Raw genomic sequence first — 72,089 nt, 5'->3', positions numbered from 1 at the left:
AGTGTTTAATATCTAAACACAAGGCATCAAATTACTAGACATGTTTACAAATCGAGGACAAGATGGTGTCTAGAATGGTGTTTAATATCTAGACACTGTTTTTGCAGTGCATGTCTTAAATTTTGCTACCAATTTTATAACACTTGAGTCAGCAACACAAAGTCAAAATCAAGTACACTACTTGTCACAAAAGCATTTCAACATATTGTTATGTTAACTCACTTTTCACATTCAAACAATGCTAGTGATCCTTGACCTCTGGGTCCTATTTTATGAAACTTGGAACTTCTTAGTTCTTAGGTGACTGACTTCCTAATATTTGTCTTAACTTCTTGTCCACCATGCACATTATTTTCTAAACTTAAGGTGTGTGGTACCATCGATAATGGGACCCTGTCCCCACACTGACCTCAAAGATGTCAAAAATCAAGGTTTTGATACTATTAGATAGCCCATACTCCTCCTAAGATTTTACACCCAAAATTCTTGTACTTTTGAAAAAGTGTGAAAAAAGCTGTCAAAGATATAAGCATTTACTTTAATGGTTTTCTCACAATTTGTTCAAATGTACAATAACTTTTGAGCATAAAAATTAGGAGCTTGAGAAAAATAGGGGCTTTATGATTAGTGCCAAAAGTTTTTAATGTGTGTCTCTTGTGTGAATAGACCTGAAGTGTATCAGAATTCAGAACGGGGGAAGGGCACTTTTTACAGGTGGAATGATCTGGAATCACAGACATCTGCTTGTGAATTGAAATGCTGAATTGAAATCAAAGCTGAATTTCATTTCAATTCCACTTCATTCTCCATCACTCAACATGATTTCAATTCCAATCCAATTCAATTCTTCATTGCTCACGATGATTTCAATTCCAATCCAATTCAATTCATGCCTAAGCCCACTCATTTCGATTCCAATTCAATTCCAATGCATTGAAATGAAAATTGCCCAAAATTCATTTCAATTCAATTCGATTTCAATGCATTGAATTAACATTAGTAAAGAACGGAAGGATAGGGGACAACATGGGGAGGGGGAGCACAAAGAAGAAGTTGATTAAAATGAATTAAATGAATTAAATGAAACCACTGATCAATCGGTGATAAATTAGGAAGTTGGTAAAATTGTTCGCAATAAAACTCGGAGGGTGGTGATGCATTTGGAAAATTGCATTTATTTACGAACCGCGAAAGACGGGTGACCGCTAGTGTACCAATAAATCAGAGCTGAAAGTGAAATCATCTCTGAGTCTATTCGCGCACAAGATTTAGCGACTTCCTTTTATTTATATAGATTTCTTTACGGAATAGCCTGGATTGTATTTGGCTGACCAACTCAGAAGATGGTCGACTCTTGTTATAATATCATCAACTTTTAAGTTAATAATAATATTACTAGTACCATTCAATAACAGGCCTATAGCATGTATATTCAAACAAACATAATACTCCTCGCCTAAAAATCCGAACTATACAATATCAGTTAACTTATCAGAGAAGATGAACTTCTTTGCACTTACATATACCGTCTGACCAAATAATCATGTGAAAACTATAATGCATTCAAATAACCTGGCACCACTTAGGTGGAGGGTATTGAGTTGATATTCTATCAGCAGGTGCACAAATTGAAGAAACCAAACTTACTCGCGGTATTGAATGATGACCCCCACTCTGAGTCTTTTTGGCATGAAATACAACACCGGAAAGACCTATAGTTTTGAATTGATGTCCGCAGACCCATGTCACTTGAGCCCCCCCCTTCACCTCCCTCGGCTATGTACACTCGTACGGAAAGAGAGATACATCACAGATATTGAAATTCCAATATCTGTGGATACATGTATTGAACAATTTGATTATGCTATATTACAGGTGTGGTATTCGCCTCGGGCAAGTCTTGGAAATATCAGCGTTCCTTCATGCTAAACACATTCCGGAACTTTGGCGTCGGTAGGAGCAGATTCGAAGGCAATATCCAAGTCGAAGCACAAACACTGGTATCTGTACTTGATGAAAACAACGGAAAACCGTATAACCCTCGTGTAATAATTGGAAATTGTGTATCCAATGTTATATCAGCGGTTGTTTTTGGTAAAAGGTATCATCATTCCGACCCAGAGTTTCAAAATTTCATGTATCTTGTCAACTCTGTGGCTACGAAAATGGGATCAGGTGGCGCTGTTCTATTTTTCCCAATCCTGCGATATATTTTTCCGAAGCTCTTTGGAGAAGTTGTTTCGGGTTTACAAGAATTTACCAATTTTGTTGATAAGAAGGTCAAAGAACACCAAGCTATCATTGATGACAGCAGTGTTAATGACTTCATCAACGTGTTCCTGAAGGAAATTAAAACTACTCGAAATGAAAAGAGTGATCGTGGTGCATTTCTCCACATAAAATCACTTTCAGCCACATCAGTAATACTCTTCGCAGCTGGAATTGAAACATCAGCAACAACATTACGATGGGCGTTACTTTACATGATGGCTCATCCAGAGATCCAATCTAAAATCCAACAAGAAATAGATACTGTTGTCGGTCGTAATCGAATGCCACAATGGAGCGACAGACTCCAATTACCCTACACCGAAGCTGTTCTCCTGGAGATTCAGCGAATTCGGACTGTAACACCACTTGGTGTGCCGCATGTAGCATCTCGGGATACCAAACTGGGCGAATATGATATACCAGCAGGAGCCATCGTTTTCTCCAATGTTTGGGCAGTTCACAATGATCCAGATGTTTGGTTGGAACCAGATCAGTTTAAACCCGAAAGGTTTTTGGATGATCAAGGGAAATTGCGCCAACGTGAAGAGCTAATTCCCTTCAGTATAGGTTAGTATTAGAACGGTGTTTGCCCATGGCGGTTGGGGGGGGTTGTGAGCGGGCCGATTCGATGCGCGGTATTATAGTCTTGTCAATTTGGGAAAACTGTGGGTAACGGTAACTCTTCTGAACAATATATCAAAAAAGGAGAAATCAGGGATATGCAAGGCTGAATTGCTCTCATCATGATCATAATGATCCAGAAAAAGTATAGTTTGATGGAAAAAAGAGAGACGGTCAATGCCCATTGAATCTTGTTAACCTTTATATGTTTTGTGATGTTACCCAACTAACAAAACACCTCAGATATAACAAACTAAAATCGTTGTCACAGCGGAACAAATAAGACCATTTCAAAATCGAAATCGAATTATTATCGAATTCTTGATTCCTGACATTCATATCTTTCCCTTCTTGTTTTAACAGGCCAACGTGTATGTCCAGGAGAAAATCTAGCCAAGATGGAGATGTTTCTTTTCTTCACTTATATTTTGCACTCATTTACCATAAAGAAACCATCTGGAGAGAAATGCTCATTGAAAGGTATTGGTGGAATAACTTTTGGTCCTACTGATTACGATATCATAGTGGAAACGAGAGAATGATTTCTGATTTGATTTCTGGTCATACATTAAAGATCCATTCAGTGATCCCAGCGCAAGTTTGAAAAAATTGAAATTGTTTATAAATTGCTTAAAAGTGAAGGATAAGTCATTCAAATTGTCATTTGGTATTTTTGAAATGACAAATTTGGCAAAAACGAAGAAAACAGCACTACTGACGAAATTTTAGCCCCATTCAAATATACATGTAGTTAATTTAGATATTGTAAGTATCTAAATAACAGATTCGTGTAAAATGTCTTATTTTGTCTTAAATACCCGTCTTTCGGTTGAACCACTCGCAGGCTACGTTAGCACATCTATGACAATGACAAAGGTACCAAATTCTGAATTTTGATGATTTTTACGATCGTCCTGATGAGCAAATCACTGAATGGGCCTATAAGTGGGCAGGCAATACGTAAGCTTGCTTGTAAGAGTCGGGTATCATTTGCACTTTTTCACGGTCTTTTCATAGAAAATAAGCATAATTAGGCCTATGCTAAAATAACCAAAACAATGCATAGTACTGCAATTTGAAGAGCTTTGTTACAAAACCCCTTACATCCACTTGAGCAATTTTGAGAAAACATTACAAAATCATCAACAAAAGTACTGATACATGGGGATTTGCAACAAAATCTGTTTTGGCGAGATGCTTGGGTATAGGATGAGCATCCTGCCAAAAAACTGCTTTTATTGAAAACCTGATCCAATCGGACCAATTTTGAAAATTGACTTATCACCAACTTCCAAGTAACCGAACATACTTTTGCTAAAGTCCTCAATCCTGACATCCCCAGATATGTGCTTGGTGGCAAAGTTATAAGCTTTATATTGGCAATTTAATTATTTTATTGTTTTTTGCTTGCTATTTTTCCCTGCAGCATCTCAAATTCTTAATTGCCACCTTTGGTCTAATTGGAACAGATCGTGTCACATTCTTATTTTAGTCTTTACCTGGCCTTTGTCTCATTGTATATATATACCGAAATTTTGTTTTTGTTTATTTCGCTATTCCTTTCTTTCCTTTTCCTTAACTTTCCACCTCCTTCCTTTCCGTCCTTCCTTTTCCATCTTCCTTTTTTTGTAATTAATTGATCTTTGTCACTACTCATTTCCTTTCCTGCCTTTATTTTTCTTTTATTCCTTCATTTCTATCCTTTTGTTCCCTGTCTCTATTTCTTTCATTCTTTCCTTCCAGTTTTTCTTTTTCTTTGCCTCTCTCCCTCTGTCATTACTTCTTCCCTTCGTACCAACGATCCTTCTTTTCCTCCTTTCTTTCATCCATTTCCTCCCTCATTCCTGCTTTACTCCCTATTTATTTCTTTTCTTGCCTCGCTTTCTTCCTTCCTACTTTCTTTATGTCTGTCTGTCTGTCTGTCTGTCAATACAGACAAATTGTTAAATATCTGCTATAGAATTGTATTGAAATATTTCTACACAAATGGTTGTAAGAAGTATTTGTAAAGTTTATTGGAGTTGACATATCTCAGAAAGAATATATACATAATAAATTAATATAAACAGGATTGCACAGGATTGGTACATAGAAAAGTTACATTTGGATAAATACTACAATTCAAAATTAGCCTCCAATCAACTTTAGACATGATAAAACACATAATTCATCATACTGCTGATAATCAATTAACTTTTAAAGGGATACACATTAATATAATTTTGCCCACCTAAAACTTAAAGCCATATTGTAACATTTGCTGAGAAGAATACCCTCAAGTTTTGTCATAATTCTGATATTTACATGATTGTAATGTACATTAATGAACTAACAACACTGCAAAACCATGCCTTTAAGTTTAGGTGCTGTATTTGTGACAAAATCCGAGAGTTTTAATAAACCATTGTGGTTTTATTCACACAATCAAAATATTAGTCTAAACGAGTACACCAGATGCTCATAACACTCAAGGACTGTACATTCATAGCATAGGATTGACTTCGGCACAACCGACGGAGTGATATGCATTGGCAACATCAACATTGGCAGCAGGGCTGTCAACTTTTTGGAATTGCTTGGCGTGAGACAGAGGGGTACCGGGATTTTCCTACTCCAATGTTCATTTTGTACCATATGATTATTTGAACCATGCGCTCGATAATGCGAAAAGCAGGGGGGGGGGGGGGGTAGGAGCAACAAATTATTCATGACGATGCGTGAGATTTTGCTCATTTTGCGTGAGATTTACTACCTAGGCGTGAGATTATACTGCCTTGGCGTGAGACCGTGAGAAAGTGACCCAATGCGTGAGACTCACGGCCAATGCGTGAGAGTTGACAGCCCTGATTGGCAGTGAAATTATGATTTCAGTTTTGTTTGCTTTACCTCAGTTGTTTGGCTCAAAAGTAAAAGGGGACATATCTGACAGTAATTTCAATAAGAAATACCGGGTACAAATCTACTTTGTATGAAAATGTTACAACATGACTTTAAGACCAATTTACTGATATTTTGATGAAATAATGAATTTGACTCCAAACTATTTTCTTCTTGCTTTAGTACATGCTTTCAGGAAAAGGTGTGTACTATTTGGCCCTATAAGTTTTAGATATTGGCTCTCAAATTCAAATTACAATGATACAGTGCTTTTAAGACATTGTATGTTTGCACTGACAAAAAATACTGAACAGCTACCCAGTAAACACAAAAAAGGTTTTTGGAAAGTTTTTTAAATAATTTTGATCAAAATGTTTTGACAACATTAAATGTCCGGTTACATAAATGCATGAAAGCATTTTAAAATGCTTTGAAGGAAAAACTCTACTTAAAATGTTGTTAAAATGTTATTTTAAAATATTTACTTGCAAACATTTGTGCAAAATATTTTGTTATCATTTAAATAATATTATGTTAGAATGTTTTGCAGCAAGATTCCAAAAATGTTTTTGAATGTTATTAAAATGTTCTTTATACCCTTTTTACATTTAAACATTCTGGCAACCTTTTCAAATATTTTGTGAATGTTTTCTAAAATGTTTTGTGTTTGCTGGGTATATGAATACTATAGTCTCAGGCATATGGGTACATGTTGCTGAAATGTGTCTTATTGTCTGCCTTCTGGTATTATAAAGATGTCCATTTTGTGAATCTTAAGCCACAATTTATCAAAGCGCACGCATTTAAATTTGGCACAAAATCGGGCCTCGGGTATGGAATTGGATCATATTTTTGCAAAAATGTGGATAATTATGGGTCTACTTCCAGACTCATGGCGGCACATCCGTACCCAAACCAAACTTGAGTACCCCAGGGTTATTGCCATTTACATAAGTAGATCTCATTACCCACTTATCGGAGACATACAATGGAGAAGAATCATCTCACAATTACAAACTATATCTCATATTAAAAATCTTATATAGAATCAACACATTTAGTTCAATGTTAACGGGGTATCCTGTGATTCATAGCCTCATCCCCCACTTTTCTAAAAAAAGTTTATATTTTTATAGCACTGGAAACCTCTAGCTTCATAATGTTTAAATGCAAATAATTTCTTGCAGATTCATTGTTTAGCAAAAATATTAAATTGTCAAATTTGTATTTATGTTCTGTTAACAGAATGGAATTACAGTAGTGGCCTATGGAGCAATTATACATAATCATGCATAATGCGCAAATGCTAAATTGAAAACAAGTGACATTTTGGGAATAAACGTTTTTCTACTAAAACATACCATAAAAAGAGGATGCTACAGCTAGAATCACAAAATACTCCTTTAAAGTTTGGTTCAGATTAATGTCCCTAGTTATTGTTTGTACATGGTACATAATGTATTCCTCCAATCAACCAATATTCAGCAGTATTATAATATTTCTAAAATTTACAAAGTGTTTTACTGTTCTTTAACCTTGTACCATTATACTAAAGGACACAACATGCTTTTTAATTCTTGCAATTGGACAAAAACAATGGTTTACCTTACACCATCAACCAAATTTATTGATTGAAGGGTCAATATCAGATTTGGCAACAATTTTTTTGGAATGGATTTTTTAAGTATCTACAATATCTACAAACCTTCTTTGGAATATTGTTAAAGTTAGATCACCTGGGAATGGGATCCCTTATTAAAATTGTCTTGTTTTTCATTAGTCAAGTGGAGGCTTTCCACCCCAAGTTTTTAAATCAAAGGCACATTTTTTGACTGTTATATAATGACCCAACAGGTTGTGAACTAATACAAAACCTTTAAATTAGAGGTTACTATAACCATTCATCAGATGTTTGGATGGCTTTGTTAAAATTCTAAACATTTTGCCTTTGGAACGAAGGTATATGGATATTCCCTGTATTCCAAGGTCCAAAACAAAACGTTTAGATTCTTAGAACTGACATATATCTGATGCAAAGTTAATGTACATGAATTAACCTATTTCATAACCATCAGTTTTCAAATCCTCACATTGCATAAGAGTAAGATTTTATTCTCCGAGATTTGTAAAAAAATAAACGTTTTTAGTGTCAACTTACATTCTGTCCTTTTGATCAGGATAAAAATGTTCGGCCAATTACAGCAGCATAAAATCATACTATATGTAAAGTTGTGCGATGTGAACTGTTCTGTCAAATAAGATGCATGCACATGGAAGTCATTGTGCCGCGCTATGCTGAGATAATTGTTGGATGATGCATCAACTAACAAGCAATTTCATTGGGTGCCACATACAATTTCACACATGGAGGTTATGAATTTTAGGTTAATAACTGCACATGAGTTATCCGGAGGGCATTGTGAAAATCTAAACATTTTGCCTTTTGCACCAAGGATATTCCGAGGTCCAAAGCATAATGTTAAGATTTTCACAATGCCTAACATATAGGCTAATTGATGCAAAATTAATAACCAAATTCATAACAGTCATTTTTAACTCATCACTCAACCAAATCTCAAGATTTTATTCTCTGAAATGTGCAAACACTTTTAATCACAACTTATTATTTTGTCCTTCAAAAAATAGAACAGGCTAAAACAGACTTACCAATGACAGCAGTGTGCAATCACGCCATGTGCAAATATGGTAGTTGTGTACGCTTCAAGTGTATGCACACGCCGAAGTCATTGTACCACTTAATTTCTCGCAATTTTACAGGTGTAGGTCATTAATGGATATCAATAACCTCCACGCCTGTTTGCGTATATCACCTAACGAGTAATTTGATTAGGACGCACATATGGTGTGATACCCTGAAGTTATGAATAAGTCTTTGCGACACACAAGTTTGCAATTATTATAATCATAAGTACATCACTTTACCATTACATGGGTTATTCCAGTTGAAATCCATACACCCCCTATGGAAGACATGACCTTAATCTCCCACACAGGGAGTGTAAAGTTTATCTAAATGGGTGGCTCCATTTGAAATCTACACTCCCTGTGTGGGAGATTAAGGTCACATCATATAATGGGTGTGTGGATTTCAACTGGAAGAGCCCAATGCAAATAACTCATAAGAATCCCTTGTGATTATACAATATCTGAACAGACATGACAGAATACAGATAGCATCTCTCATTGTGACACTATATTTAAGTAAAATTTGTGATAACATGTTTGGCTTAAACTTTGGCTTAAAAATACATTATCAACTTTACCCCTACAATAAAACAAAGGAAGATAGAAACTCCTCCAATCGAGACAACAGATGGCACTATTATGTTCATTATGACATTATTTTAATTAGATGTAAGTAAATTTTGTGAAAACATGCCACATATATAAATAAACTTTACCACCACCTCAAAAAGAAATGTTACTTGTACTTTTTTCATCCCAGTAGCATGCAAATTTCAAAAACACACTACAAGTTTCCTATTGCGGCCGCCTGCACAGGTACACCAAGATTCCTGTTGTGGCCGCTTGCACCGGTACACCATCGCCAAGGTACCTGACTGATACACGATGAGTACCTACACAGTACTAATGCTGCTACTGCACAGGACACACCAGCTGTGGTACTGCACTGGTATTACATGTAAATGGGTATTCTTAAGGAACTGCACAGCCAATTCCTTGGCGCCAGTGTACCTGTGCAAACGGCCTGAATAGGAATATGTTAGTGCAGGTTATAATATTATGACTAAAACACAAATAATAGAACTTTCCTTTCAAAACAACTATATACAATAGGCCTAATATACAAAGTTTTATAATATTTTGCAATTACTATGTCACTCAAAATTTGTTCTTGGAATGTATACTGTTTGAAACAACTGGTGAGTTTCCATTGAGTATGCGAATGTTTATGGTGAATCGTTAGCCGGGGTACTAACAGGCACTTCATTAACCCAGGCTCATCAATGCGCTATTCCATTTGAAATCCATACACTACTTAGAGAAGACATCACTTTAATCTTCCACACAGTGGGTGTAGATTTCAAATATAGCCATTATGGGTACTCATGTAACCCCGTAATTCACACTCCCAGTGTGGAGAATAAGGTCATGTCTTTCATAGGGGGTGTATGGTTTTCAACTGGAATAGCCCAATGCAGGCAACTCATTTTAACATTCTGAATCTACAATGGTAAACATTAATCACCTCATTATGTACAAAGGATAGAAACAATAAGTACAAAACAATCTTTTCAAGATCTAAATACATACAATCAGACACAAAGCATACATACAAATACATTTTAATGACCTTATGAAGCTCAAGCAAATTAACTGACATATAATAACTTAGATGAGAGAGCAAAATCAGGACTCTTGGGATTGAACCCCGGACCTTCACAATAGGCTATTGATGATATTCCAGTTGAATTCCATACAACCCTATGGAAGACATGACCTTAATCTTCCATAGAGGGAGTGTGAATTTCAAATGGGTTACCTAAATGGACGACTCCAGTTGAAATGATTTTGAAATCTACACCCCCTGTGTGGGAGATTGAGGTCATGTCTTCCATAGGGGTGTATGGATTTAAACTGGAATGCCTAATTGGTGCTCCGGTAATCTTTCCTAGTCATGATTGCCTACTCTCTCACAGTGTCTTAGCAGCCAATTTTATATATTTTATAAATATATTTGTACAGATATCCTACTTTAACAAACACTCAAACAAAAAAGTCAATGAATTTGATTTACAAATATGTCTAGCATTCTAAATATGTCAAGCATAAAAATACATCAATAAGCTTTGAAAGAAACAAAACTTTCTTAAATAATTCTATATTCCTCAGGCAAACCCCTTTTTAAGTACAAAAACAAATATTCTTTTTGTTTTCCTGCCACTAAATATCTACAATAGGCTAAAGGCACTTCATATCATAGAAGCATCCTACCTGTTACAGGTACACGTATATTAGTCCCAACAGCAGGCCTTGTGTTTTAGATTTTTCCAGTTGAGCCGTCAACAGCTCCCCTTGAGCTGTAGGAGAGTGACAGCTCCAGCTCTCCTCAAAACAAAAGGCCTACCAAAGCATCATTAAACCAAATAATTTAGTTATAAATAAACCCTAATCCTCACCCTAGCCCTATCCTATAATGTAAGCCCTAATCCTCACCCTAGCCCTATCCTATAATGTAAGCCCTAATCCTACCCCTAAACCTACCGTTAAACATAGCCCTGACTCTAAGTCTAACTCTGACCCTAACCCAAGTTAACAGTATATCCCTAACCCTAATCCTAACCAAAAATAACTTAAACCCTTCACGGACTAATGACCCTTCAGACTAATGGGCTGTTCCCGTCATCCTACCAACCTTTATAGTAATTCACACCTTTTTCTTCAGGTATGCACATTGTATCTGTAAACACACTGTAAAAAGAAATTTCTTTTTACAGTCTATGATTGTATGCTATAACATGCTAAAATGATCTTAGGAGAGTGATTCAAATTACATATCTAAAGCACATCTAAATAGCTTGAGGAGTGTGATCTATAGCACACCAGGAATTTATGAAAGACTAAGCATGATAATTGTAGTATGACCATGCATGGAGCTAGAAAATATTAAGCCTCATGACATGATAAATTATTACACCTCTTACATATTCATGAGCTAATGGTCCCAAATTGATTAGCTAATCACATCACAAAAATAGATTCAGCTACCTCCAGCTGATATATATGTAAAGAGACTATTTTCCTGTTAATATTTTCTGCATTTTCCCTATAACCTCAATCCAAGCGTCATGAAGTTTGGCGCCAGAATTAAATTGCATGTCAAACCCCTATTGAACGTAATATTTTCACTGCAATGCTACTTTCTAAAAATGAATCTTTAAATAAGCCTACCGTAGCTTGGAACTTGATTTTGGAATATTGGATCAATGAAGAATGCAGGTAAGTTACCACGTATTGATTTGAATTAAGACACATGAATAATTGGCACCATTAGCTCATTAAACTCACTGTAAGAGGTACTGGCTATCACCCTCACCCTCCAAGTTCAGAGGGATAGGCCTGTACTGTAGCCAGTACCTTGGAAAAAACGGTTAGCCCTATTTCCCCTCTAACCATGCAGTATTTGTATATTGGCATTTGGCAATCTACTCTACCTCATCAGTTTTGAACTTGGGATAAATTTTGTCCCTAGTGATGCCCTGTATAAGTTAATGAAATCAGCCTTGGACTTGAGGACTAGAAACATCATTCTAAAGATACATATTCTGTCGGTCCGTGTCACGTCACTTCCGGTTGATGATGTTCGAGTGAAAACAAGTCCCTGATTCGATTTTTGTTGATGATTTCTGTCATTGGTGTTACGTAAATTTCGACTGCAAATAGTCAGTGGAATCACACAACCGTTTCTAAGTCTTCAGAGTGGAAGAAACTTACTTGATTTACCGCTTATATACTGACAAACTTAAAATTAAATTCCATGGTCGAGTGTCGTTTTTTCCGAAATTGAGGGTCACTCCAGCAACATCGCTATGTAGCCTCCTTCACAGCCGGTTTCTGTTGTTCACAACAAACCGTGAGCCACATGCAGTTTGGGCCCGAGACTAGAGATAGCCCGGATGTCCGACCGACAGAATAATACATGTAGTAAATCGTCAAACACCATTATACTTCCCTGGGCCTCATGGAAGAACAAAGGAGGATTAATTGTATTATCCACTTAATAAGTAACCTAGGTTAAACATCAAATGCCACATAATATCTACAAATGCTGTTATGTGATATTTATTAAGTATTGATATAATCTGATGTTACTTCTTTGGAGAGAGTGAGCTGATGGACAAAAACACTCTTGAATTTGAAAATACTGTAACTTTCATAAAAAATATTGTGTTTGTCTACAAAGAAATCTGACTGTTTATGATTTGGCACTATTTTCATTATATATCATATTGAATTATAATACTCTTCATAAAAGTGGCAATACGTTTTAAAATATGAGTCTACCACTACTCTACATGGATCCGAATTGACATTTAGAAAAGTATAGATTGAGTTGATGAAGAAATATACTACCCATTATTATTGCACCAGGTTAATCTATTTGAACAGGGTGAGCATGAGACCAGGAATGCATTTTGCCAAGCATTGGACTACTATTTGTTTCATTGTATCATAAGTAGCCTATAGAGGACGTCAGCCTTTCGCCATCTTGTGGGTACAAATGATATGTGTGTTCATGCGTCGGACACTACGCGCATGGCACAGCTTGCCATGCAGCTGTTATCACGCATCGACACAGTGAATTTGCTGTTCCCACATGGAGATTGAACGATCATCGCAAGATGGTGGCATATAATGTCACGCTGAGCCTGATGGCCTCTATATTGTAAAGTAACTTTGATTTACTTAAAGGAGCATTTTGTGATCCATAGCCTCATCCCCACACTTCAGCACCCAAAGCCACCCCCTGGACACACCACTGTATCATTTCATGTTATTCAAAATGTGAATTAATATTTTATACGATGTATCATCATTTATAATGCATTACTATTACTTCTAGCACTGACACCTGTTCCCCATTAGTGTGGTTGTGATAGTTTATCTTTACATAGGCTGATAAGGGTACAGCACCTATTATGAAACCTGTCTCTCATCAGCACCTATCAATTAGTGTCACTATTTCAGTATTTTGTGACATTTGGTGCCTGTGACTTAGTAAAATCATTATCAAGCACAACTTGCGCTATATAAACATCTGTGGCAATGTTAGTACTGTTAAATTGATACTATGCTACCTTCACTCCTTCTGGTCACGTGTCAAACACAGACTCGTCTTCTGATTCGCTTGCATGATGACCCAAGAGATGAAAGTTGATTGGTTCCATACGCCTTTCTCTGAGGAGCATCTTTCTCCTGTGTGAGCTGAAGAGTGCTAGAGCTATCATGACGAGTGCTAACAAAAGACATCCTACAACTGCTATAAATGCCATTAGCCAACCTGCAGACAAATTGAAAACAAGACTTGTGTTAAGGATTTTTTGGGTTGGAATTTGTTAAAGACTCTCAAAATCTGAAAATTCTTACCATATCTTCTAGAAAAATTGAAAAAAAACCCACTTGTATAAGGAGCCATTTTCTAGTAAACAAGGTTCTTTGTATCTGATCCAGAAAATGCACTTATTTGTGAACGTTTCAGCAAGACAAGTTGAAAAGAAGACTGGCATTAAGGAGCTTTTTATTGATGGTGGTTCTTTAAAGTTAGCTCAATCGATAAGGTGTTCGACTCTGGTGCAAGAAGTTGCGGGTTCGAACCCTGGCGGTGCCTAGTACGATCTCATGGAAAAATTGACTTAGTTTGAAATTCCCTTGGACAACTTACTGCTAATTGTCTTGTTATAACCCATACTAAACTTGGGGAGCTGATCCTGGTTGCGAAGGTTATTTGTGGAATGTCTAGGGTGTCCACTCTTGTAGCAGCAAAGTCCCTGAATTGTTGTTAAATGGTTTATGGAATAATGTGGGATGTAGTGGTCAGTGACAACCTGTAAAGTGTGCTGAGGCTTGTGGATCAACGTCTAGGAGTTGTGCCTGTGCGTAGTGCACTATAAATCCCTGCGCTGAGTCCAAATCTAAAACATCTTACCATATTATTTTGCTGAAACGTACACACACAAGTAAGAGCATTTACTGGATCAGAAACAATGAACCTTATTTACTGTGTTTACTCCATCGATCATGAACAATTCATTTAACCAGTTTTGTTTTTACTGGAGTTGATAGGTGTTGTCTAACACTTTTTTTTTATCATCGTGTTGGAAAATTCTTAAGACAGTCTCAAAATATCTGTTCATTTTTACCAAAAAAAGTGAAAAGAGGATTTGTGTAAGTGTAAAGAACTTTTTATTCCAGTTATGAGTGGTGTTGACAGGGTCAGCTTAAAAAAAGTGACCTGCTCTGACAAAACCAGGATTAAGTCGCATTTTTGACATTTTATGATTTGAATACAAATGTAAGCACTAGACAATAAGCTTTAAAATGATACAAACATTATATAAATAACATTAATACTTTTTAAGATATGGATAATTTTGCAAATGATACCTTGATATTTTTGCCAAATTGCTATTCTGAGTAATGGACCAATTAGTTTTTCTGCCTTACACAGGATTGAATAGGGATTATCATAGTTCAACTGTTCTTTATTGATTAAATAAACCTCTTTTTAATAAGTTCTTTCAAGGATTTGAAAGTCAACTTAGTCCCACCGTCAAATACCAGTAACGTACCATGAAATTAAGAATTCCAAAATTTCATTTTTTATGGGGATGATGGGCCGGATATCATCTTTAAAGGCCTATAACTCAAAAACATGTCTGGCGACTTGTTCCTGATTTTGTTGGAGCTGGTCATAATTTTCTTTCCACTAACTTACCTTTATTACCCCACTCCAATCCTTGCATAGGTAGCACAGCTTTACATTCCTCTTTATAATCTTTGGGTATTAAAGGCTCTGTGAGATTATAAAACTGCCCTAATGGACAGTGGACTTGCTCTAAGCATTCTGGTAGCTTCATGGTTTGGAGTAAATCGGTAGTATTACGAAAGTACACATCAACTGTGTATGAGCTGATTGAGAAATAAGACATGACAATGGGAGATGAAATAGAATTTGCATTAAAAATTTGTCATTCATGAGTTATATATAGTGTCCATTTCTCTCAGTCTATAGTTGGTGGCATTGGAACTATATTTTCCTGCACACCATGAGTATGTTGAAGTTTTTAGCGGGTTCGCCGTCGGACAAGTTTAGAACTGTCAAGCTTTTTTCAGGAGTAGCTGACTTCTTCAGAACAAAGTACCTAAGAATGAGACAAGTAGGCCACCACTGGTGGCTCTGAAAAGAGCCGTTCACTGAAGACTGCCGCTTGTCAACAGAGAACAAGCAGACCTCGCCTATCTGCTAATGTAAAGAGTTTGGTGGCTTTGAAGACTTTGCGGTGGCTCTGAAAAGACTTTGTGACTTCCTGTCACATGTTAGATGAACATTTACTTATTTTGATGGTAAGAAAGCAAGCCCCACTGAGGCACCAACTAGACTGCCCCCCATTTGTCAAATGTCTTGGTTAACGATTGAACAACTCATGTGTTAAAAAGTGTTGAATTTTCCACTAGAGTCTGGTGGCCTGAGACTACGCAGTTGTGTCCAAATTGACCTTTTGAACACACATTTTTAGAACTTCAGAGCATGATCTTGTTACAATGGCTCGGTACACAGGTGCCGCATTATGCGCAATAATATTTTCGGATTTTTAATGAGTCCACCACGTTTTGCGCTGTAAGTTTTTCAGTTGTCACTACATGCTTAACACAAATACATGCGTAGTGGAGGGATTTAGTCTAGGCACCAACATGCCTACCCATGGGGCTACCAGTTCATTCACATGCTTCACTATATCATTTATGACTAGACATGATATGTGCATTCACATGGGTGAAATATGCTTTGTGGGTGAAAGAACATATCTGGTTACTTTGGGTGATATTATAGGTATTGGGCTGGCAGAATTGGTGGCATTATTGGGACAAAGAACTTTTCCTGATTTAATTTTGGCTGCAAATGTGTCATATCAAAGCGTTATGTGTAATCTGATTTGATATCACTATGTTAACTGGATCATGCTTTTTGGACCATGATCAAAATGATCTCAACACAAAGTCTACCACTTGACTGGCAAATTTAAACCCATCATCTCGAAGAAAAATACCATATCTATCTAGTACCTTACACAATTTTCAAAATATCTGCCCCATGCCAAACAAAGAGTTTTTTACCAGCTTCCTATCATATATTCAGGAAGTTTCTATGTGTATCCAGGACTTTGAATAAACAACAAGTGTATTTTGTTGGAATATAAGACAAATTTACCACAAAGTCAGTAACATTTTTTATGTACAAATTTAATGTATTTACTTATTTGGGAAGGGAAAATATCCCTCTAAAGTGTATATGCCTAAATTTAAAAAATAAGAATTTCCTGAATTCTCAAATTCCCCTATGTGTACCTACCTATCTGCTTCTTGGTACAGCTCTATAAGTATGATTGATGCAGTGTTTGGCTTGCCGGGTACTCTCAGTCCAAACCCACATAATAATGCTGCTACTGTTGAATCATGCTGTTGAAACAAATAAATTCAAATCAGCTTTATTTATAAATAACAACAATTCCAGTTGAAATCTATACACTCCCCTATGGAAGACATGACCTTAATCTTCCACACAGGGAGTGAGAATTTCAAATAGGGTTACCTGAATGGGTGACTCCATTTGAAATCTACACCTCTTCTGTGAGAGATTGAGGTCATGTCTTCCATAGGAGTATAATTGATTTCAACTGGAATAGCCCAATTTAACAATTGAAATGGAAAAGGAACAAAAGGACCTCAGGCAAAAAAGGACTTGTACTCGGCTTGGGTTCTAGTCCAAATCCAGTCCTATTATATCCATGTAAAATGTGACCTGGTCCCACTAAATGAGCAAGTTGGAGTTTCAAGACATTCGATCTTTTGAGGTGATGTTCTTTACTTGAAGACACCTGTATTGGCAGTATTAACAGTGGTGTGTCCTTTATGAATGGGGACAGACTTGAAGACATAGTACAGCATACTATAACCATGGTAGGTAAAATACCTACCATGCTATAACCCCATTCACAATGGACAAACCATTGAGCTCAAAAAGCAGGTCGTCTCAAGACCACCAACTTGTGACTTTACGCTCATTTTGTGGTCACAGAAATAATTCATTTATAAATGCCGCACAACTGTCATTGAGAGAGATACAAACCAAACCCCAAGTTATAAGAATAAGTAATTCAACATGGGAAAGGAATTAACATTCTACAAATGTAGTAACTGATAATACTTACACCTGAATACATATATAATTTGGTTTGGTTATTTGCTCCTGAGGTGTTGTTTCTCAGTTGTCCAACTATTTGTTTAATTAAATTTCCTGTTGATAACAAAATAAAGACTAATTAAAATATGCATATTAATAAATGTAAAAGCACATATGATATTAAAGGGTGTGGTATTTCCACACAAAAACATGGAAACTCTTACAATAATACAACAAAGTTGCAAAAAAACGACACATTTACTAAAAAAGTCTGGACATGCATGCTGTGTTTCCAATTGAAATATACAGGAAGACCACCAGACCACCAAAGGTCGCTTTTCCAGACTTTCTGTCTACAAGCTGTAATGTCAGCGCCCATCTGGTCACATGGGCATTAAATTAAGTACCTTTATTTAAATGCCCTAAGATGACTGTATAATACTTACCTGCAAAAAGTTTTCTATATTCTACAGTCTGGTTATTCATATCAACGATATACCAATAATGTAAGGCGTTTATCAGTCTCTGCATCACATCATCTGTTACCCAATCTGGGGGTAGACGACCATCTAATTTCTACAGATACAAACAATCAGAAATTGGAGCTTTTAAATCAAACTTCCTTACCTGCCAACAACTTTCTATATTCTATTGTCTTGTTGTCTGCCTCAATGATAACATAATAATCTAAGGCATTCATTAGTTTTTGAAAGATTGCATCTGTTACCCAGTCAGGTAGTTTTCGGCCATCTGCTTTCTGTACATACAAAAAGCAAGCAAAATGCACTAAAATTGAACTTTAGACACATTTAGGCATACACAATCCAAACAAAACTAATTGAACTTAGACACATTTAGGCATACACATCCAAACAAAATATTTTTCAGTCAGTCCTAAATAATATTTCACAGGATTAATGAGAAATATGGCTTTCCACTGATACCAAAATCTCCATTGTGTGGATCCTATGGGTCTAAAGTGCTTTTACAGGGTTTTTTACAGTCAAGTGCAAAGAGCAACAAAAACACATAAATTTCCCCATGCAGGACCAAAATGTGTTTCTTTTAGTGACAATGGTGAAAGGGCATTTTCTGTGTGCCAGAACAAACTGCCAGTGAACATCAAAAACGGCACATTGGAAACATTCAAGAATCTCCTGAAACCACATGTTTTCCAGGGACATATGTGCAGTAACTCTGTAAGCTACATCATTGTAAGAGAATGTTTTAGGATTTTGGCACTTTTGATAAATTGATTGATACTGTAATGAAATGAAATATTACCTCAAAATGCAGCGTATCAGCTAAGTGTGTGATGTTTCTCATGTTCAAGAACTCAAGGCCAGCTTTTTCAGCAACCATTTTAAAGAAATCCTACAGTAAGAAAACAAGAAACAGATGTTAGTTAAGGCGGGTCAGGAGGGAGCATAACCTAGCAGTGATTGCACTCAAATATTCAGACAAATAATGCCGACACACATGACATGAAGAATGACACATATGGGTTTTATAAAGGAGATCCCAAGGCTTGACATAAGGGGTGTCATTTATGCCCATGTGCATGATATTTCTCCGGAAAGGGAAAATGCCCAAAACTAAAGTTTTGCTATATTATTGGTTTAACTCAAGAACTGCAAGACCTATGGAAATATAAATGCATTTATTGGCTTAATTGATTCATTTCTTATTAGTTCAATACATTAATATTAATTATACTACAGGATTTTTAGCTAAATGGCTAAAAAAGCTTTGCCATCCCACCCTCCTTAACCCTAACCCGCCTGTATACTACAAAATACTACTTGATATATGCGCTGTTCGTGCGTGCATCTCACGTGGTGTGATGACGCTAATCGCCCTAAGTGATATATAGGCACGGTTTCGCTGGCCAGCGAAGCCCAAGACCGTGGCAAAGTGTCGCCGACCGAGTGCTTGGCATGCGAGGGTCTCGGGTTCGAATCCAACCAAGAGCAAACAACTTCTTTCTTTCTTTTCTCTCTTTATTCTTTCCTTCATTCCCTTCCCGTCACCAAAAAGCCCTTAGGGGGTTAGGGTTAGAGGATGAGACTGTTCCAAATGAGGGGTATGTATAATTTGCAGTTACAGGTTAATAGTCTGTAGGGCCATTACATCCAGTCCAAAGACCAATAACTTAGTTATACAACATACTCCTTATCCTAACCCTAAACATCACCCTATCCATATTTACCAATAACCTAAGCACTGCTACTAACCCTAAACCTAATGCTACTTGTTCCTGGTTTTGTCAGAACTGGTCACATATGGGCTTATATACAACACCACATGATAACATAATAGAATACCGGTAATTAAAATAATACAAGTTACCTTATCATCTTCAATATACTTCTGCTTAGTTTGATTGTTGGTAATTGTCAATTGTTTAAATCTTGGACAATGATGTGTGGTGTCATGGAGGTACTGTTGAGATGAGAAGAAGAGTCCATAAATTAATAACCCTAACACAATAATGTACAATCTTATAATATGAAATTACCGTAACCACTCGGGTATAAGCCCACCTTCGGCTATAAGCCCACCCCCTATTTCTCAAACCATTCGGGAAACAAGGGTGCACTCGGGTATAAGCCCAGTAGTCATTTTGGCTAAGTTTTTAAATCATCAATGCTTTTCTTTCACATTTAAGAACAAATATTTAAAAAATATCAGTTAAAAATTAACATTCCATACTTAAAATTTTTAAAAAATTGAAAAAGATGATAGAAATTACTGATACATTGGACATATACAAATGGGGAAGATTTTTCTTATTTTTAAATTCAACTACTAACCCCTCCTCGGTTATAAGCCCACCCCAATTTTTGAAGTGAAATTGCCCATCTAGGGGGGTGGGCTTATACCCGAGTGGTTATGGTAGTATTTGAATAACAAAATTGAAATTAGATGGGAAATCATACAGGAAGTGCATGTTGTATTCATAGACACATGAAATCAGGATCGCAATGTTTTCATATTCGGAAATAAAATGGCAAATTCTGTAGAAGAAACTTCAGATTCTTAATTGCAATTAACCCCCCGGTTTACCTGAACTCTGAACTAGGTAAAAAGATTGACAAATTTTACTGACCACCCACACTGATACTGAAAAAAGGGGGCAGGGGTGTTATGATTACTACAAAGTTTAAAACAAGGGATCGTTGAGATCTGCTCATGTAGGGCAAAAGAGCTGAGCATACATTATACATACACTACTATGCTAAGTGCCTCCCCCAGGCCGTAAACACTCACCAAATCACAGTCTTCAGGGAGTCTAAACACAGGAATAGGTCTCCAAAGCATCCCCTTGCCAAGATCTTTATCTCGTGGGTACAGACCTTGAAGATTGGAGTCTGCTGACATGATGGTCCGATCATAGTCTGTACTGATGACTTTTATTTCTGTTCTCACGTAGGTTTCATTGAGGAAGTGCTGATCAGTGATGTATCTCCTACGCAACCATTGCCCAAGGTCATAATGCTGCATCATACCATGCTGAGAAACGAAATTGACAAGAGGGCAGGCTTTGCCGTTTGAAATTTGCAGGGGAGCTTTTAACTGCTCTCCTTGAGTGCCATAGGAGATCACTAGGAGAGCATTTTTACTGTACTGTATATATGTGGTTATTATTGCTACACCAAAGGTAGGTGAGCAATAAAAAGCTCTCCTCAGCTTTATTTGAGGGGAGTGATGGGGAGCAATTGCTTTAGCTCTTCTCAAACAGCAAAGCCTGAAGAAGGTTGGGTGGAAACGATTATCAAGAGGCTACATTTTGCTATTCCAGTTGAAATCCATACACTAAACATTTTAGAGACAACATATTATTCAAATTGCCTGAATTATAGTTATAAAACATAGTAAGAATACAGTCCAATAGTGTATATTTGGGCGTGGATTATTTGGTTGAATACGCACCCATGTTTCTAAGCATTCAAGTAAAGGACATTTTTTGAGGACATTAATAATATTACAACAGCATCTAAATAGCAGGGTTGTAGCTAGGATAGTTTTAGTGGTGGGCAGCATTTGATGAAAATCTTGCATATTTGGTAATTTTCTGCCAAAATAAAACAAATTCTTGACTGATCCAATAAAATTGTGCAATTTTGGCCTCTGAGTGGTGGGCTCCAGTGCCAAAATGGCAGCTGAGTGGCGGGCTCAAAAACCAAGTGGTGGGCTCTGCCGCCCACCACCGCCCACTGTAGCTACATCCCATATAGTTGCTATCATTATTGACCTACCTCAGTGAGTTGTCCAAATCCCTCTGGCCATGAATCCTCTTTGTATGGATCATTAGGATACCCAACTACTGGAGACCTGTCACCATGACGATACAACTATAATGATATTTCAAACAGAATGTGTGTGTGCATTAAACAGGATTCTAGTTAAATAATGAAGAAGGAGGTGGCCTATGTGCTTCACCCTAGCAGGGCGCAAGACAATGCGAAACACAAATTAATATATGCGAGGATCGGAAATAAAGCGATGCAAGCCGAGAAGTTATAATTTAAATGGCGTGATTGGGGCTCGAGCAAACTGGCATATGAAAATATTGAGAGAGAAAAAATCAGGACAATTGGCGTAAGCACTGCACCCAACTATGTGGACACTATTTTTTTCTACCATACTAACTAGCATGCAAGCCCGTAAACCAAATTATTTAGCAGAAGCTTTGTGTCAAATTGTTTCTGAGAAGTGCTTTCATCTTCTTCTTCTTCTTCATATACGCGCATACCTCAAATTGAGTAATTGTCACACAGGCTTAATGTGCACAGTTTACCTATGGGATCCTGGAACCTAGTCCTAGGTTTGATTGCAGATATCAGAACCGGGGATGATCCCCCTTCTCTTTTAAAATAGCTCAGACACTTAACATGCACAGGGTTTTGACTCTTCCTGTACACAGGACCAACAGCTTTACGTGACTTCCGAATCACAGACATCACACATGTACACTACCAAAATCTGCACATGCTAAGCAGTGTATGGGGGTGAGAAAAAATTCTACAATTAAATTCTGTGATGTAACTGATTGAAGTAGGTATACTATTACTAGAGCATGGCAATAATTCTTCAGCGAATGTTGTCGGTTTTCACTCATTGTTCACAATGTGACATGCACAACAAATACAGCCCCCGAAATGGTCTACTTTTAGCGAGCCTTAACTCCGAAACAGTTTAGTCAAAGTTAAAAATGCGATCCCCAACCCTTTGCTTACCTTTGGACGAATTTGCAGTAAAATCCGCCAGCTCCGTGTTGAAAAATGTCCGGTACAAACATAGAAATGGCTACACCGCTTCAGTCCTGGCAATGAATATTTCTTGCGTAAATGCAATGGTTCCAACATGGGCATCACGATGATATTCTCCTACTCAACCTGATTGTGTCGGCCTGACGTTCATCGATCCTAATCGCTAAAGTGAGGACAGTGTGAGCTCTTACCTGCGTAAGAGTCTGTTCGACAAGGCGATTGTGAATAAGGATGATTGACAGCGCCGTATATCCCAATTGCCCATATTAGGTGCATATATTACGGCATGGCAGCAGACAGGTTGCGCTGTCCACTGACCCTGACTGTTCGTCACGTAGACAGACCGTGACCTAGGTACATCACATGTACAAAGCAGGGGATGCGACTGTGAGCCGCCATTTTGACACGTGGTATCTACTCTTCAGAAAGATTACTTTTGTTGACGTTTTATATCAAACAATTTTCGATAACGGATTTCTACTAGGATTTCAATTTTTTATTAATGAAGGTACATGTAGTTTTGAGGAATAACACGGTTTTGAGTTTTATTACAACTGGTGGTGTAGGAAGGTGAGTGAATTCGTGGATGAGGCCGGGGATTGAGGTTTTGTTGTTTCAACGATCCGATAGTAGGATACGAAACGTAGGCTAAAAATGTCTAATGACGCCATGTTTACATGAAAACATTAGCTGCCGCGAGGGCAGTGTCATTGAATTCGTTACCTAAATTCCTTTCAGGATATTCTGATTTCACTTATTTATAATGTGTACGAATGTGTTCCATACAAACTCAAAAGTATGAATGCAAGGTGTTACTGCTGACAATAGAAACATTGTTGCAAAGTCATTAAAAACAGGTATGTACTAGAGCGTTCTTTCCTGAAACGTGATACAGGCCAGTAACGCAGTCTGTGATTGAAGGATTCCTGACCCTAGAACTTTTTGGGAGGGAGGATAATTTTCACCCAGCTAAGGCAAGCCCAAGATTCAAACCCACGTCGATTGTATCTCCCGGCTGGCTGGCGCAACGCCTAAACCACTCGGCCATCTCGCCCTCAACCTTTCTCGACCTCAGCTCAGTGCTTTCTTTAAAAAAACACCAACACTCAACATATGCCCAGCGAGGTCACGTCACACTCGGTGTGACGTGCCCTGAACTCCCAATAACTTTCGTAAGCGACAGACAAATTGCAGGAAAGCGTGCCAATTTAAGCTTCCTGTAATATCTATTGCACATAACGTACGAAGTCACAAACTTCCAAAAATCAATATGCACTTCAAATACAGCAGACCAGCTGTTAATTATTACCGATCCTGTAGAATAACTTACATAATCTTCAATTTCATGGAATCCTGTTGCTCAGAATTGCAAATGTCATTTTTATCTGTCAAATCCGCTGTGTATGTGCTCAGAGATTTTATGATATGCTCCATAAATCACAGCTGGCCAATTCCACGCCAAAAGTGCCTTTTGTAACGTCCGTAACAAATTTGGGAACATTATTGCTCAAAACAGGAGCATTTATTTCAAACTTGCTAATCATGCCTCCATAGATTGATGTCATACCCACTTCAAGATAGTAAAGAAAAAAATCTGAGGAAGCACCTCGACAGTTTTTTTTCACCATGTAAAACGTTACGGACGTTACATTTGAGATAAAATGTAACGTCCGTAACACTCTATCAACAGTGTAGGACGATACAGGAGTATTAATTTCAAACTTGCTTTTCATGTTTACATAGAATGGAGTCAGGGCTTGCTCAATATAGTTAACAGAAAAAAATAAAACACAGAACTGAATGGAGATTTAAGGATATGTACCATCTGTCAAAAAGGCAGGCACTTTTGCGTAACGTCCGTAACGCTCGTTTCTAATTTCTGTAGCTAATTAACTAAGAAAGCCAAAACAAAATTGCTTCATTATATTGAACATTAGAGTGTGTACTAGTAGCATACTAAGAATTAAAGTGTTATCCTAACAGCAAACATGTGTGCTATTCACTTAAAAGTTACAAGTTGCATGCATCTGTAACGTCCGTAACGGTGGAATTGGCCAGCTGTGAAACTGACTTTATACCACTCGCTCGCTTTTAAAGCAAGCAGAAAAGCGAAGCCTCCGGCTACCTCGTGGCATGACGTCATCATGGACGTGTACAAAATTTCCGATGGGCGCCTTATTTATAAAATTTGTAACCCGTTTTGTGATTGGTTGCAAACACCATTCATCGCAATCGTTAGCCAATCAATGAAGGCGACAGCCTTTTACGGTATGAATTAATGTGACCCGCCAGTAAAGTACGTCTAACCTGATTGGTTTACAAAAATAATTGGATATTTGCTAAGCCAGTCAGCGTGCTCGATGCTTAACAACCTGGTTGTAGAGGTTTTTTTTTTTTTAATAGGCGAATTCACATGGTGATCCAGCGATCGAGTTTATTTAAATTCAGCATGACTTCTGCTGTAACAGGTGCAATAAACAATACGTCGACACAATCAGTGACATTTACACAATACAATAATGAATTATTTATGACATGCATGGGTTGGATTTTACGATCGAGGTAAGGTTTTCGGCCTGTCCCTGCGTGAATATCGTGACTTTTCAGCATCAAAGATACTTGCGATGACCAGTTTTTTGCGGACACTTTGTCTTTGATAACAGGTAACTTTTATAGGTCATAGGTAGGGACAGGCACATCTGAGTGAGGGCGCTATTTATTTTACTTGATAATAAAGCCCTATGTAAATCTGTGCCATTTTGTGCCACTGAAAACACCATTTTTGGAGAAAATGATGAATAAAACCAAAATTAATCTGTTTCAGATGCTCTAGTTTGCATTGACAACAGATTCAATGCTTTAGGAAGCAGAATGCAACATTGACTTCACTTTTGAATATTTTTTTCTGTGAGATATGCCTTGGTGAAAATCACCGTTTTGGTCAAAAAGGGGTCAGAAAGGGGCATTTTTGGGAAAAAATTCTATTTTGACCCAAAATTCATCTTCTGACAAAAGGGAAACATGGTTTGACAAAAACTTTCATCCTTTTCACATAACAATTCCAGTTTACTTATTTGCTGGGAGAAAGCACTTTTTTGTTATCGCTTGGGGAAAATCATTGTTTTTGCCTAAAATGGACCCAAAATGGCCGAAAAATGGCAAAATTTGACCAAAATTAGCACAAAAATCACTTTTTTGCCACCTTAAAATTTGAATTTTCATACAAAATTTCACAGATGTGTTGAAAATGATAACATACATAATATTCAACAAAAATTAGATTAAATTACAGTGAAAACAAAAAATTGACAGGGGGCACACAGTGTTCGATTTAGAGGGGTTTTACATGCACAAATGCATGTAACTTTGGCTCTGTGCATGTAGAATTTTGCCTGTGCATGCAAAATTTTGTGTTATTCAGCCCATTTTGAGGAAAAAATCAGAGTTGTGCATGTAAATTTTATTTTCTAAATCGAACCCTGGGGGCACAAAAATGATCAAGTCCCCCCATGAACTCCTATGTAAGGGACCGATCGTTATTTACGGCAGGGGGGGGGAATGGGTGTTTTGGCAAAAATATCGAGAAAAAAATTCGCGTTCCCCCCTCGCGTCCGCTCAAAATTTTCACGTTCCTCCTTGTTTTCCAAATTTTCTCCATTTAAAATTTAACAATCCCCCCTCCTGGTTCAACTAAAAATTTCAGGTTCCCCCCTCAAGACCACAAAAAAATTTTGTGTTCCCCTAAATTTACCCATCCCCCCCCCTGCCATAAATAACGATCGCTCCCTAAGTCTTATCAGAGAAAATGGCCCAATGTTCCGACAGTAATTTCGTCATAACTTCACTTAGCAATACAGTAGAAGATTGGTTTTGGTGTCAAATTGTTTCTGAGAAGTTCTCTCTTCCAATAAACAACAATTCGTGTTAATAGAATTAATTTGAAATTTTTATGCCTGTCCCTATCATAGGGTAGAAACGATAGTTGTACAACAACAACAACAAAACCAACAACAACAACCACAATTCAGGTTAATATAATCAATTTGAAATTTGTATGCCTGTCCCTAAATACAGTAATTTCAAATTCAATCAATAACTTGAATAAGTAACTTAGTAAGCTTATTTTATGATGCAAGCTAGACGTTCGCCTTTCGTATCTCTTTCCTTGTTGGAACGGTATAACGTTGAGGAGATAGGAACATGTACAGAAGATCCGGGACCTACTCTGCCATGTTTGGCTGAGTAACGGTACATGAACACGGTCTTTTGTGCCTATGTAAATTAGTCATTGTGTAAAGCTGTGTTTATACCCAGACTGAATCGTTGTCGCTAACTACACAAGTTATGTGTGCAATTTTAGAGAACGTTGACCGACAGAGGGTGTCAATATAGGCCTACTTGTCGCTTTTGAAAAACAGCGAATCATGCGCATGCTCAGCAGGCAAATACGACGGCGATTTAGTACACTGACCATGCGTGCGATTCAGGTTTCTCCAAACGCGATTGAGTATAAATGCATCTTTAGAAATGACCGGCGATTGTGTGTTCTCAAGTGGGTTTTATCATGTTAATTAGTGACCTCGATCAAGCATTGAAATGCTGTCATTTTTTGTACTGGATCGTTCAAGCATCTCCAACAAATTTTTCAATGTAAGTGCCTCTGGCCCTAGTAGAAGTAAAAACGGATACTATGGCCAGAGTTCTAGGGCTAATGCAAGCCAATGCAATGATAGTACAATTAAATTAAGAGCATTTTAATCTGATTAAACCCCGTTTTTTATATGATCTTACCACATGAACCAACTTCAGTGTCCTTTCTGCATTACAACTTGCGAAAAATAGCACATAAACACTAAAAATCGAGGCTAACAAATGTGCATATGTCAGAGTTCCAATGCAACTAAAATTCTGCATGGGCGCCGCCATCTTGGATGCAGGGTTGCCGTTCTGTCTTTGCAACACGTCAAAACAAAATGTAGAAATCACTAAAATAGTACGATTACCTCCCTGCTGAAAGTATAGAGCAAAATGTGTAATAAGTCATGAAAGTCTAATACTTCCATGAAAAAGTAGATTTTTAATATTAAAAAAACAAAACGAAAACAAAAAACAGTTTTTTAACAAAGGAAATCTGCTTTGTGAAAAAAAACTGGGTTTTTGTTTGTTTTTTTAATCTTAAAAATCTGCTTTTTCATGGAAGTATAAGAGACTTTCATGACTTTCTACACATTTTGCTCTACTGTACTTTCTTATTGTTACTTTAGGGACCGTTCACAAACACTTGTTAGGGGAGCCTTTAGACTATGCCATAGTCGAATTTTATTAAAAATATGTTATTATTAGTCATGATGAACCCATTTCGTTGAACTCAAAATTATACTGATGTTTATTAAAATTAAAGTATTCAATAGTAAAATGGCCATAAAGAGTTAATAATATCAGACGATTAGTGACAATAAAAGTAATTGAATGCAACATTGGAATCTACCAGTTTATTGATAGCGAACTTGGGAAGCTAACAAACAGAGGGAGTAGGGTGACTGATCAGATGTGAAAATCTATCAATTAGAGTTTTAAGCTTAAATACAATATCCAGAGTGTGCACAATGGGCAAGTGGACTATGGGGTAGTCTAGGGGGGGGCGAAGGCAAAAAAGGTGGAGGAGCTGAAAATGTTTGACCCTCCTAAGGGGGGGGGGCTGAAATAAATGACCACAACTTTTCCTGGAAGAATTAAGTTTTATGCTTTTCTATGGGGTTGACCCATAATTTTCATGTCAAAAAAAAAAAAGGGGGGGAGGCTGACATTTTTGAGGTCTGTAAAGGGGGGGGGGCTAAAAAATTTCGCGATTAATTTTTTTTTGCATCAGGCCCCCCCTTACAAGTGTTTGTGAACGGTCCCTTAATACAATAAGTGTTTTATCTGAAAACCTAAAGCTTTGAAAACTGCAAAAATGTAAGAGAAAGTAATTTTCAAGGAAAAAATGCATTCAAAGATATATATAATTTTTTTAATCACACGGTATGATAAAGTAAAACCCTGGATGCCACATTGTGCAGACTGACCCCCGGGAGACTGACATTGAATGTTTGTTTGTTGACCTGACCAGCCAGTGAACCAGAACACGACTCCAAACAATGACAAAGCGGTATACCACTACCACAAAACCACTCTCGCCTGTATGCCCTAGCTGTATAAATTGTTCGACACCACTGCACACTGGTATAGCTTCCGGATTCTGCCTTGTCGCAATCTGTATAAATGGCGTCATGTTTTGAATATTATTCATACATGTATCTTCTTTGAAAATATATTGTTATCGCAATTTCATATAGTTTTGATATTTGTAATGTTGGTAGTTGTCTGTACGAGTTCAGAGAATCAAACCGGAGGTGAGTTAAAAATTAAACAGCTGATAGGAACTTCCATCCAAGTTCAACAACATGCATGTACATGTAGGCCTACATCATACATGTATTTTCGTAGGCTATCATGTTTTATTTTTAGTGAACATTGTGCATACATTAGTAATAAAATTATAAAAGATATATAATATTTATTTAAATGTAGGCCTATATATTTGCTGAATTTTTTGGTATCGATTTATTGTCTCACATGAAGGTCTTTGTTGTGCTTTGTTTTCTTTATCCTTCAGTCTTCGTGACATATTTATAGTACGGCTATTGTGATGATCGTGATACACATAATATGTATAAACCCCACGTTTGTATTAGTAGCAGTAACGTAGTATGCTGGATAGCTGGTACATGCTCCTATTTAAATAATTAATGTCTTTGATGATGATGTTAGATGATAATGATGATATTTAATATTGATTGATGTTTCCTGTTTGATCTTTGTTTATATTAGCTTTACTCTGCATCTGTAGCTATTTCAAACTATTCTGTTTTTGAAATTGAATCCCTATGGGAAGTAGATGAACAATTTGCCGCAACTTCAGGGCAACTTTATTAATATTTTTGAGCTGGTACCCGGGGCCTGGTAGGCCTGCAACTGAAGATGTATACTTTTTGCCAAATATTGGGGCATATAGGGCCTACTATTGATACCATGTTCCAGTTGCACAACTTCAGTTGGGGTTTCCCAAATTGCAAATTTTCGGATGATCTGGGAATTCCCATCATTTTACTAATTAATGTCGGGGTTACCCCATTGTACAATGTAGTGTATTATGGCAATTGAAAAACAAATTTATTTAATTTAATTTATTTGTTTATTTATTTACTTATTTTTATTTTATTTATGGCCATGCGTTTTGAGTTGGGCCAGTAAATAGGTGGAGATGTTACATGCGCGCGACATTTTAGGGTTCATCTTTTTAATTTTCTCAGTTAATATGCAGCCTATGTAGTTAAATTTGGTGTCAAATTAAAGCTTGTGATGAGACCAATACAGTAAACCTTAAAAAAGTTGTAAAAGTTATTAACATTTGAATAATTTGCATCTAATTAGCATAATGTGCGGGGTGGAGGATGATCAGGAGGAGGATGATCAGGAGGAGCAAATTTAATAAAAGTGACCCCAGGGGTCATATGATGCAAGAGGTCCATTTCTTTTTTCACATTTTTACAATTCACTTTAAACTGCATACTATAACACCATACAATCATATTCCAGGTAATTTAATTTGCTTTGAGAAGCAATTTTGCATATTATATTTTCCGTTCGGGTTACACATTGAAGTCAATGGGAAAATATGCCTTGAAAGCGGCTGGCGCAAAATCATTTTAATTTTATTGAACCCTATGATGTTATATATGTATTTAAAGCTCTGACTGAGAGGAATTCAAATATGGAACTTTTAAAGATGTGGGGTGAAGCTAAATTTTTTTTTTAATTTGTCAAATTTTACATTTTTTCCCTAAAATATTTGGTATTTTCAGTTTCATAACTCCTTAGTGTTACACCCTATGTCATTTTAAAGTGCATTTTTGGATTCCTTGGTTCATTTGCAGCAAGAAAATGTATACTTTTATATATGTTAGGTATAATATGTGAAAGATATTCATATCTAAACGAAAAAACATGCAATTTTCATCTCGCGAATACATGTAACGCATTACCGGCCCAACTCAAAACGCATGGCCTTATTTATTTTATTTATTTATTTACTTATTTTTATTTTATTTATTTATTTATTTATTTATTTATTTATTTATTTATTTATTTATTTATTTATTTATTTATTTATTTATTTATTTATTTATTTATTTATTTATTTATTTATTTATTTATTTATTTATTGGCTAGAAGAAATTAAAATTAACAAATCGTTTTATTCTGAGGGAAACCTTTGTAGCTAGTGTTTGAATGTTTTACTACATTAGAACTTATAGACATTCAAGCCTCGGTTTCAAGTGCAGCATGTCCTTTTTTAAATTCACTTCATTTTGGAAAGCTTACTATTCAACAGATTTCATTAACATTTTGGATTTTGGATACCTGTTGCCAAATATTATGTTCACATGTAAAATGGGAACAAGTTTTCTTTTATTACTTCAACGAATAGGTAAAATAGGCCTACTTCTATAACGGGTATTTTCAATGTCAAGCTATAGCATATTTTGTATTTTAACTATGAACATTATTTCACTGAAACCAGGGGCGTAACTAGGGGGAGCATGCAGGGGGGGGGGGCCAAAAACGGACAATTTTCAGAGATAAAATGGGGATGGCAAAGAATAAATTGTCCTTAAATGACTAAAAATGGGACTTAAGAAATTGACCATTTGGATGTGTCCCCACACTAAAATCCTGATTGACTGAAACCTAGTATAATAAAGCCCCACGTAAACAGTTCGAGGGGCTGTATTCCCCCTGTTCACCACCTCTTTGACGCTTATGCAAGTAAAGATGTCTCGGGGCATGCCTGGAAAAAAATGGGGAACTTGGGAACCATGTTCCCAGGCCGCGAAATGGTGCTATTTAAAGGGAAATTTTGGCTTCTAAACAAAAAAAATACATTCAGAAATAATGGGAACATTTTCAATACTGCATGGAGGGAAATTTTGCAAACTTGGAGGGAAATTTTGATGACGTTCCCAGGAAATATTACATTTTTTTTTCAAGCCCTGACTGATGACACCCTTTTACCATTTATGACCACTAAAACAATAGGCCTAGAGTTGTAAAACACACAGTCATGCTTCCCCGATCTTCACAATGATTTCTGCATGGTATAAATTGTATTTATAGTGGTAGTAAAACATGACACATGCAATGACACATATGAACAGTATATTTATTAGATAAGGATTAACCGTTGTAATTTATTTTAATGAAATGTGATAATCTTTATCATTTTTGAAATTAACATCTATCTTGTTTTTTAATGAAGACACTTATAAAGTTCCGACTATTAAGCCAATTTTTGTTCAATGCAGTTTTAATAGAAAATCCAATTTATAGGCATAGTCTTCTTCGTCAAAGAAAATTGATGTCATTATCTCTTCATAGAATTTGATACTCCACACCACCAAGCCAGTTGAACTGAATTAAACACTAAAATTTGATTAAAATAATGTGATTGGTATTTTTTAAGCAACAGTACAATGTATGTTAAAATAATTAATATAAACCAATTTCTTTGAAAATGTTGCTTACTTGGAGCAATAGAAAACGAAACGGGGTGATATTTATGTTGGAGAAAGGTGAATTGTGACCAAGATTGGAAAAGTAGGCCTTTAATGTAATACTAGGCCTATAACAACTATGCACATGATATTAATTATACAAAAATTAATCAGAAAAGTCGAAAAAGCCAAACAAGCACCAGAGAACAAGCACATAGTGACAAATTAAATAATATTTAAATCCATTTTTGGTCCTGTTCCTTTTCTTGTACCCGATATAAATTTTCTTGCACCACGTTTCTAAACATCTTGAGTGTCAGCCAGCCCTGGTATATAGCTACTAACTTCTCCATCCAGGGGGGGGGGGGTCGATTTGACGGGGGTGTGCGGACAGCGCACTGCAAAAAGCGTGTTTAGGAATTAAATTCTCTCAACCTTATCTTGCACCACGTTTTTAAACATGTTTAAATGCTACACATGTTTAGAAATTTGATCGGCATGTGTTTAGGAATTTAACACATGATGTCTTGGAATTTGACATTGGTTTTTAGGAATTAAACACTTTCTTGCACCACGTTTCTAAACATAATTTGATTCCTATATATAACACTAATGTCAAATTTCCTAAACACAGCCCATCAAATTCCTAAACATGTGTAGCATTTAAACATGTTTAAAAACGTGCTACAAGACAGTGTTTAGAAACGTGTTTAATTCCTAAACACGCTTTTTGCAGTGTTTGTTTTATGACACCGAACATTTGCTATATACATAATACATGTAAAACATTCGGTGAAATAGGCTGTGTCGTTTGATTGACCAATAAAGTGGCATATGATGATATGAGTTATTCATGAAATTTATGAGGTGTAACAATAATTAATATACGATAACGTTATTATCTTACAGATGAATGATATATACCACCGACAACAAGGATACGCACTCGTAATCTATTTATGAATCAGTGCCGCATTCTGACAGCAAAGACAACAGCAATTATTGCATAAGCTAGCAATATGGAGAACGGTGACCAAGAAACCCCGCAAGAAACAACCGCTGCAGAACAAGTCATCATCTCAGAAAACGAACAAAAAGACAATAACGTTTATGAACAGCAGATATCAGTCCCTTCCGAAACACAAGACTCACCACCAAATGAACCTGAGAAAGGTACATCTGAATCTGTAAATAATGACGAGCCTTCAGTAAGACCCAAAGAACCTAGAGAGTCCATGAATGGTGAGAAGAAAAGGAAGGAAGAGATCGAGGAAGCTGAGGATCGTGATGATGGCACTGCAGTGCTTCAAGGCAACGAAGTAGATTATAGAGAGTATAAGCATGATACACCAGAAGAGATCCGCAAACAACAACTGAGAGAATTGGTGAGATTGGGAGAGGGCTCAAGTTCAAGTTCAAGTTTATTTGTTTTCATCTCAATTCACAAAAGTTATACAATTGGAAATGCAAGATAAGAAATACTTAATGATAATTACTTATAGAAATACAATATAAGAACATGAGAAGTGAACATGTGAAGAGATGTGGATGCCGCAAAGACGCAGAGCGTGAAGCTTGTGGCACCCAATCTGAACAAGATGGAAATTTAACTTACGCTACAATATTAATATGTACTACAATGATGAAATCATGTGGCCGAAATAAGAATAAATGAAATTTAATTGAACGGAATCATTAAATCAGATAATCAAAAATACAATAATAAAAAAATATATAATAAATCACATATTTTGACACAAAGCTGAATGAAAGGAGAAGCGTATGATTCCTTCACATAAGGATAATTTGGACAAGATCGGAATCAAATATATTGTGCCAAATAAATTAATGGAGTATGGACAGACTGAACAATACAAGACAGGACAGGACGGGACAGACCCAAGAGAGATGGAAAGTTTGAAAATACCCTTAATCAGTTGTGGTATAAGATTCGATTAAATAATCTTTAAGTCTATGTTTGAAAATAGCCAATGTTGGAGACTGTTTCAATGATTGGTCGAGGGAGTTCCAGAGCAGGGCACCCTGAATCTGAAGGATATTTTCAGCCAGCCTGGTATTGGTAAGGCTTACATGAAGGTCATTCGAAAAACGGGTGTCATGGGTGTGGATGTCTTTGTTGGTTATAAAATAGTCTGGGTCAGTAGTATGAGATGGTAGTTGGTCATGTAGGTACTTGAACATAAATTGGGCAGTTTGGAAAAAGTAGAGGTCTTGGATTTTAAGCGTCCTGATGAGAGACTTGAATAAGGGGTCGGTAACTAAATCATGTTATGAAGACCAAGGCAAATATAACATAAATATATCATAAATATAAATTAATCACGACAGAGCATATAATTCCAAAAGCTAACTGGCATAAAATATAATTAACACATGCAATGAAATCAAAAGTTATATCATGACATAAAAATCAAGGCTAGTATAAACATAAATATATCATGAATATGAATTATCCAAGACAGAGCAAATAATTTCAAAAACTGACTGGCAAATTATATAATTAACACAAGCAATGGAATCAAATAGTTATACAGTGCGGAGAGAAATCAGGGTTGCAGTTAAATATGAAAGGAGAGCAATAAAACCAAGAGGCCTAATGCATGAGAAATCAAATAAGAAGCAACACTGGTAAATCACCACAGCACTGATTATAACTACACCAGGCACAAAAAGAAACTCGTCAGTTATATTCATCCTTGCTGTTCAATAACTTGATAATTTTGGATTATTCTGAAATATACATTTTGTTAATTGGACTTTGCTTTCTCATTTGACACCCTGTTCGTGAAAAACGAACAAGAATTGACCAAGATATGCGCCTCCAAAGCCTCAAACCCCAAAATCAAAAGTTGCATTTTCAACGATTTTCAATGGGAACGCATCGTTGTATTGCACACAAGCACCACGGGCCAATCAATAAAGCACACAGTGTAACAGGCACAATTGAATCGTTAAAATTGCAACTTTTCATTTTGGGGTTTGAGAGTTTGAGGCGCATATCTTGGTCAATTCTTGCTCAATGTTCACGAACAGGGTGTCAAATGAGAAAGAAAAGTCCAATTAACAAAATGTATATTTCAGAATAATCCAAAATTATCAAGTTATTGAACAGCAAGGATGAATATAACTGACGAGTTTTTTGTGCCTGGTGTATATCATGTCATGATATCATGTCATGACCCCCAGGGCTGGGGGTCAAGGATGTTAAGATCGTGATGAGGATGGTTAAATATTCGATCCTGTGCTGGAAGAGTTAGATTTGAAAATCAGGAAATGAAGAGATAGAAAGGCAGCACTTGGCACGCGCAGGTTTTCAAAAGTGAGGACGGGGCGGGGGGGGGGGGGGGGCACAGATCTCGATTTCCCCGGCTGTTTGATTCGCTCGCTGTAATATAGCTTCATCATTTTCTCACAGACTCTTATGCATTTCACCTGATTGACTGACAAAAGTGTGTGGAAGGGCATACTCCACTGGATAAATAAAGAGCAGAGAAGACAGAAGAAATGGACTAGAGTACATTAATAGACAAGAGGGCATAGAGAAGAAACATTATAAGAATATTCTTTTTTTTTTTTTTTTTTTTTGTCCTCATGCAGGCTCCTGAACACACTGCCAATATACGTGGAATTCACCACCATCATGAATATAAGAAAGTGCAACCCGAATCTTTTCTTTGGCTCTCCATGTTTACGGTCATATTTTTCTCCAGAATATTCGGCGCTATTGCACTTTACAAATCCGTAAAGGTGAGACACACGGTTTGAATCTTTTTATAAGAAATACTTAACCATCTATCTGTCCTTAATCATATTAATAGATAAAGATCGAAAGCGCAGGCCCCTAAAATCATAAAAAATTAATAAGTATAACATTTTGAAAATAAGAATGGAAATGTATCGCTTTGTTTTTAATTTTGTTCTGATTTGAAATTCAGGTACAGTAGTATTGCATAATTATGTATGATTCATAAAAACGAAGATTCTTCTTAGAAAACAAAAGTTTACAAAACCAAAACGTACTAGTTTGACAAATTTCATGGCGAAAAGCATCTCCAAAATATCAACTGATGATTCTTTCTTTCGAAACCACAGAGTGAGTGAGGTTTCTTCAATGAAAATCCTCATGAATTCATCATATACATAACATATCATATGCATGCTTTAGTTACCACAGTAAAATGGAAATTAAACTTACAAAGATGTTGACTGACTAAAACGAGAGTATAGCTCATGAAATGTTCGTTTCATTTTTACATTTTCATAGGTCCGTCTCTTATTCTTAGAAGGTAAACTCGAGGAATCAGAGGAGGCATCCAAAGCCGCCAAGAAGTGGAATATCGTGGGCATGATTTTCTGTCTATGCTGGGTCATTTTTGTTCTTGTAATATTAAAAGGCGTAGGCTTATTTGACATGAAAGAGGGGTGAGAGTAATATTAAAATCTCTCAAAATTTCCAGAGAAAATAACTGAGCCTATACGCAATATGCTGTTTGCAATTATCTGTAGATTATGTGAAAAATCCAAAAAAAATATTATGTGAGACTGCAATGTTATACCTATGTTATACTGTGCATGTTGAATATCGAGGTAATTACGGCTAAAAAGATCGACAGCCTAGATGTCTTAAGATCCACTGGACCAATATTTATAGTTTAATTCAGCTATTGTACCACCATGAAACTCACATCCATGAAGACAGCCAATGCTCCTATCGTCACTATCATGATCGTATCCTGAGATGTTGACGGAGGAGTGTAGAAGCAGAGTTCCTCGAAATGTCTTTAGTTGCAAAACTTTGTCATGATGTGATAGTGAGCTTTACATACAGTGGTGGTGAATTATATTTAATATAGCTGTTTGTACTTATTATTATATATATGGGCATATATATTTATACGGATTATGCACGCTTGTCTTTGTTGTAGAACTTCAAATGATAAAAATATAATGATTTGTCATTTATTAAATCTTTGATGAATGATCACGTGGTTTAGGCCTATAATTCAGATGTTTGGATGAAAACACATTAAATACAACCAAATTGTTTGGAAGATTATTGGTATTCGTTAATTCTCCTGCCAAGTAAGTCCAGTGTTTCAGCGGTCCCAATCGGTAATGCACTCGACTCTGAGTGAGACGGGATGAGTTAGAGCCCCGCATGTGTCTATTTCTCGTGAAAAAGTCTATTTCTATAGAAAATTTGAGCTAGCTTGAAAAGACCCCTGGGCACTTACCTGTATATATAAGAAACACGGGATAAGTTTTTATGCTGCATTGACGCCAATCGCGCTCCGGGGACAGTGGGACACATTAAATGCAACCAAATTGTTTGGAAGATTATTGGTATTCGTTAATTCTCCTGCCAAGTAAGTGATATACGTGACATAAGTCCAGTGTTTAACAGCGGTCCCCATCGGTAATGCACTCGACTGTGAGTGAAACGGGATGAATTAGAGCCCCGCAGTGTCTATTCTCGTGAAAAAGTCTATTTCTACAGAAAATTTGAGCTAGCTTGAAAAGACCCCTGGGCACTTACCCGTATAAGAAACACGGGATAAGTTTTTATGCTGCATTGACGCTAATCGCGCGCCGGGGACAGTGGGACATATTATGTGTAGCTTGACTAGGGTTCTGCGCCAGCTGAATGATGCTAAGATGGTTTATAAGGTGTGTCCTGGGCCATATAATGGTCAGCGACCTTCTGTAATGTAATAGCACGAATTAAATCTATGGATTTAAAAAATAATAAAACAGACAGGCAATTTTTTCTCAATCTTATTTTTTTTCAACCAGATTCAAGCTACTCGGGCTATTTGCGCCATCTACAGCCGACTTTTTGATTTTTACTGCTCCATAATTTACAACATGCTCACAGGTGATTAGGAATCAATCTTAATACTAGACTGAAATGTGGATTGACTCTTAATTTAGATCTTGTTAGATGATTTCAGCGTCTATCAACATGATCAAATTAATGTTGTGTACCTGCTGAAATGTCCAGTATTGTACATGTTGTATGCGTTGAAATTGAATGAAGTGGCGGCGACACGGGGGCATTTCATAACAGTAGTTATAAACCTTTATCCTTACCCTAACCCTAAACTGTAGCATAAATTGAACATAGCTGTCCATGCCCTTTTCTAACCCTTAACCATGACTCTAATCCTAACACTAACGTTAACGCTAAGTTAACCTTAACCTTATTTCGAACCATAATCCTAACCTAAAATACCATAAACCATAACTTGAAGCCCTTTCGGACTAAGCCCCCGGAAAAATCCTGGTGCCGACACTGGTTGAACGGTAATTAAAGTTGATTTGAATGTATATTATTAGGTGGAAGATCAATTACATAAGCCTAAACCTTGCCTATAGTTCACCCTATACGATGCTCCTTCAATTTGATGAAATATTTTTCCTCTTGTATATCAGTATATTCATCGATATAATTATAATCTCATGCAATTTTATACTTTGGACCAAGTACAATGAATGTATTTTGTAAAATGCAAATATTTATGTAATAAAAATAGAAACGTAATATTTACTCTATTATATTTGATTTTCATTTCATTAATTTTTTGGCCTCGCAACAATGTGTGGTGAGGGGCTTATATGTTATGACGCAGAATTTGCATATTCATGATGAATAATAATGAGTTAATTTGCCAGAAATTACATTAATCCAGGATAGGCAGTTTTGTGTCAAGTTATTTGCATAAGCCTTTTTAAATATTAATGAGCTTATTGAATATTTTGCCTATAAATTCCATGAATACAATTTTAACCAACGTTTTGAGTGTTAGTAGGCTATGTATAGAGGCGTATTATACCTCACCCACTCCTATTCACTAGGTCGGACATCCGGGAACAGTGTCCCCTTTGCACAAGCGCGCGCATAGTCTCCTCCGCAGCCAGTTTGGTTACGCTCCCTCCACACAAACAGTCTGCCAATGGCCACTTATAACGCCGTTTCTGATTGGCTACACGTATGTAGCTGCAGAGCTGTACATACGGGAACTTGATTGACCTCAGTCAGGTTGCGAGATGGCGGGTCAAAATTGCTCATGAATAATGAAGTAGCCGTCTAGCCGATCGACCAATTGAAAGCTTTACGTCAAGCTGGATGACGTCGTCAGAAAACCGCTAGCCAATCAAAAAGACCTCGTTCGTTATCATTGGCAGACTGTTTTTGTGGAGGGTGCGGAACCAAACTGGCTGCCGTGGAGACTAGCGCGCGCAGAGCAACCAGCTCGAGAAAGGGGAACTGCACATGCGCACACTGGTTTTTACAAGGCTATTTCCCCTTTGTGACGTCAGCCCGACCAAGAGAATGTGACGTGCCTGCTGGGCGTGCCTGCGCCTGTCGATAGATACCCTTTTAAGAAACTAATATCATAATCAATGACCCCCTTTTTTTAGGGACTTTGCTATCCAGTGCTCGCCTTAATTTATGATTTTTTTTCTTTAAATGATGACTTAATGAACGAAAGAAACCCGTTTCTGAAAGAAAATTGCAGCCGAACACGAAACTTTCTTTTTTATATATAGAGTTGATCCTTCAGTCACATCCCGCGAAAACAAGATTTGAAGTCATTGAACGTTTTATAACCTTTAAAAACAAATATTTTCAAAGTTTTTTGCCTCCACCGCGAGGCATACTGTTTTGCAATGTCCGAGCTTCCGCGCCGTCTGTCCGTCCGTCCGGATGATGTATCTCGGGCATGGATGGGCGGATTGACTTCAGATTTTTAGGAAGGTGGGTCATGGTCAAAAACTCTGGCTACTTTTTTTTTTTTTGGGTGAGATTCAAGGTCATATACTGAGGTCAAAGGTCAAATTAGCAAAAACTGTCGTATGGGCATGAAACAAATTCTTTAAAGGTCATTCTTGGGTCATCCAGGGGTCATCTGATGTCAAATTCAGTCTGCCCTAGAGGCTTGAAACTTTGTATCAACCTTTGTGTGCCAAAAAAGGTCTCCAATTGAAAATAAAGAAGACGTATACCAGCACAAGACACTCAGGCCTAAACATGCTAAATGACAATCCAACTGATTGTAAGACTATAGGTTCCAGTGACCAGGCTTAATGACATTGTACAGCATAGCAGTGCAAGCTCTACCCAGCTGACTCTAGCTCAAGGGTCTGCTGGGTAATTACCAGATACACATAGAATGATCGCCAAAATAATTGATTTCTGCACTGATATTGCAAGGTATCACTCAGGCGGGGAAATGGTTACGGAAGAAGGTAATAAGGATTAGTGGGTTTTAGCGGGTTCGCCGTCGGACAAGTTTAGAACTGTCAAGCTTTCGTCAGGAGTAGCTCTGACTTCTTCAGGACAAAGTACCTAAGAATGAGACATGTAGACCGCCCTTGTCTACTGATGACTCTGACAAGAGTCGTTCACTGAAGACTGCCCCTTGTCAACAGAGAACAAGCATATCTCGCCTATATGCTAATATAAAGGTTTTGGTGGCTCTGAAAAGAGCCGTTCACTGAAGACTGTCCCTTGTCTACAGAGAACTAGCAGATCTCGCCTATATGCTAATATAAAGGTTTTGGTGGCTCTGAAAAGAGCCGTTTGCTGAAGACTGCCCTTGTCTACAGAAACAAGCAGATCTCGCCTATCTGCTGATTTAGTAAGTTTTGGTGGCTCTGAAAAGAGCCGTTTGCTGAAGACTGCCCCTTGTCTACAGAAACAAGCCGATCTCGCCTATCTTGGGGATGAGGTTGACCCGTGAAGCGTTGGAAATCAGAGTTAATGAAACTTCTACTATCAATAGAAATGACGTTCGTACGTGATATTTCTTTCTCCTGACTCTCCAAGACTCCTTGTCATCTAAGGCTGCAGTTTCTTCCACTGACACATCCATGAATCATTCTCCCAACCCATTTTCCTGATACCTCGCAGAAACCAAAGCCATTTGGCGATCATTGTTAAGGCACTTAGACATTTTGTGGACTAATTGCCGTCTTTCCGCCATGGTAAGCACTGGCATACGCGGGTGAAGTCACCAATGGTGAATGGCATTTCGTGATCCGAAGCCTCACCCCCCGGGGCCCCACTTTTCTCCAAAAAGTTGAGATTTTTATACCACTGAAAACCTCTAGCTACATGTTTTTGTGCAAAATATTTCTTGTAGATTAATTCGTTTAGATTAATTACGTTTTGGTAAACCAGAAGGAAATTATTATAATTCTGGCCTATGGATCAGTGTAGAACACATAAATATATGCATAACTCGCAAACGCAAAATCGGAATCACCTGACATTTTGGGAATAAGCTTTTTTCGTTGATATCTACTGAAAAATGCCATAAAAAGAGGATGCTAGGATCACGAAATACTCCTTTAATGCAAAGAACAATGAAAAGTTCTGGTATAAATAACCTTTGTAGAAACTTTTTGGATCTTGCCAATGGGCCGATTTATATTGAAATAGCTCGAGGTCATTTGAAATAGGTTTATATAAAATAACATAATATAGGCATACACATGATACATACCGGTATTGCTTTCGAAACGGAAACGTAACGGGACATACTTAAATAAAATAATTGTAAAAACATTTATAGCTATACGTATTGGGGAATTCCACATATATACTGAATGTTGGTCGAAAGCAAAAATTACTGTTCCAAGAAAGAAAAGTAGATTGCCCTTTGTAGGGGAGAAATCAGATCACCGTACCATGCACCACTTCACAAAACGCTGCTAAAACAAGTTTGTGATGAATGAAGAATTGAGTATGCTATACAGGTTGCGATGGTTCGCCTAGGTTTGCGAGCGCCTAACACTGGTAGAATGTCAACAATAATAATTTGCTTATGTTCGTTCTTGATGACAGTAAAGGGTCAGTCTGTGAAAACCCCGATTGGAACAGTGCATGGTTTCGTTGGAGAGAATGTTACTTTGGTATGTGATCTTCAAGACATCAACAGTACCGATGTCATTTTTTGGTTCGCTCACTATTGTCCTCCTCGGCGGGATATTTATGTAAGCTATGACGAAATTGTTTATTCTGATGTACCAGATGAATTTAAGAATCGCCTCGACGTTACCTGTGAGCGAAGTCTGAATGTAAGCAGGTGTATCCTTATGATATCATCTTTGAAGATGACAGATTCACGCAAGTACAGTTGTGGGTATTCACGCGAACCGGTATTGGAATCAGGTTATCTAAATGTTTCCTCGTCTACAGTACCACGACCAACTTTACCCCCACTGCAGATTGCCACCAATATGATACATAAATCCGCCTCAATTCCTACCCAAGTCATTTCATTCGGACAAACATCTGAAATCGGGACTCCTGAGTCTGGTCCATCTACAGCTGAGTCAAAGCGATCTCGGACAATTATAATCGCACTTGTTGTACTTGCATCTGGTCTGTTTGTTGCTGTTGTGATTATTGTAGTATTGGTTTGTAAAATAAGAAACATCCAAGATGCCATTCTTGATAAACCTGGCAATACCGTCAATGTTGTTGAACGAGGAATTCAAAACACGGAGCTGAATATGATGACTATAACTGAAATGCAAGAATACGAAACATTGGAAACAAAGACTGATGAACGTAATCAACATGATGAAGAACAGTATGAATACGCTTATGTAGACATGAATGAAGAGGTACATGCAATAACGCACACAAATTTATTTCACAATGATACGCAAGAGTCGTCGTCAAGCTCTTCTGGAAATAAAGACAATGTTGTACGAGGAGCTCAAAACACGGAGTTGAATTTGACTGTGACTAAAACACATGAACTCGAAACATTGCAAATAAACAATGATGAACATGATTACGCTTATGCAGACGTGAATGAAGACCATGATAAGGAAGAAACACCGCTCTCTCCTGTTCGTTCTGCGGTTTCCTATACAAATTTGGGACGTCCCATAAAAGCACAAAACTTTAACTCGTAGAGGCTGTCAACATGGCCACGTATCAGAAATTGGTTGGATTAAGCAGAAGTGCTGTTACAGCAATGTTACAATGTTACAAACACTTATGTAATTCTCCCATTATTCAATATCAATTCCCCTTGTTTTATTTTTCATTTTATCATTCTTTGGTACCCAACCAAATGGTAGGCAGCTTGTGGTGCTGTTAGGGGAGGGATGCCCAAGACACATTGATTGCTCTTTCAAACTCTTATACTTCCATCACGCTTTTTTATTTAAGGGTAAACATGGTTTACATTAAGCATGTTTAAACATGGCAAAGTATGTAAAACTTGGTCTCCCAACTAAAATGCCGTATATAGTTAGTTTACAAATGATCTTAAACTGATCATATACGGCAGTTTAAAATATCTTAAAAATAGCGCCCTCTGTTGATACCTAGAGCCGTTCTCGTACCATATCTGAACTATGGGGTTCAGCTGTAAGTTGTCAATGTTACATTAATTAGGCTACTCTTGTTTTCTTGCCCTGCGGGGCCCTTATATTGGGGTCTCACTTGTAATGTTTAGTCATCATATTTTTTTCGTACAGTATATAGAATTATGTTTATTCATTGATATGGTAACACTTGGTTAATACTACTGAATTTGATATGAATAAATATTATTTATATATACATATAAATTTAATTTTATGTGTAGACTTTTTATTACATGCCTATGACATTTTTGTGGTGGGGTGTGCGGGTGTGAGTGTGGGGTGAGAAATCAAGTGTATTTTCTTTTTTCCCTTCAGGTTTGGTGTAATGTATTTTTTTCATTTCTGTGTTTATATATTTAGGTCCTTCTAAAGTTTAAGTGTTTCAGGGGGCACAACATTTTCCAGCTTTTGCTTCTAGTTGTGTCTCCTCCATCGTTTTTTATAATGTTTGTTATTTGTATGTTTTAATGTTGATAGAAATAAATGTGATTGATTGATATGGGAGTCACTGGAGCCCAGTTAAAAACTTCTACGCTACTCAAATTTGGTACACTCACCGGAGCGCTTTCACCGGGTCAACCGGCGTCTTCAGCGGATGTTATTGCTCTGAAGATTTGTTGCTGCTAGTGATGTTATTGTGACACCTCCGATGACGTCACAGGTGACGAAGATGTTGTGGCGCCCATTGGTTCAGGAGGGGGGCGGGGTCAGGAGGCTGTCCCAAACATTCACTAACCCTCCCTTTGCCACGGTTCAATCTGGGTATTTTTAGTTCTCATATGGATTGCTTCCAACCCAACGTTTTAACTAAGTTATATTTTGGGTTTTGGTTTAGGTAAAAACATTTTAATAACATTAAAATGTCGGGTTATATAAAGGTCATGAAATCGTTTTAAAACGTTTTGTATGAAAACACACTACAACAATATTTTATAATGTTTTCGAAATGTCATTGTAAACTCTTTTTTGCAAACATTTTTGGCCAAATATTTTGTCTACACTTAAATAACACTATCTTAAAATATTTGCACCCAGCAAACACAGAAATGTTCTTAAAATGTTTTTTACAAAACGTTTTTATAACATTTAAATGTCGGGTTATATAAAGGTCGTGAAAACATTTTAAAAACGTTATTGTAAATATTTAGGGCAAACGATTCTTGCAAAATATTTTTTCAACTCCAAAATAACATCCTGTTTAGAATGATTTGTACCAAGTGTTCAAAAATGTTTTTGGAATGTTATTAAAACGTTTTTATACCCTTTATATAAGCCGACATTTAAATGTTTTCTGTAAAACATTTGTGTTTGCTGTGCAGTAAATTACCAACAAATGTTTTTTAATGTTATGAAAACGTTTTATACCATTAATGTACCCTTTATATAACCTGACATTTAAACGTTTTCTGACAACCTATTATAACCTTTTGCGAATGATGTCGAAAACGTTTTGTGTTTGCTGGGAAGACACTACGAGGGAAGTCCTTTGACACCCTCGCTAACACGTTACATTTTCCCAGTAAATTTGGTGTCCTTTGCTCCTGTCGATATGTTCAATAATCGATGACTTGGAACTGGCCGCTTTTGATTTATGTTCTGTTAGCCCCTTTTCAGGGTTATACGTCCAGATTCACCAATGTACAGGGAGTCTCAGTCTTTGCCAGGGATGCTGCACATAACACCAGATTGCTTTTCTTGTTCAGTTTTGTCCTTTGGGGAGTCAAGGGATCTGCGTTGGGTATTTTGAGGTTTGAACGCTGTAATGTCCTAACACCTGCAGAATTAAATCCCCTCCGCAGTCGTTCCGAAAGTCTATCCACATATGGCCGTCTAATACGCTCTCGTCTAATACCTCGTTCATCTCCTTTGGTCTGATTATGTAATTAGTGAACTCTTCCACCTGCACCGATTTAATTACGCAGAATGTGCCATCCACATTACGATACCAAGAACGTGGTGGGTGAGGAGCAGACACTAGAGCAATACGTTCAAAGGTAAAGTATTCGCTGCCAACGAGCTACACGGGCTGATCATCGCACACCCATCTATTTGCTTATTCTTGATGAGGTTCACGTGGATTGTATACGTGACTAAGGTAATGCACAGAGACGAGGGGCCATTACCTTATTCACGTATACAATCCACTGGATAATCCAGTGGATTCTTTGATTCCAACTTGCCAACTGAGCTTCTGTCTACCTCTTCTGCCAAGTCCCTCAACTTGACCCAGAACAAATATCTTCACTAAGGTGTCACCATTTCTTCTTGAGATGTGACCAAAGTACTATAATTTGTTGCGAATCAGAGATCTTCACTGGCACACTGAACATTTGACATGCTCTCCAATTATTGACTTCTGACAAATTCATTTGTATTGTGATCTTTCCATGAAATTCTCAGCATCTTCTGCCAGCACCGCACTTCAAAAGCTTAAATCCTGGATCTGTCTGACTTTCCGACAGCCCATGTTTCATAATCATATACCGCAGCAATTGGACAGACTAGGACATTTATGATACTAATTTTGGTTGTTCTAGAAATTCTTCTATCTTTCCAAATGTTGGTAGGAGTAATAACATATGTTCTTGCCATGACCAGGCGTCTTTTGATTTCTTGACCGCTGCCTCATTCGTCAACAATGAGTGATCCCAGAAAGTTGGATTTATCCTCTCCAACAGCTTTTAACTGTTGATCTGCTTTCTCTACGCAAATCATGACCTTTGTCTTCACGACATTCAGGTATACTCACTCTAGCTTTCTTTACCCGGTTTAATAGGTCTTGAAATTCAGTTGATGTTTTTGCAACGATGTTTGTGTGACCTGTGTCATCAGCGTACCTAATGTTGTTTATTCGTCGACCTCCGATGATACCATTCCGTAGTATCCATCAAGTGCAAATCTCATTTATACTCTGCATAGATGTTAAAAAGATAGGGTGATAAAATACATCCCTGACGTACTCCTTGGCCAATTGTAAACCCGAGTCTGAGTCTCCACACTCAGATTTTTATCAAGTCCGCCACATACGGAGTATTCCATTTCCTTCATGTGATGCGCCATAACTTTCCATGCTGAACACAATCAAAGGCCTTGGAATATTCTATGAAGCAGAAAGATAGAGGTTGCTGGAACTTAATGTTTTTCTCCGTTAGGATCCTCAGGTTGCCGAATTCGTTCAACAGTAAAGCAATACCTGGCTGGTATGGGAGATGAGAGATATTGTACGATTGTTGGCACATTACCTGGTGTCGCCTTTCTTCCAATCTTTTGGCCATTGCTTGGTTCTTCAGATCTTATTACATGATGCAGTCATGTCTACAGTAGAATTCATCTCGACCTTTGCAGGACTTAAACCCCATTAAAAGCTATTAAACCAAGATAACACTCATTGAAGCAGCTCAACTGATTAAATCAGATCTTCTCTGGTTGTGCACAAGTGTCTGTTTTCAATGTGCGACATCGCAATAAAGCTGGTATTATAGCTTCAGTTGGGTAACCGATTATAAAGGAAACGAAAGGAAACAATGGTATGTGTACCTTTGTTCACGAAATGAGACAAAGACCTGCTTTTTGTTAACCAGCATTCTTCAAAATGAGCAACATAATGATTGTTGACTTAACACGGTTTGGAAATAATTTCTTCATATTTTTGGTGTTATCTGTCGTTTACATATCCTTCCTAAAACACAAAAGTGCGACCCTCTCCAAACATCTAAATTAGCTAAAATTTAGGACATGTTACAAAACTATATTTTCTAGAACCTATTTAGAATAGTTTAAATGTAGCTTTTACCGGTTTTTGTGGCATCCTTCAGAAGTGAGCGGTCCGATACCAATATTTTCGGTCAAATCTCCATTCAATTAACACGGGGAGTTGGCTAGCTATGCCTTGCCCTCACTCATATTTTACAAAAGTGCGACCATTTCTGAACATCTAACCTAGCTGTAATTTTAGGTCATGTTAGAGAAATATATTTGCTAGAAGTTTTGGAGAATAAATAAAATATTGGCTGGTTATTTTTCACACAGTGATGTTAACTAGGCAAGTGTCCATTCTTCCAACATACATCATTTGTAGAGGTCACGCGTCAATGGTGAGAGCACTGTGTATTGTGTATAGGAAAACGGACAGTAACTGCAGTATGACACAATCTATGCGTGATGGTAATTCCTTCCACATCACTCTCTTTGAGCAATTCTGCCTGTACATTATCAGTCCCAGGTGATTTGCCATTCCTGAGTTTCTTTATGGCTTCTTCAACCTCACTCATCAAGATCTGCATCAGTATCATAGTTCTTTTGGTCTGTTTCTTCAGGTGGAATACTTTCTACCTGTGAAGCATTATATTCTGACAATACTCCATACCTCCATACAATGTCCATCTTGTTTTAATCTTTTCCTTCATGTTGTCACATTCGCCTTCACAACATTGAGCCAGTGGTTTGCTCATCAGTAGCTTGATGATACTGTACAAGTACCTGTACCATCACACTGTTCCTTTCTACCTCGGCATAGTTCTATATACTTGATGAAATCAGGTTTGTCTTTCCTGATCTTCTTCTGGATTCTCCCACTCAGATCATGGTGTTCTTGGCGATGCTCATCCTTATCAAGTCCATTTTCCTCGACCATCCTTCGTTGGTCAGCCAGGTCGAAAACTTCTTCGGTAAGCCATGGCTTTTTCTTTCTATTACGTTTTGACAGTGTCTCATGTGCTGAATCTGTAAGAGTACTGTATGCTTGATTTCTTCCAAAAGTTCCTCCGGTGTAGACTCTCTAGGATCATCTTCCAATAATTTTGGAATTGGTTTCTCACTTGGTCCCATTTTTCTTCTTCTATAGAGAGCTAGGTCAAAAATGTTGTGACCCATATTAGTTCCACCCCGGCCGACCCCTTCCTCCTCACTCCACTCATCATTAGCCTACTTTTAAATCTACAGTTTTGTAAATGGTTTTTGCTTGCAAATTTTGAATTCTTCATTTTTTATTTGTTGGTTATTTATTTTCAAATTGTATATATGGGTTAGTTTACCCATTTTAAGTCCATGATTGTGTATGCTTATTATATTTATGTACCCTATATGTGTTTAAATATTTTCCCCCCTCATACCAAAATCCTGGCACGCTACTGGACGTATTTGCAACGCTCCATCAGTTTTGATCCAAATGTCGCCAAATTCATACGGGAGATTGAGGAATATAGGATACCGAGACGGCCAAAAAAGTTCATTCAGTGGTTGAAAACGGTCAAGAATTGCCTCAAAATCAGTAAAAAAAGTGAGCGCTGTCACAGTGTCACTGACACTCTCCTGTGATATCATCTTTTGCCGCCCCCTCTCAATCGCCGATAACAGTTTCTGTGGCTATAACTTATGTGTCGCGTAGGCCTACAATCATAATAGGTGTCCAGTGGCAAGGATTATTTTGGTACCATCAGACTGTGCAAAAAGCCATTTTGAGTTACAAGTATTTTTGTACTTAAAGGAGAATTTCGTGATCATAGCATCCTCTTTTTATGACATTTTTCAGTACAGATATCCATGAAAAAAGCTTTCAGTTGAAGTTACGATTTTGCGTTTGCGAGGTATGCATGGTCACGCGTTAACTGCTCCATAGGCAGGGCCGTCGCTAGAGGGGGTATGGGGTGTGACACACCCCAGGGACACCCCCAATACACAAAATTGACTGTTGCATGTCATCAAAACCATGTGATTGTCGGCAAATGTAGTCGTTATGTGATTGTCGGCAAATTGCAAGTGTCATATAAAAGATTAATGTGTTACGAAATTCTGCTGTTGTTACGTAATAGACCTATTGTTAATGTTATAGTACCGTAAAATGGGGTAACTTTGGGCACTTTTCAGAGTTTTTAAGGCACTGCTTCCAAACAAAACCAATTATATTTCTAATTATCTCTTTTTTATGACATTAGGGTTCCCTTCTACACATTGAAATTGAAAAAAAAAATTAAATAATTTTGCAAGGGTGCCCTATAAAAATAGCATGACCAAAGTTACCCCGCATTTGGGGAAACTTTGGTCAGAATATTCCCATTCCATGAAGAAAAAAATTTTAAAAATTGATCTTCGCTGTATATGGGAAGTTTTTTTTTTTATGACATTTGATCCTTGCAAAATTAATCAAGCACACATCTTTGCTCACAAATATCGATTTTTATTTTTTCTGAGAAAAAAATGCTCATTTTTGGTCAAAAATCCAGATTGTTTCGTAAATTTCGAGGAAATTGGACATGAGCGGCTATTATTTCTTCCAAATATATTTCTTAACAAATTGACACCAAATATGACTAAAAACAATATTGCTGTACGAAAATATGACCATTTAAGAAAATATATTTGACTGACCAAAGTTACCCTGCTGACCGAAGTTACCCCATTTTACGGTAGTTACTAATTAAAAAGAATTTGTCGAAAATTTGTTTGACCGTTACACCCCCCACTCCCCCCCCACACCCCCACTTTAAAAAAAAAATTGGGTCTACAATTCACAAAATATTTCCGTCGGCAAAACATGCTGTCCCCCCCCCCCCCCCAAATCATACGAAATTCAAATTTGACGATATTTTTGCTAAACGAATTAATCAGCAAGAATTGTTTTTGGTAGGCATAAACATTATGTAGCTAGAGGTATAGTGGTATAAAAATTTCAACTTATTTTGAGAAATGTTTTGGGGGAATAAGACTGTGGATCACGAAATGTTGTTTTAATATGCGGCCTCTCACACATTTCATGCATTAGGGGCTGGTATTTTCTTCGGAAGGGGGGGGGGAGCTGTTCCCAAACATACTGGAGGGAGTGTACAAAATGTAGGAAGTCACAAGATGACTACAGATAGTGTGTTTATTTTATTCAAAATGACAATTTTAGCTTAGGGTGTATCGGTGGGGTGGGGTGTGTGTGTGGGTGTGACGCCTACTTTTTGTAAATTTAGGACCCCCCCCCCTTCTGAAGAAAATCCCAGCCCCCTTAAGCCCTAAGTGATACACTATTAAACGGCTTTTGCTGATAACAGTTTCTGTGACTATATACGGTATGCTTGATTAGAGAGTGTTCAGAAATACTTGATTTTTTTTTCAAGTTTAAAATTTTTTAACCCCCTCTTCGTGAACCCAAAACCTTTATAGAAATATTATTATATAAATTATTTTGCCATAAACTCATCAGACTCTGATTAAAAGGAGATGGAACTATATAGTGGCGACTTTTTAAGGGTAGACAAGGTACCGTAAAATGGGGTAACTTCGGTCAGCGGGGTAACTTTGATTGGTCAAATAGATTTTTTTAAATGGTCATATTTCCGTACAGCAATATTGTTTTTAGTCATATTTGGTCTTAATTTGTTAAGAAATATATTTGGAAGAAATAATAGTCGCTCATGTCCAATTTCCTTGAAATGTACGAAAATATCGGCATTTTTGACCAAAAATGAGAATTTTTTTACATTTTTTCAGAAAAAATAAAAATCGATATTTGTGAGCAACGATGTGTGCTTGATTAATTTTGGAAGGGGTCAAATGTCACAACAAAAAAAAATTTGCCCATATACAACGAAGATCAGTTTTTTTGATTTTTTTTCTTCATGGAATGTAATATTCTGACCAAAGTTGCCCCAAATGCGGGGTAACTTTGGTCAGGTCATTTTTAACCCCTAGGGCACCCTTTCAAAATTATTTAAAAATATTTTTCAAGGCTTAAAGGTGTAGAAGGGAACCATAATGTCATAAAAAAGAGATAATTTGAAATAAAATTGGTTTTGTTTGGAAGCAGTGGTTTAAAAACTGAAAAGTGCCCAAAGTTACCCCATTACGGTACTGTTGGTCGAAGCAGCCAAAAAAATATCGATTTTCATTATGTAAATCAATATATTATTGAAAAATAACACTTTGATATTTTGCAAAAGTTCATTCAACAAACCATATACTTTCAAACCTTGCTTGATTTATCGTTGTTAATGAGTTATGTACGTTTATGTAAGTGTTGCAGGTGTTTCAGCCCTCCTACAACATAACCAAAGAACCACAGGACCTACAATTTTACAAAAGTATCTGTGATATCTACACACTCGTTATGAAAAGCTGACTACCATTCGCAAGATGCTGTGAACTACCAAATCGCAACACTTTAATAAAATTGTCAAACTTTATTTGGCTGTGTTTTATCAGAGAAGATCATCTCTCTGGTTTTATACATCTTGGTTTATAAAAGTTTTACCGAATTGGCGCGGTGGAGTTTGAATTGATCACGCGCTGTCCATGTCAAAAAGGGATACGGGCTTCGCTAAATGATCCAAATAAAAACAGCTGCTGTGCAAAACATTCAAACGGGCAGTGTATAGTGGGAGCGAAGTAGCAAACAAATAGCAGCAAAATGTCACGAATCACGTCAATTCCTATCGTAGATTTCTCTGCATATAGTCTGGAGAAGGACAAGCCAGATACTGAAAATTTTCAGAAGCTTATTGATGAGATCTATGAGGCGTTTTCAACGATTGGTTTTGTCTACCTCAAAAACTTTGGTGTACCAGAAGTAACAGGAGAGAAGGTAATGTCCTTGGCTTATCTTATTTTACATGTTTTACGACCTACATACAGTACAGTTGACCTATGATTCGAAGAGTACGTGATGTGACAAAGTACAAGGTCACTGTGAACTTAATTGACGCTGATGTGTTACTCACAAATTCAATATCATCCATGAATCAACTGCTATTTATGCTCATTGTGCTATTGTATAGGTATGCCAGGTGAATTCAAATTTGCCATCAAACTGCATCATTTTATATATCAAATTAAAGCCCTTGAGTAAAGAAAGTCAACACTGAAAACCTTTTGTCATAGCACTTTCCGTAGCAAAGTTACATCTTGTCAAAGATTGACTTTCATCAAAAAGATTCTCCTAGCAAAATTCCCCAAAACAGCATTACGGGGTGTTTCTACATGTAGATCTTAGTCTCATGACGATAGCACCTTTTTTTAATGGAACTGCTATCAAAATCTCTCTGAAATTCCATGTGCAAGAATAAAAAAAAAAAAAAAAATCATATATTTGGGTCAAGTGAAGTATAGACAACATATTTATGAAGGTTTCCTTCTTAAAAAGCTTCTTTTTAATTTCAATGTAAATTTGTATTGCCGGTTTAGGCCATTTTGACTGACTAACAAATGTGTTAACCGAGGTTTCCCTGTGATACCTATATTGTATATATATGCAATTCAATATACATGTAATTATACTGTACAGTATCTGTTACGGTACGGTACTCGAGAACTCTACATGTAGCGTATGATAGTTACGCATTGGATGCTAGGGTGCCTTGCTATAGTTTTGCGACTGAGGTTATTTATTTTGTTAATGTTGAAATTTTGATGAAAGTTAAGACTAGGTAGTATCTTTTGAGCAAGATTTGCCTATTTTGGACAGTCAAAAATTTTGCTTTTAAAACATGTAGAATTTTAGCAACATTTTTGATGCAATCGGCTGTGTATACTTCTTAACTTCTATTGCTGTACACGGTCTTATGCTTCAGCAAATCTGACTAGATTTTGAATGCAATGGTTTCTAGCCTAGAATGTGAAGCTATCGGTGAGCAAATTCGTGGCTAGACTTCTTGATGAGCAAAGTACGTATCTGGCTCTTGACCAGTTGACAGTCGGATCATGGAGGTATATAAATAAATGGAGAATGATCGCCAGAATTCTAATCTCTTAAGTGGAGATTATCCGATTACCTCTATTCAATGAGTCACCAAACTTGAATGACTAGCCACTTCAGCCAAGCTATTGATATCCACGATGGTTATGAGACTCTACCATGGTTCATTGATCGTCACTCCCAAAATTTCCTCATAGGAATTGACCCTACATTGACCCGCATCGGAAGGCTTGTAAAAGAGACTGTATAATGACGTCAGCTAGTCAATTAGCTGTTCAAAGTCGCCAGTTTTGATAGCTTATAATTTCAATGTATGATTGTGCGAAAACCCGATGAAATTTGGATGTTCTGTTCTCAAGTTATGAAACTGTTTTCAACACTAGTTGTCCCGTAACTTGACAAATATACTTAGTTTTCATGTTCATATATTAAGCTTTTAAGGGGTCTGAGGAGTTCAAATATAGTGCAAATGAAAGCAAAACGTTTTTACCTTCCGATTGCGAAAAAATTATGTTGGGCCAATTTGGGCCAATTGAGTTAAGAGCGAGTAAAATTTACCGGAAGTACTTGAATTCAGCTAAAATCTTTTCATCATCATTAAACTTCTCATTTTATAATAAATAATTATCAGTATTTAGGCCTAAATGATTATTAATATTATTAGGGGCCATCATTTTCTTTGGAGGGGGTTCCAAATAGGCCTATACCGGGGGGTCATAACTTTTGGAAAGAAAAATAGGGGTCATAGCCTAATTTTAATGTTTCAAGAATCATGACCAAAATGTAGGGGGTCACAATACGACCACAGATATAGGCCTACAGATAGGGTGTTTATTTTTTTCAAAAAGACTGATTTCAATGCAATTTTTTGGCGAAAATGACATTTTGATATTAAATTTTCTGAAACATGAGCACTTTCCAATAAACATTATAAGTAACTGCATTTAGCACCCCATTGAAATAAATGACCAGTGAAACAGACTTAACAATGTAATCAGCTTAGCATAATCAATATCCCCTGAAATTGCCTATTCAACAATAATTGGTCATAACCAACGTAGTACAAAAGATGCTTGGCTAGATCATACTCCATTTATTTATATACCTCCATGGTCGGATGGAGTTGATGATGTGGAGGGAGGGAGATGAAGATGTGACACATTCATGGACATCATGTCATCTCAAGTTTATAAACAGTTAATTACAGTACAGTTTACCTAGAATTAGAGGTATATCGACACATGATTCCGAATTCAACACTTCATCTGGGAAAAATACAACAATCGACATGTGTCGACACTCATAATGATATTTTAAAAATGCTGAAAAAAGTTGATAGATCTATAAGTTTAATATCATGCCGATTGCCGATGTGTTACGAACGCCGACTTCTGGTGTAAACATACAATGTACTACTACTTCCTGGTTCATTCTACTTCCAGGTTCGGGTCGACTTCAGGAGGTAATTTGTGACTTATTCGCATATATATATTCTGACAAAATAGCATGAAAATTTCATCAATTTTTCTTATGTGTCGAAAAGGGACAGTTTATTTTTCACATGGCAGATTTAAGGTCATGTCGACGATAATAGGACACATACGACAATCGATAACACCTTTACCTAGAATGGATACATACGGTAAAATATATGTAAAAACTTGCAAATTTCTTTAAAAATGGCAAGGAATCATGTGTATAGCTGTGTGTCATGAAGTGGTGTTCCTTTGCATTTCGTCAGAAAATTTCAAGGATCGTGCATCATTTTGCATTGAAATGTTCACTAATAATTTACAAACTATAGACCCTATAATAGTAAAAGTATATATTTTCTGAAAGGAAAATGTCCAGTCTTTCCAAATATGGCATGTCAGTAGGGGCAAGTCTTAAAAGTTTCTGCAAATTCTTGTATGCATGAAAATGATGTCAACAAGTAGCACTGCCTCAAAAATATGTAACATCTTTTCAAGAAATTAGTAAAATAGTGAACTTTTTCTTTTATCTCCAGTTAGGACCAAATAAAAGATTAGGATTGAGCTATGTTTCATTTGGCAGAACTTGATAATAATTTTTAATCCCAAAAAATTAGTGCTGTATTTTTCTTGAATGGGGAGTAGTCTAGGTCAGCACTAATAAAAGTTGACCTTGTACATTGTAGATAAAATTGAAAATGTGTGTATGTCAAGATTGCGTTTTTTTTAACAAAATAAGATTTTTTGGCATTTTTGTTTTCGTACATTGTATGGTATAACAGACACTGCAAGTGGTATTGCAAATTTTGACACTTGTCCAAAAGCAAAATAAAGGCACAGTTTGCATCATGACCAAACACACCATTTCAGCAATGCTGTATAAATTTCTTTTTCTTTTATAAGAAAGAAATTTGAACACTGAGAAATCAAAAGCAAAGCTGCATTCTTTTTTCAGTGTCTATGATCTTTACCAGAATAGAAACATAGGCCTACATATAAAATAAATTATAACACATAAATTATGCTTTACATGTATATGCCCAATGGCTGGCTGTACCTTTTATTTTAAAATAAAAAATAGGCATATATTGAACAGCTGTGAACCAAATCATAAAATATGATGATTTTGATAGGAATCATAAAATGTGGTGGTCAAATGTGATGCGATCAAGCAAAATGAGTCCGATGTCGATCAAAATAAAAATTCAGTTTTCAATCTCATTAGATGATTCATTTTCAGAGCTATATGTATATTTTGCTGAAAACCCCATCATAATTAGACTTAGCTTAGAGTTCCAGAGATATATCCATTTTAGTGTTGCTCAGAACAATAAAGGAAGTTGAATACTAAATGGATTATATCTCAAAATCAATATTCCCGACATCTGACTCATTTTGCTTGATCGCATCACAAATGCAATAATGCATACCAAATTGCAGCATACAATTTGTATTAGTACTATACTATGCTACACCCTACAATGTATGAAGAACTAAATACCGTACTTAATTGTCACCAAATATTGCAGGTACATGTAGTAATAGAGTGTGGACTCTGTAAAAGACCAAAATCAGTCTCATACACTGGAACATGTTTTTGGGGCGCCCTCTACGGAGGCATCCCACAATATAGGCATGTGTTTGTGAGAAGCATCTAATTTCACTCTTACTAGATTTACTCCGCAATTGTTTTGCTAAAATTATGCCCTTGCTCAGAAATAAAACCACAATATGTTTGGATTTTATTTTATTATTGTTTTCTGTTATGCACAGGATAAAATGGTGTGCGATATTCTTTGTTTAAAAGACAAAATTAATGGATTTGTAAAAACACCAAATAATCCACGACCTTTGTATGCCTTCAACCTGACCACCGTTTGTCTTAAAACCCGATAGAGCGATGACATTTGACCATAAGATCAATGGCCTTTGTTTGCCAATTACCATAAACAAATCTATATAGCGTGTTATTGCCAGAGTTGTAATATGGTGGCACAATTGGGCGGCAAACTGTATTAGGAAACAACACGGCATATACTTTGACCATACACTAGGATCCACAACATGCTTATCTATCATGGGAACAGTTCTTAAACCTTGATGCTACCCAGTAATGTTTGCTTAATTAGATGTTATCTTAATTAGAGCTCTAGTAGGCCAAATGTTATTATTTGCATGATATAATTGACTTGGAAAGTTTGTTTGCTGGGGAGTTATAGGCCTATATGTCAGAGTCAGGATGTAGGTATCATTATGCCTCAAATCACGAATTATTGTAAGATTTAGTGCAGAGTAGGTTAGATATGAAAATGGAAAGTTACAACAAATGACTATACACCTGATTCGTGAACTGTGTCATTTTGAAAGACTCTTCCTCTTTATCCTTCATCTCTATTTGATTTTCAGTGTATTAGCAAGTAGATGATGTATATGTATCACAGACGTTATACATTTATAAAAACTTAACGCTTTCTATTGGTCAACATAGGCGTAGATCCCGGGTGGGGGATAACCCCCCCCTATATTTTGCCAGGGGAGCTTACTTATTTGTGTCTTCTATACTATTCATCATATACCCCTGCATAACGAAATTCAACAATATTCAATATCCAAAGCAATCTCCTCACTACAATAGGTCCCAAAACAGAAATCCCCACCCCACATAATCATAAATTGACACAAAAGCTTCAATCCCATTTATTTCATCCAAAACGGTCCTGTCATACACCTTCCCCAATCAAACACATTTCTCTTGCATTTGATCATCTTCTACGTACTCTTCCCTAGAAAAATCATTATAATACCAAATCTACACACCATGGAATTCACCGTCACGTCCAAGCTCACATTGGGCGCCCCATTCCTTTTTTAAAGGAATTTTTATTTATTTCAAGCTCTTTATGGTTATTTTAAGAGTTAGAAACCCTTACACCTACATGTAAGTCCTAAATTCTAATCTTAACCATAAACTGTATTCAATTGCATACTAAAGTAAGAAATTATTGGTTCTGCCGACCATGTGGTGACTGAATGCTAAAGAATTTGTACAAAGGAGTTGACACGCACTTGGATGAGAATACGGGACACAGCTCTTGTATACCAAAGTAATGGCTTGCTAATTGTCAGGCCTGGAAAAATGTTAAATTTCCCAGCAAGCTAGGCAGAATTTCCCTCCAGAATGACATAATTTCCCTCCAGCATTAGATATTTCCCTTATGCATTTCTTGATTTTTTCCCTCCAAACATGGAATTTCCCAGCAAGGAGATTCCTGAATTCCCAATTTTTTCCAGGCCTGCTAATTGTGCTAATTATTCACATTTACACTGAAAATGTTCTTGCTTGCTGACATAGATGCATAAAGGGGAAAATATATTTGACATGTACATATGTAGTTTAAAGACATTCAACCTATAGGGTTACCCCCCCCCCTTTTTTTAAAATGTATATCTTGTAATAAGAGACAAAATTTATTCTCTAAACACATTTTCCCCAGGTACATGTAAAACAATTCCAGGGCTGTATTTCCTGGTAGATTAGCCTAGGTGTTCTCTATTGTGCCTGTAGGGCTGTGAAGTAGCTAGAGTACACCTGGGTATCCTAGCCTATGGCACACTTGGCTTGGACAGATGCCTTATGTCAAACACACTTAACATCATGCATCATCCTTACATTGTATACCTAGATACGCTCCTTCCTGGATGAAACTGTTCAAGAATTTTTGCAGGGTTTTATTTGTAAAGAAAAATACATTTTACATTATATAGCTAGCATTGAAGCTAGCATTAAGGTGGGTCAGAGGGGAACACTTGAATACTGAGACAAATAAAGCTGACATACAAGAGGAATGGTATGGGTTCTATAAGGGAGAACAGATGATTAATGGTGTTAAAGAAGAAATAAAACAAACAAAGAAACCCCAAGGTTTTAATTAAGGGTGTCATTATGCAACCACAAGTGCAAGATTTTCCTCAGGAGGTGGAAATGCCCAAAACATTTGTTTTGATGTGATTATTGGCTTCCTTGATTCATTTCCTATAAGATCAAGCATTACTAAAGACACTGACAGTCTTTTAGTTCGGCTTAAACTGGAAAAATTTGGCTCCTGCCATCCCACTCGTCTTTAAAGCCTGGCTGAAAGAGTGTACCCGCACATAATGAGGGATTATTCCACTTGGTCCAATCCCACTTCGTCCAATCCCATTTGGTCCAATGCCACTTGGTCCATTCCCACTTGATCCAGTTCCCACTTGGTCCAATCCAATTTGGTCCAATGCCACTTTGAATTCGTCCAATCCCACTACTAGGGCCATGTCCCACTTGGTCCATGTCCCACTAGGACCATGTCCCACTAGGGCCATGTCCCACTTGGTCCATGTCCCACTAGGACCATGTCCTACTTGGTCCATGTCCCACTAGGTCCATGTCCCACTAGAGTCAAACAAGCAAAATGAGGTAAAAGTAAAGGGGACAAACCTGTGTTCACAGGCCGGAGTGTCCATCTCTTTCAAAGCTACTTGGGCCAGACTCTGATCCATATGTTGATCCCTACACCTCCTGCACAGCAAGTCAAACAAATTGCGAGAGTGCTGGCTGCCGTATTTGGATTGCGCGCAACCATATTTGCACAGATTGTTATTGGTCGTCCTGTTTTAGCCTGATCAATTTTTGGAAAGGCAAAATGTAAAAAAAAAATATTTCTGAGGAAAACTGTGTGTTATTTTGTAAAGCGAAAAGATGAAAGTGACGGTTATGAATGAGGTTAATAACTTTGCATCAGTAATATATCCGGCATTGTGAAAAATATAAACATTTTGCTTTGGTCTTCGGAATGTTCCTCGGTTCCAAAGGTAAAATGTTTAGATTTTTCATAATGCCCTCCAAATAACGGATGTGCAGTAACCTCTTTAAACATTGACAATGGTAATAAAAATCACACAAGTATGTGATACATGTATACAATGTATACTATACATTGTAGGATGAAATTGACAAGTGATCAACTCTACATATTAGTGAGTAGAATAAAGCCACAGATTTTGAAAGCAAGTCTGTTCGGTGTGTCTGCCTTGTCATAAACGATCAATCACATGAACTTCATAATTTCATCTCAAATTGTACAGTAATTTGTATTAAATGGCTATAAGGGCATATGCTTGGATGCCTGAAACCATGCATTATTAAATTGTCTGATAAGATAGCTAGCTCGAATATGAAGGTACCTGGAAAACCCTAGATGTTTTATAAGATTTTAAAGGCAGTGGCTGTACTTATAAAGAGCAAAATACATTTTCATGTTGTTGTAGAAAGGGTGGGTGATATAGAAAAGTCAAAGTGTGATCTAGCTGCAGCACGAAACAAGTATACAGCGTGGCCCGCTTGTGGGCGGTGAAATCCCGGTAGCTGTTTGCATATAATACATACATTTGTAGAAGCTGAGAAATGGCATCATTTTAAAGACATTTATAGACAGGATAAAGACAGGATATACATTTTTCCCCACTTTTGGGGGAAAAAATCTATATTTTCAATATGAAAGGTCAACATTTTCAAATGATGGACGACTTTTCATACACTTTAAGTACCGGTACTTATCATTAATTAGATTTATAAAGCTTACTTCGAGGACTAGCTGTTAAATATAAAAAATAAAAATAAATTAAAAATATCAATTTCTAATAATTTGCCATAAAACTTGTATATATCGTGAAATTTTAAACAATCTAAATTACCAGAATTATCAGAAGGACATTCCTTGTATTCAGAATACAATTTGATGTGTCTAATGTGTTCTCATGTCCCACAAAAATACTGTGCAAACATAACTATTCGATTCCTTAACATCATGAAACTTTTTTTCTACATATGTTTCTTTTCAGATTAAACGAGTCTTTGACAAATCCAGAGAGTTTTTCCAACTAGATTCCAATGTGAAACAGAAATATCTGCGGCCTTATAATAGTTCTAATCATGGGTATATTCAATCTGAGAGGGAAGGGTAAGTTATACTTCTACCACAAGGGCATAGCCAGCTGTCTTGGTCAGGGCCCGAAGAGAATTCAAATTTTGAGGGGAAAAGATTTGCCAGTAGCATCATTTTGAGCGGGTACAATCGGTGGGAAATATATACCGGGTTTTTCTTTTTAGCGAGACTACATGTAATTGTAAAGTCTTTGAGCTTCCAAAAGAGGGCTTTATTGGGACAATGTGCATGTGTAACGTAAAAAATGTGGTAATTTGAATGCTATTTTGGTCCATGATCGAGGTGAGTTTTGGTGGAAAACAAGCTTCTTGCCTCTTTTTTTCCTTTGCCTTCCCAATTTTCACTTTCATTTTTTTATTGGGGATACTTTTCTCTTTCATTTGTGTGCCCTCCTGCCCCCTGGCAGGCTACGCTACTGATCTATACCAGCAACATAATCAGGGGTGGTAGGGGCCAGACTGTCCACTCTGAAAAATAGTTTCAGGTTAGGCTACCAAAAACAAGTTTGTTAACATCTCTACAAAATAAAAATAATGTAGGTGGCAGGGATGGGCCTTAACATTTCAAGTTGTAGGCACTAGCCAGCCGGGAGAAGAAGAGAAAACCTTTTTTTGGCAGGTGCGGTTTTGACCCACCAACCCCTAAGGTGCCACAGATGTGTACGGGCCTACCTTGCCATGAAGGTGTAGCTTGCCCTGCCAAGCTTTCCGTCGCCATATCACTCTTCGCATGATGAGGCAATCGAATCATGTGAGATACCCGCCCGTACATACATGTATGCTGTTGGAATTGAGGTTTTTTGATGTTTGGTACAGTTAGAGTGAAAATTGCATACATGCATGATTACTACAAATTCATAACCTCATGGGATGCATGTGATCAATCATATTTTATTATTTGTAAACATGTGAACACAAATGAAGGTCATCATTAATATCTCACAATTGACCACAATGTATTTAATTGTCACGCAATGACCTCAAAACAGAAAGTGTGCAGGTTTTATTGTGTAACAATTTGTACTGTACCATAGATTTATTTTATCATCTTTATTTCCTCAAATATCCCAGAGTAGTTCATTTAAAATGAAACTGGCACTATAAAAATGTGTTTGTTTCAACTGTTTGTGGTTGATTTAATACTTGCTATGATAAACCTTTGAGTAATGAGATATACACACTGTTTATTTTAATGTTAATTATCATAACAGCAAGATTCCTCTATAACAAAGAAATTTAACTTTGGTTACTTCCGGGCAAAATGAAAAATGGAACAAAATTTATACAAAAATCACATGATGTAAAAGTTTCCTTGACTGCTCACTGACCATCTCTTTCTCTTTTGGGTAACTGTAAAAGACAGAAATGACAGAAAAGCAGTAAAGACTGAAAAGTTTTAGTTATGAATTATGGAATTGACAGGAAATTGAAGGAGTTAATGTTTGGTTCAAATGTTTTGGTTCAATGCCACTTAGTGGATGTGATGATGAATTTGTGATCACTGAAAATGTTTGAGGAGTGAGGACAGGTCAATTTTCATGAAGATTGGTGGAGGAGGTGTGAGGTCAAATCAGTATACATTGTTGGATTGGTGGATGAACTACGTTCAGTCCAGGCCTGTAGCAACTCAACCCCCATAAAAAGTCTGCAAACGGTCTGTAAAAAATAGCAAAATTGGGCCAAAAATGTATAAAATATTGATAGATCATGAACTTTCTGTAATTGTTAAAAAATAGGATCCAAAAATCATTTGCAGAGGGAATAAAAGTGTACTTTTGGCCAGAATATCATTATGGGGAATAATATGATAATAATGCTATTCCCCTCTAGCACATTACAACAGGACTTTACAAAAACATGCTACTGCTAAACGGGGATGTCAGTGTGAAAGTGATACCCTACATTCACTCAACTGAACCGTCTCTATTTGATAAATATGTGCAATGGGCTGCAAATATCGTAAATAAAAAATAAGAGTTGACTCTCTATTGGTGATCAAAAATATGTCCCCGGTTGATAGGCTAAATGTTCCACAAATTTTGTATAATTTGTGTAATGTCCCTAATTAACGGTGAAAGTCAGGAAGTTACATCCTATTTGCGTAGTCCTACATGGGGGGGGTTGTGTTGGTTTCAAGTAGAGGGGTGTGGGGGTGTGTGTGATGGGGTGGGTGTGTTTTGGCCCCCACGCAAATGTGGGGCATGTTATCATCCAGATGGTTGCCTGGTTGGCTGCCTGCCTGGGTGGTTGGCTGTCCATCCAGGTGTCCAGGCGTCGAGAAGCAAAACCATTAATCCATTGTGCAGCTTAAACGCAATAACCAATCAACTTCAAACTTGGTATGGTGATAGGATATGGTGGGCTGATGTGCTGTATAGTTTTGTGTAATTTTATTTGCATATTTATGAATATGAGCTTATTTGCATATTCTATATTATTTGTATTGTCAAACCTTACCTTATTAAACCTTTTTATTTACATGCCTTTGTGTGGGGTCACCGTAATTACAAACTGCATAATTCTAGTTAATTGTGTGATGAGTGCTTTCATTTTGATATGGAAGTACATTATATAGGACAGATGGTAGGTTACAAATACAATTCTTTGTTATTGAAGTTGTGCATACTTGAGTCCTATGTTGTATGCTAATTTAATCACACAGAAGGGTAGGCTTAATCCGTATACCTTTCATTTTTCTACATACTTTCAGATTGAATCCAGACAGGCCATATAAAGATCTCAAAGAAGGTTTTAACTTCACTCCTTCTGCTCCAGAAGTGGTAAGTCCATAGGATTTAAGTGGTTCAACTAAACATCTCAAATCGAAAGTAACTAACCCCCCTTAAATAATGACCATTATTCAAAAACGGGCGATTGTATTACGAATCTGTAAAATGCGTTGGAAGCAGAATTTATTTCCGCACATTTTGACACCTTATTTGTAGCAATTGACTAAATATTGACGCCACAGCATACATTTAAATCAATGTAACCCAAGATTTGAAAGTTGCAGTAAATTGTATTGATTTTGTATTCAGTATAATGGAAGAAAATCGGTGTAATGATATCTGAGTGTTTTTGTATTGCAACTTTCAAATCTGGACCTCACTACATTTAAATTGACCGGTGTTTTATTGTATTCTGGGCTATCGTATCAAATGAGGTGTCAAAATGCGCAGAAATAAATTCTGCTTCCAACGTATTTTACAGATTTGTAATACAATAGTCCCTTTTTGATAATGGCTATTTTTAAGGGGGGTTAGTTACTTTTTTTGAGATGTTTATATTAGGTGTAGATCCAAGGGTCCAAGGGAAGCATCTTGAAATTTCAGCAGTGTTACATCATTAACATTGGCAGCTAGTCAAGCTATAAGTAGTGTAATTCACTACATGTAATACCATTGTATGGGTTGGTTGCAATGCCATCATCAATGCATATTTCATTAGTAGATCTAGATATTTAATCAGTGCAATATATATCCAATTAAGTAGTAACATGCTACATCAATACCTATATCAGCAGTAGATAGCTATGTCATTAATACAAACATCAGCATCAGTAGATAGCTACTTCATCAATGCCAATATCAGCAGTAGATGGCTACTTCATCAATAGAGAACTTCAGCCTTTTAAGCCCCTCCACTTCCGGTACCCATCTGGTAGGTACACATCAAAAGCTTAAATATCCAATATCAGTAGTATATAGCTACTTCATCAACACCAATATGATCAGCAGTAGATAGCTACTTCATCATTACCAATATCAGCAGTAGATAACAGTGCTATTTCATCAACACCAATATTAACAGTAGATAACTACTTCATCAATACCAATATCAAAAGAATAAAACTACTTCACCAATACCAATATCAGCAGTAGATAACCTGCTTCATCAATATCAGCAGTAGATACCTACTTTATACAATATAGACCTAAGCAGTAGATAGCTGCTTTTTCATCAATACCAATGTGGTAGCCACACAGCAAACACACACAAAAAGTTTAAACATTATAAAGGCGCCATAGACCTGTTTTGGTTTTGGTCAAAACATATAACATTTTAATGACATTTATTGTAAAGGTCATGAAAACATTTGTAAGATTGTGGTGCTATTTTATCACTTCCAATATCAACAGCCAAGCTACTATATAAATACCAATATCAGCAGTAGATGATTGTGCTATTTCATCAATATCAATTGTAGATACCCAGCAAACAGAAAAATATTTATTGGCAAACCTCTTTGCCAAATATTTTGTCATCACTTAAGGGATCTAAAATGAGCGTTTATTGCGTTTCGACAGTATTTTTTGTGGGACATGAGAGCACCTCAGACCTATCGAATTGCATTCTGAATACGAAGCATGTCTTTCTGATATCAAATAATTTTCATTTTTTGAAAATCACAATATAATACAAATTTTATGACAAATTATAAAAATTTGATATTTTTGAATTTTTGATATATAACAGTCCTCGAAGTAAATTATATAAATCTAATGATATATTCTTAAAGTGTATGTAGCAGGGAGGAAAAGCTGACGGTCAATTGAAAATTTTGACCTTTCATATTGAAGATATGGATTTTTTTCCCAAAAAGACCTATTTTTTGTTGGTGTTTTGGGAAAAAAAATCCATATCTTCAATACTGAAAAGGTCAAAATTTTCAATTGATCGTCGGGTTTTTCAACCCACCTACATACACTTTAAGTATAAATCATCAGATTTATAAAGTTTACTTCAAGTACTGTTAAATATCAAAAATATCAATTTTAATGATTTGCCATAAAATGTGTATTAAATTCGAATTTCAAAATTCAAAATTATTTGATATCAGAATGACATTCTTCGTATTCAGAATGCAATTCGATATGTCTGATGTGCTCTAATGTCCCAAAATAAATACTGTCCAACGTTCATACCCCAGCCCTTTTAAGGGCTGGGGTATGAACGTAAAATTAACGTAATATTAAAATAACATTATGCAGGGACTGCCTTTTGAGGAGAGCAAGAGCAATCGCTCTCTTCTGCTCTCCTTAAATCTGATATAGGAGTGTGATTCTTAGCTCTCCTTAGTTGACCATTCTTTCCTTACATTCTATTGTAAATGCTCTAAACAGCTCTCCTTGAAGGTGCCAGAAGAGCTATTTAATGCTCTCCTGCAAATTCCAAAAGACAGTCCCTGATTATGATATGTTTTGCCGCAAATTTTCAAAAATGTTTTCTGAATGTTATTTACATTTGATGCCCTTTAGAAACCTGACATTTGTATGTTTTCTTTCAAACATTTTCTGTACAATGATTTCTGTAAAATTCGTAAATTCCAATATCAAAAGTAGATAGCTACTTCATCAATACCAATATCAACAGTAAGATAGCTGCTTCATCAATACCAATATCAACAGTTGATAGCTACTTCATCAATACCAATATCAATTGTAGATAGCTACTTCATTAATACCAATATCAACAGTTGATAGCTACTTTATCAATACCAATATCAATAGTAGATTGCTACTTCATCAATACCAATATCAACAGTTGATAGCTACTTCATCAATACCAATATTGACAGTAGATAGCTACTTCATCAATACCAATATCAGCAGTAGATAGCTACTTTATCAATACCAATATCAGCAGTAGATAGCTACTTTATCAATACCAATATCAATAGTAGATAGCTACTTCATCAGTACCAATATCAATAGTATAGCTACTTCATCAATACCAATATCAACAGTTGATAGCTACTTCATCAGTACCAATATCAATAGTATAGCTACTTCATCAATACCAATATCAACAGTTGATAGCTATTTCATCAATACCAATATCAGCAATATATAACTATGGTACTTCAATACTTCATCCAAACCAATTTCAGCAGTAGATAAGTGTGCTATTTCATCAATACCAATCAATAGTTGATACCCAGCAAAAAATATTATGGAATTATTTTTTTCTGTATACAAGTAAACAGACAACATTGGCCAAAGGATTGATTTTGACTGATATTTTTAAAGAAAATTTAAAAAATATTCAAAATATGTGTAGAAACGTTTTTTAAATTGTTCAAGTTTTTTGTTACAGTGGGAGTGGCAACTGCGACATTTGAAAGCAACCGTAGCATAGGAAAATGGGTGCAAAATAATTTTTACAATTTCTTTATTTTTTTTATTTTCTTTGCAGTTCTGGCCGGATGAAGAGATGCCATCATTTAGAGAAGCACTTACAGACCTATTTAATGAGTGCATTCCTCTACATAACAGAGTGCTGGAAGTTATGGCAAGAGGCCTCAAATTAGAGGTAAGACCAGAAAACAGAGGAGGGGTTGTCTATGGTCTCACAGTAGGTTGCAAATGCAATGCTGGTTTAAATTGTGTTCCCTGAACAATTTTTCAATTATTTTCAGACTTGTTGATGATTTGCTAGATAATTTCTTTAAGAAAACAACAACAAAACAAAACAAAGAACAACAACAATAACAAAATTGAGGAAGCTGTCATTACCTTGTCATTGCGTATCCTGCAAATTGCAAACAAGCATGCCCCAGAAAGTTTGCCAGGCACATGGCAAGCATTTTTGAGGTACATTTCTCTTCCATGAGAGACACACAAATGGCACAGTTCAAATAGATTGTTATAACCAAAGAGTACTGACTCAAAGTTATAGCAGGATACAGATTTAAACCCTTATCCTAGGCCTGCTAAAAATATGCGATTTGAGGTAAAAAAAACGCACCTCGATTTTCAAAAATATGTGGATTTACATCGCAAATAACGCAATGGCATATTCTTACCAGCCCTTACGACTCGTTGTAAGTTACGAACGATTTTGAGACTTACAAAGCTTCGTAAAGTTTAGTGAAATGGACCCCAGGTCACATGACTTCATGGTGTTTGTGGACACAGCTTGGTCCGTCATGTTTAAATATTTTAGTTGAATGTCAAGTTATTTTATAGAGAGTATGGGTCAGTGGTTAGGGTTCTCGATTTTGATGCATGGCAATCCAATTTTTTCCAACAATCATGATAACTAATCACTATGCTGTTAGTAACATTATGTTTTCCTCTAATATAGGATCCCATGATATTTGTCAAAGCACACAAGAAGATGGGAACCACTGAGAATCCAACAACTTTGAGAACATTATTCTACCCACCGACCAGAGATAAAAGAGTGAAGGAAGGACAGGTTAGATGTGGTGAACACTCAGACTATGGCGGCATTACACTCTTATTCCAAGACAGTCAAGGAGGACTGGAGGTAATTATTCCAAATACAGTCCAACCTCTTATCTGGCCATGATAGGACCAAGCATTGGCTGGATAAGTGAAAATATGGCTAACAGAATTATATGTAAATGTCTGAAGTTCTAACATTGAAACAGCAAACGGTTTTTCAGAATAGGGTAATAACACTGACAGATGGTATTTGAGACTGCATACCACATAGTTATTTTATATAATGCATGGAATCAAGCTCCCAAAGCATTAAAATATGTTTTTCTACGAAGACCACATGACCTGATAACAGCGAGATATGTATAAAAGAGGTCTGGATAAGAGAGGTTGGACTGTATATATATATATATATATATATATATGACTGGACACTACGAATCAGCCGTAAAGTCGGCCCGGTCAATTTTGTTTTATTTCGTGTTTAGAAAATATATATCATAAGCTTTAAAATAGTATATAATTTGACTTCAAACAATATCCAGAAGCAGGGTTATGGTTTGTTGAACTCAGCTCCTTCAACGAAATGGTACCTTTTTTCGGTTCTACACGTGTCTCTTTTTCCACATTGCTTGTAATAATAATTGGCGGTCATTTCAAATCATCCCCAAGTCAACGAGGTTCAGAAATGTCCTCTCATTGTCATTGTTGGTTATACATACATGTACCTAGACAAAATACAATGCAATTGTAACCCACCACTTGAACAGGATTTTGCCAAAGCAAACAAAAACTAAATCTATTTAATGATTCTATATGTAGAAGATTATTATCCTCTTCAGCAATAGGATTATTGATTGGTTTAAACGCTATCAAATGAGAAACATGTCTCGCCTAATTAAGACACCTATGTAATTACACCTATGAATACGATCTTCACGTACATTTTGCACTGTATCTCAGAATACAATTTGCCAAGTTTACGGCTCATTCGTAGTGTTCACTCACATATATTGATTGGCATAGTTCCCCTTTAGATACAAAAGCAATTACATCAGACGAAAGGATTAGATCCAGCATCCCACACTGAAAAGGTTTCTTAAGTATATGATACATCTTTGACCCCAAACAGAACCTTTTTCCACTGCTGTATGCAATGCCATGGGGTTACCATGAGTGGTCATCTGACATAACTACTTGATTGATTGATGTCATGCTATCAATTTGCATCAGGTTTGGCTGCTATCACCAGGGGTCAATGCCGGCAAGAATACTTCTCGTCAACTAAATCCCATTCTGCAAAAATATGTTTTGTACAAGCTTTACTCTCTTGTAAAATCCATTGGTCACAGTCCAAATAGTTCAATATAGTCCACCAATTCGACTACGCCATTACTGCGGTGTGCCCGACGTAAAACTACTGTGTCCCAAGGTCGGGGTTCCTTTAATTACTTGTTAGTGTGCTACACAGAACTCTACACAATTTAGTGATTTTAATACATGATCTTGAATTGATTGAACAAATTAAATCTCCCACACTGGTACATCTGTGGTTCCGTCAATAGAGGGCCAAATAAAGGAAACGCTTCTCGGATTGATGTATAGTGCATAATATCATTACCACCAACTTGATTTTTTTATCAATATTTATAGGTACGTAACGTGCAAGGTGATTACATCAAAGCCCCACCCATAGATGGCACAGTCGTTATCAACATTGCTGATTTCATGCAAAGATGGACTGCAGATACATTGGTGTCAACGGTAAGTATTGGCATGTTTAAAGCATATGTTGAATGCAGACTATGGCATTCATTTCTTTGTTTAAAAAGTTGGTCAGGGCAGACACACGCTTGGGACCTGATGGGACCAGGCTTAAGCAAAATTCTCAGTCCAAACTGAAAATTTTTGCTGGTCTGAATGAAGAGAAAGAAAAGAAATTAGGTATATGAAAAGTGCAAGGAAAAGAAAGATGCTCATAACAAATCAAGTGTTCAAATTTGTTCTTAACCCTTGGGTTGAGAAATAAGAATTTGGGAATTCTTATTCTAAATAAGTTCTAGCCACTATGGTTATCTTGCAAGAAGTAGATATATTAAGGCACAGGTCTTGGAAACCTGAGGACCAGGTGAGATCACTTTTCCTGTTTCCCCTTTAAATATATAAACATCTAAAAAAGTAACTAAATACCCCCCTTAAATAATGGCCATTATTCAAAAATGGGCGATTGTATTACAAATCTGTAAAATGCGTTGGAAGCAGAATTTATTTCTGCATATTTTGACACCTATTTTGTAGCATTTGACTAAATATTGACGTCACAGCGTACGTGTAAATCAACGTAACCCAAGATTTGAAAGTTGCAGTAAATTCTATTGATTTGTATTCAATATAATGATATGTGTTTTTGTATTGTTGTAAGTGCAACTTTCAAATCTGGACCTGACTACATTAAATTGACTGGTGTTTATTGTTTTCTGGGCTATCGTATCAAATGAGGTGTCAAAATGCGCAGAAATAAATTCCGCTTCCAACACATTTTACAGATTTGTAATACAATAGCCTGTTTTTGAATAATGTCCATTATTTAAGGGGGTTAGTTACTTTTTTTGAGATGTGTATAACGATGGCAAAAATGTATATGATATTAACTCATTTTACAAATATTTTACTCATTTTCAGAACCATCGTGTGATGATGCCACAGACAGATGACCAGAAGCAGTGCATCCGTCAGTCGATAGCATTCTTCGGCCACCCAGACAAAGGGGAGATGATCACATGTATTGATGGGTCCAATAAGTACCCACCTATTGAGAGTATGGAATATTTGGATGTGAGATTCAATGCCACATATGGAAATACTCCACAAGCTGATTCATGAAACTTCATTTGAGGCAACATGCTGTGTGTGCTCATCATAGGCTCAATGTAGCAACTTACAACTCATTGTTTAAAGTAACTTTATACATTAGATTGACAAAGGTTCTTGTTCAGATCCAATAAAATGATACTACTCACTCAGAAATATTTCAATTCCTATCAGGAATCTTGTTCACTCTGGTACTGGTGTTTCTAGGTGTTTTTAGAACCGGCAACACTTCTGTCTGGTTTTGATGACGTCGCCAAACTTTCTTGTTGCCAAGAATTTATGACCTGGTCATAAATTTTGTCCAGTCTGTAAGCCCCCTCGTCCTCGTTCATGGTGTCTTTTCCTCTACTTCTAATCCAACAAGATGCGGTTACCCTGAGTGGTCGATCAACAAAGTTAAAGCGGACAAAGAGAACCATAAACCTAAGGTTAAGTCCCCCAAAGACACTAGGGAGAGGAGTAAAGGCCTTGTGGTCATCCCTTATGTGGAGGGCCTCTCGGAGAGGGTTTCAAGAATTTTTAAGAAACACGGATTCTCCACTAGCATGAAACCCCACCGCACGATACGCAACATGTTAGTCCATCCAAAAGACAAGCGTGACCCATTGCAATCGGCTGAAGTTATTTATGAGATCCCGTGCCAGAATTGCCCCAAAACGTACATCGGGGAAACTGGTCGCTTGTTTGAGACTAAGCTAACAGAACATAAATCAGAAAGTGAAAAAGTGAGCGCAAAGAGCTTCACCAGGTCACAAAGAAAAGCATCAGCTTCAGAAATCCACAAATCAGCTATTGCAGAACATGTTGCACACCAAAATCATGTGATTGGGTGGGATGAGGCTCAGGTCATTGATCAAGAATCAGACAAAATAACACGCTGGCTAAAGGAAGCAATCTGGATTAGAAGTAGAGGAA

General features: G+C 36.8%; 4 protein-coding genes across 4 annotated transcripts in view; 3 read left to right on the top strand and 1 right to left on the bottom strand.

The window, feature by feature from the left end:
* The window catches only part of LOC140166960 (cytochrome P450 2J4-like), a 10,724-nt gene extending 7,290 nt beyond the window's left edge, over window positions 1–3,434 (top strand). The window contains exons 2-3 of the mRNA XM_072190442.1: window positions 1,876–2,838; window positions 3,256–3,434. Of these exons, the coding sequence (XP_072046543.1) occupies window positions 1,876–2,838; window positions 3,256–3,434 (1,142 nt within the window). The remainder of the gene's footprint in view (window positions 1–1,875; window positions 2,839–3,255) is intronic.
* Window positions 3,435–12,450: 9,016 nt separating this feature from the next.
* On the bottom strand, window positions 12,451–27,902 carry LOC140166504 (lysosomal acid phosphatase-like). The gene is made up of 10 exons (XM_072189984.1): window positions 27,778–27,902; window positions 21,973–22,068; window positions 20,984–21,226; window positions 20,063–20,155; window positions 18,998–19,087; window positions 18,160–18,289; window positions 17,742–17,827; window positions 16,883–16,989; window positions 15,248–15,441; window positions 12,451–13,813 (listed from the first exon to the last, which is right to left on the bottom strand). Exons 1-10 carry the CDS (start codon window positions 27,898–27,900, stop codon window positions 13,626–13,628), a joined length of 1,350 nt encoding a protein of 449 aa, XP_072046085.1. The 5' UTR covers window positions 27,901–27,902; the 3' UTR covers window positions 12,451–13,625.
* A 1,254-nt stretch (window positions 27,903–29,156) lies between these two features.
* Window positions 29,157–39,141, top strand: LOC140166503 (uncharacterized). The gene is made up of 4 exons (XM_072189983.1): window positions 29,157–29,378; window positions 33,489–33,964; window positions 36,198–36,347; window positions 36,865–39,141. The coding sequence occupies exons 2-4, from the start codon at window positions 33,599–33,601 to the stop codon at window positions 37,024–37,026; spliced, it is 678 nt and encodes a 225-aa protein (XP_072046084.1). The 5' UTR covers window positions 29,157–29,378; window positions 33,489–33,598; the 3' UTR covers window positions 37,027–39,141.
* Window positions 39,142–52,323: 13,182 nt separating this feature from the next.
* LOC140166502 (uncharacterized) lies at window positions 52,324–71,456 on the top strand. The gene is made up of 7 exons (XM_072189982.1): window positions 52,324–52,554; window positions 61,014–61,132; window positions 63,827–63,896; window positions 67,312–67,428; window positions 68,203–68,388; window positions 69,957–70,067; window positions 70,986–71,456. Exons 1-7 carry the CDS (start codon window positions 52,381–52,383, stop codon window positions 71,184–71,186), a joined length of 978 nt encoding a protein of 325 aa, XP_072046083.1. The 5' UTR covers window positions 52,324–52,380; the 3' UTR covers window positions 71,187–71,456.
* The last annotated feature ends 633 nt before the right edge of the window (window positions 71,457–72,089 follow it).

Source organism: Amphiura filiformis, chromosome 12, assembly GCF_039555335.1.
Source record: "Amphiura filiformis chromosome 12, Afil_fr2py, whole genome shotgun sequence".
NCBI lineage: Eukaryota > Metazoa > Echinodermata > Ophiuroidea > Amphilepidida > Amphiuridae > Amphiura > Amphiura filiformis.
This window is presented reverse-complemented; position numbering and strand designations above follow the sequence as displayed.

Excerpts from the sequence above, each read along its gene's own strand:
- LOC140166502 (XM_072189982.1), top strand. The coding sequence starts at position 52,381 with ATGTCACGAATCACGTCAATTCCTATCGTAGATTTCTCTGCATATAGT. Across the intron at positions 63,897-67,311 it reads CTCCTTCTGCTCCAGAAGTG|TTCTGGCCGGATGAAGAGAT; the intron begins GTAAGTCCATAG and ends TTTTCTTTGCAG. Across the intron at positions 67,429-68,202 it reads CAAGAGGCCTCAAATTAGAG|GATCCCATGATATTTGTCAA; the intron begins GTAAGACCAGAA and ends CCTCTAATATAG.
- LOC140166504 (XM_072189984.1), bottom strand. The coding sequence starts at position 27,900 with ATGCAGAATTTTAGTTGCATTGGAACTCTGACATATGCACATTTGTTA. Across the intron at positions 21,227-21,972 it reads GATTTGGACAACTCACTGAG|CATGGTATGATGCAGCATTA; the intron begins GTAGGTCAATAA and ends TTCGTTTCTCAG. Across the intron at positions 20,156-20,983 it reads TCCCTGAAGACTGTGATTTG|TACCTCCATGACACCACACA; the intron begins GTGAGTGTTTAC and ends TCATCTCAACAG.
- LOC140166503 (XM_072189983.1), top strand. The coding sequence starts at position 33,599 with ATGGAGAACGGTGACCAAGAAACCCCGCAAGAAACAACCGCTGCAGAA. Across the intron at positions 33,965-36,197 it reads AACAACAACTGAGAGAATTG|GCTCCTGAACACACTGCCAA; the intron begins GTGAGATTGGGA and ends GTCCTCATGCAG. Across the intron at positions 36,348-36,864 it reads CACTTTACAAATCCGTAAAG|GTCCGTCTCTTATTCTTAGA; the intron begins GTGAGACACACG and ends ACATTTTCATAG.